Here is a 70,195-nt window from a genome sequence, read left to right as displayed (position 1 = left end):
TGCTGAACTTTGATCAGCAACTTTGTGTTCATGACTTATGTGCATACTTGTCCTTCTTATGCATACCTTTTTCACTATAAAATTGTTTTCACAGTTTCTCACTATAAAACTTTGATCGGAAACTTTGTGTTCACGGCTTATATACATACTTGTTATTCCCCGTAATCCATGATAAAAATTCATACGTTACGCATACTTGTTCACCCCTTATATATATATATATATATATCCTAATTATGATGTTTACACTTGTCAGGTGTTAAGGCAGAATAAGAGAGAAACACCAAAAGCTCGTGATCATTTTCGAAAAGCTCAAAAGTAGGCTCCTCGTGATTTGTTATCCGTGTATGTGTGATTATTAAATTAATGTAGTGAATATATTCTGTCCAGTGTCTTTCTTATTAAGCTTTATCCAGTGCCTTTGTACCAGAAATCTATAAACAAAGTAGCCACTTATCTTTTTTTTTTTTTTTGTTAAAGGGTATTCTATTAAAAATATAAGCCTAATGGACTATTTCCGGATATAAACCCATACAAAATCCCTTAAGAACCCGACCCGTTACACCAAACCAAACAAAATCAATGGAAATACAAAACCGACTGGGTTTACAAATCGAACCAAACCGAAGCTGAAAACCCTAATCTACAAACGTAAAACACGTTTGTAGCCGCCGTCCAACGAAGCTGCGGATGCTTACCGGATCAGGACCTCCGGTAAGCCTGGACGACGGTAGCCGAACAAAGATGGTGATCCAAGATCCGTTGTCCATCCCGCCACCGTAGAGCCGCGTTGAGGAGGAGGAAGAGCATCGATCTCGTCGTCGTTGAGGAGAGTTCTTGCTCGGTCGTGAAGGAGAAGACAGTAGGGAGTAGAAAAGAGACTTTCGACGGTGGTTTAGCCCCGCCGGATCGGAGTCTACCTCCCCTATCGAGTCCGATCCAGCGAAGCCTCCAGAATCTCCGACCCCAGATCTACCTGTCTTCCTCCGCCGTTCCTCGCCGTGAACCACCTTCTTCCACTCTGCGTTGCTATTCCGCCGATAGAGCTCTTTACCGGTGAGATCGCGCAGATGCTTCTCCCTTCCACTGCCCCCTTGATCTTGTTTCCATGGTGTCGCCGAGATGATGCGGGGTCGCGGATGAAGCGCCATGGGTCGAAGGGTCCTCATCGTCACCGGAATTGACGGAGGATCCGCCGTCGGTGCACGTGGTTGTGATCAGAAGAAGAAGTTGTTGGGAGAGAAAAAAATCGCCGCGAGTGAGTATCACGCGCGCGACTTTTCTCTCGACTTTTTCGTTTTGATTGGTAGCCACTTATCTTTTTATATGCTAACTACTGTATGTTTCCCTTTTCAGCCGTTTCTGAAATATTTGTTGGAACTTTAACTTAGATTTGCCGTAGGTCTTGCTTCATATCACTGGTTCCGTTCCGGGTTACTAGCATTTAAGAGTATAACGTTAACCATAAAAACATCACATTTTATAAACGGAGTGATTAACAGAATGTGATGGTCAAGGATCTGGTTGTGCAAGTGAAGGAGGTGGCTATAACAATTATAGTCTCATTATTCTTTGGAAAAATGTTTGCCAGCTACGCCAAGTATTGGCCAACACATAGCCACACATAAAAACAATATAAATGTTTTGTTAGCTACATGAACTATTGTCATTACATAAGGACATGCATAAACAAACATGAGTTATGTGTACAACACCATAACCATCTAATTCCGATGATTTGTTTGCCGGAATCCGGTGTTGACCGGTATTGACCGGCATTGACCAATGTTGACCGGTATTGACCAAAAAATTAAAAATTTTATTTATTTTTTACAAAAAACAAAAGTTTAAAAAAAACAAAAGTTTAAAAAAAATTACATAACTTTACTAAAAAATTATATAATAAATTTTTACTACAAAATAATACAACAAATATACATTTTCCTTTTATAAATTCAAAATTTGGTTTTTAATTTTATACCATATCATTTGTATACCCTATTATATTTTATTATGTAGCATGCTATTAAATATTTTTATATAACAAGTATATAAAATAATGGTAAATCAAAGGTTATATAGCAAGGTACAATATACTTTAACAAAAAAAACAAATTAGACTCAATTATAAAAAGTCTATGAACATTTTTAAGCCAAAAGATTTTAAGAAAAAATTATATGTCTCATCATTTGTTATATATCATATTATATTTGTTATATAAAAGGAAATTTTTGTATATAACAAAATTTTACTACAAAGTATTATAACAAATATACATTTTCCTTTTGTATATAACAAATATAATATGGTACATAACAAATATACATTTCCCTTTTGTATATAATAAATATAATATGGTATAAAATTTAAAACTAACTTTTGAATTTACAAAAGGAAAATGTATATATGTTATACTATTTTGTAGTAAAATTTTATTATATAATCTTTTAGTAAAGTTATGTAATTATTTTGTTGATTTTTATTGTTTATGAAAAAAAAAAAATTGGTCAACGCCGGTCAATATCGGTCAATGCCGGTCAATACCGGTCAACACCGGATTCCGGCAAACAAATCATCGGAATTAGATGGTTATGATGTTGTACACATAACTCATGTTTGTTTATGCATGTCCTTATGTAATGACAATAGTTCATGTAGCTAACAAAACATTTATATTGTTTGTATGTGTGGTGATGTGTTGGCCTATACTTGACGTAGCTGGCAATCAGTTTTCCTTATTTAATCAAGAATTATCACGTCATCCAAGAACATGTTTTATATTATTCTTCTAGTTACAATTGAAATTGCATTAGCTTAAGACTATCTCCAACCAATCTTCATTTCCTTTTTTATAATGGAGTTTGAAGTCAATTTTGTTATAACTCATCTTCATTTTTATCTCCAAAATAGAACTCCATTTTTTCGCTATATTTGGAGATCTATATTTTACACTACAATTTGGGAATCTCTATTTTTTACTCCAAAATGGAGTAGGGTTGGAGTAAAACACAACTCTAAAATATAAAAAAATGGAGAAATGGATTAGAGATGCTCTAACATGACTTACAATGGTTATATGTAGAATACAGGTTTGAATATTGTTAATTAGGTGTAGATATCAGGTCATATTCTTTTATTTCGAACGATTTTTCTGAAGTGTGGTGATAATCTACTGATATTTGTTGTTTCCTCAATAACCATGTGGATGACAAGAAATACTTTCACTAAATGATGCATCTTTTGTTAAAATGTTCAGAGCTTTTGATCCCTTAATTTTTTTTTTATGTACTTCGTATACAGTCTTTATGTATCTCTTTACATGAGAAGAATTACTTGCATTAATTACATTTTCTCTACGATCAGATTTGTTATGTTCGTCTTCCTTGCATTTTCTATTTCTTATTTGCTCTTCATTATACTCTAAAATTTGAAGCCCACAGAACTAATGTTGTTCACATATATTATGCCTATGGTTAGGGATTTAAACTCAAGCATGCCGTGGTTATGAAAAGGCACACCTACAAGGAGCATTATTTTGGCAAATTCTATTTGTAGTTTTTGGTTGGAAAAACTAGCTAAATAGTTATGTTTTTGCTTATATTGTTGCACCTGCTGCAATTCAAGTAATGTATATTCTCCATATGTGTCTATTGCATATAGTGAAGCTTAAGTGATTTACATAAATTATGCCGCATAATCTTTTTGTGTGCGCTACCAATTCTAGATACAATTATCAAATTAACGTTCACTTTGTTGGAAAATGATTGACAACTGACAAGTAACTGTTGATGTCCGACTTCGGTCACAATTAGTATATTTAGTTCGGTCAAAGGAAGGTCGAAGTTCTCTTTTATTTTATTGATGCCGAGGCATAAAAGACGGGTTACAACACGACTTAAACGAGTTACAAGAGCGGATGAGAATAATAGACGAGCTGTTAACTCATCGATTCCAAAGCTGTTGACTTTGAGGTCGTTGACTTCTGCTTGGACGAGCTGGGGCTCTTGCACTTGTTGTACGAATTCTCTTGCCTTTTTTTGTGATCCCCGTCTCGAAGACCGTACGCTCATATTTATAGGGAATCGTGTCGGTTCGTCTACTAAAAGACCATAATACCCCTCCTTCCTTGAGAGGCCTATTCTTGGGCCTTTTGCTGGATTAGGCCTTTTGTTGGGGTGGGATCTACCCCCAACAGTAGTGCCCCCGTTTCGCCTATAGTCCGTAGTCTTTAGGCGAAGGACCGCGCGTGAGAAGATGAAGAGTCGCTTCTCTGATTGGGTAATCGAAAGGTCGCGCGTGAAGGAACGGTTTTCGACGTCTAAGGTCGAATCAACGTATGTGGTGCTTGACGCGCGTGAAGTCCGGAAATTATATCGTCATTCAGTGCATGATGCAATGATTACATTCCTAGACTCTTCTTTCCTCTCTTACAAATAGTTTCCTTCCGCTTCTCTCATTCTTATCTTCTCGAGTTCGTTGGTGCTTTCATCGCTCAGGTATTCTATCTTCTCCTCATCTCGTCGTTATTTTGCTCTTGTGTGTCGCGCTTTTCATTATGAATTCCCCTCGATCCCCGTCGTCCAATCCTTCTGCCGAGAGTCACCTTCGACGAGCTACGACTTATGAATCTGGCGGCTCCGCTAGGTCTGCTCGTCGGCAGGCCCGTTCTCGGAGTCCTTCTGATTCGTCCTAGGCGGGTTCAGACATGGCTCGATTTAAAGAACTGAAGCGTCGTCTCATTCCCGGGTCGGCAGATCCTAGTTCGTCGGGACTCCCCTGCAGGATTCCCTCCTTGATCGACAAGCCATTAATCGATGACTCGTCTTTTCCCGAGTTGGACGACGTCCCTTTGCCAACCGCAAACCTTTTCAATCACATGCCTCCGTCAACGTTGAAAGTTGACATGGCAGCTGACGCGGTTCGTATCGGGAAATTAAACACCGAGCCAAAGATTCTGATTCCAAAATCATTGCAGCGTTCCTGGGATGCTCCCCCCGGCTTTATCTGCCTTTCGGAGAAATACTTCACCGAGTGCGGGCTCACCTTCCCTCTTCCGTCCTTTCTGATGACGTATTTTGCTCGTCGAGAGGCGGCCATTTCTCAATTTACCCCAGCGACCTTTCGAAACGTTGTCGGTCTTTCGATCATGACCGAAGCTGCGGGAGTCAAGCTCACTTGTGATCACTTGGAAGAGCTGACGTGTCTGATCCCGTCGAGTAGGGAGAAAACTCTTGGGCTTTATTATGTAGCGTCGGGAAAGAAGACGACGCTCGTCGAGGGTGCCAAGGGCAAAACGTATAATTGGAAGGGCTCGTACTTCTTTCTGGAAGTTACCGCGGGGGTTATGGAAGATCCATCTATTCCTTGGTTTTCTGGGTGGAACCCTTCACCCGGTAGCCGACCATTCTTGCCTAGTTATCTTTGTTTTCAGTGTCCTTTGGTTTTACTTAACGCCTTTCCCCTTCTCTTTTTTTTTAGTTGTTATTCCGAGGTGTTTGCTTCCATACCCCTCTTCTTTTTAAGCCGAGATAGACGCGATTAAGCTCCATTGTCCTTACGTTTGGCCGGGTACTGAAGGTAAAAGAGGTCGTCCAAGGAAGTTAGCATCTAGCCGAAGACAAAGAGGTACTCTTTAAGTCCGTATATATGTATACATATATTTTTTTTAGGCTTTGTTCTGACACTGTTTCTATCGTCTTTTTTTTTTAGCCGAGACAATGGGAAAGTTGAACTTGAACCTCCCTAACGCATCCGCTCGTTACCGCCGAGCTCCAGACTCATCGCCTCGTTTGGCTCCTCGTCAGGACGCTCGTCCAGGCGCCAATCCCTCCGGCACTGGTTTGTCCAAAAAGGTCCGTCCTTCCCCTCGTCGTGTTATGGACGACCCTTCGAGGACGCGTCCAAGATCCTTTCCGCCGAATTGCCACATTGGTTCCGAGGAGACGCTTCCGAGGAGGAAGGCGGATGGTACTCCTGGTCACAACCCGAGGTTCCCAAAAGTTCTCAGAAGAGGAAGGAGGGTCCTCAGCAAGAACGGTCTGTCCCACCAAAGAAGTCCAAGCCGACCGACTTTAGCTGGAATTTCACTCATTCCTCTGGAGCTTGTCCTTTTGCGGATGACTCGCAATCCTGCGCTGAGCTGTTTCTGAAGATTCACTTTGGTGAAGGTCGTCTTCCTCCTGTTGAGAGGATGAAGGAGGTCGATGCGGTCACCGATGTTGCTAATGCGTCCTTCGAGGTTTGTCGATAAAACCAACTCGTTCCTTAGATCTCCCTTTATTTATTTTATTATTATTTCTTTTTTTTTTTATGGTTTTAATTCTCCGCTCTTAAAACAGTTTATTGCGCGCATTAATCGTATGGCCTCTCGCTATGAACGTCGTGTTCGCGACTTGCAAGGCGACCATTCGGGGGCATCAAATGAGAGGATCGAACGCCTTGAGGCTCAATTGGGGGAAGCGGTTCGGTCTAACCAGAGACTTAGCGACGAGGTAGCGAAGCTCGAACATCATCGGAGCGGGTTGATCACAGAGCGGGATGCTCTTACGATGAAGCTCGAGGAATCTGAAGCTGCCTGTAACGGTTTAAAGCTCACCCTTAACTCGGAAACGAGGATGCTTAGGGATCGGTGTGACGAGTATGGGTACTGCAAGCGAATCAGTTTTCACGAGGTGGCTGGTCGTGTGCAGAGGCTCTTATCCAAGCACAAAAGTTACGCCGACGCGGTTGAAGCATCGCAGAAGAAATTCCTCGAATACAATCAAGCCGTTGGGAACGTCCAGATGCTCGAGACGCTCGTCGCTGAGGGTCAGATTTCCTTACTTGATGAGGGGGTTAAGGACAAGGTTGTTGCCGTGATGAATCAGTTGAAGGGCAAGGTTGAGGAGTTTGATCTGCCAGATATTACCGAGGCTGACTTCAATTTGTCCCAGGTTTTTGCCGGGCCTCTTCCCCCAATTCCGACTTGGGTCGCTCCCCAATTAGTGGGAATACTGAGGGTTGTAATGACGAGGGGGGAGACGACGGCTCTGAGAGTGGGGGAGATCGAAGGCGACGGGGGCGAAGAACTGGATGCGTACAGGTAGGTCGACGACTGTCCTTCTGATGGAGCCGAGGAGCAAGTCACTGACCGTCCTTCTGATGGAGCCGAGGAGCAAGTCACAGACCGTCCTGTCGAAGGACTACCACGTCCTTCAACTCCCGGGCACGAGTCTCCGGTCGCTGGTTTAGTTTCGTGATTGCTCTGTTGTCGTAGTCGCCGTGTTGAGGGGTCGGCTCCTTCGTATTATCTTTCTTTTTGCCGTGTCTTTGGGGTCGGCTCCCTCGTACTTTTACGCGCCGTGTTTGGGGGTCGGCTCCCTTGAAAAACTCTATTCTCTCTTTTGGGGCATTTATTGAGGATCTCATTTAATGCCTTGTTTTTCGAAATGTTGCGTGCTGGTCAATACTCATTTATTGCCGTGTTTTTTTTTTGAAACTTGAGCCTGTTGGGACTCGTGCCTTTCACTCTATAAATAACCTTCCTTCTTTACTTCAGTTTTGTTTTCTTGGTGAGTTTTATTGTTTTTGTAGGGAGGAGAAAGTTATTCCGATGCCGGTGACGACTAGATCAGCGTGGTTGCGTAGGGCGCGGGAGCGACTCGGTGTTAGATCTGATGAGGTGGTTCAGTCGGAACTCAACTACTATCACGCTCGCATTCGGCGGTTAAGAGCCTATATCATCGCCACCCGTCGTTTGTTCGAACGCTATTACGACTTCTGTCGTGTGGACGGGACAGTGGAATGTCTGGAAGTGCTGATTGACGAAGGGCTTTTCGTCCTGAAGTGGCGATGGGACCGGTTGCTGGACGAGCGTTCCCGGCGCGAAGACCTTTTTGCTGAAGTGGTGATTCCTGCACTCGAGCAGGGCGACCTTGAACCCCTTGGTCGAAGGCCGTTTGAGGAACAGGTGGAGATCGAGGCTTACCGAGCTCGTATCGACGTGCTTCGTCGTTATATTACGCAGCTGGAGAGCACGAGTTACTACTTTAGTGAAAGTAGTCGTGTTGAGGGAATCTGTGCGTACCTCGAGGAGATAGTTGGGCGAGGCGCGGCTGTTCCGATGGACCTGCTGAAAAACGTGAAGGAATCATGCCTTTATTGGCAGATAGTAATTGGTGGGCTAGATTTTAATGAGCCCTCCAATGCTGATCTAGGAGTTTGAGTCGTCCTTGGGTGTTAAACTTTTTTTTTTTTACCGTCATCTTTCTCGTTCCTGTGTACCGTAATGGGGTCGGCACCCCTATCAGACTGTTATTATCTTTATTTGTCGAAATAAAGTTGGAATTTCCCCTTCTTTTTTACGTTAAAGTATCACTTTTTTTTTAAATGCGACTTGTGATGGTCGGCTTATCTCTTTTAGGCAAGTTATGACTCGGCTTTCACTAGGTGCGACTCAGGATAGCCGGCTTACCCGTTCGTGTGAGTTGCGACTCGGCTTTATATAACCAGGCGCGACCGTTAATAGTCGGCTTACCCTTTTGTGCGAGTTGCGACTCGGCTTAAAATAATACGTCGGAACGTCGAGTCATTACTGGGCCAGGATAATAACGAGAATAACTTGCAAATGACGACTCAATCTTATGAGAAAGAAATTTTATATTATTGGCGGCTGTGTCCCGTAAAACAAGACTGCCTACGTACCCCCCGATCAGGAGGGATCAAGCCGCTCGTAGTTCACATTACATGGTTATTGAAACTGTTAAAAGGACGAGCTGGATATAGCTAAGCTCGTTTAGTCCCCTTTTTTTTTAGTAGTAGTAGTGCTTTAGGTGCATCGAATTCCAAGACCTTGGTACTGGTTCGCCGCCCATAGTTAAGAGTTCGTACACGCCGGGATGGACGACCTTTGATACTAGATATGGGCTTTCCCACTACAAGAAAACATGCATTTTGGGACTATATTTTGTGACTACTTATTCAGTCGCAAAATAAGCGACGCTTTTGAGACTAATTTGTGACGAATCAACGACTACCAAAAATTTGGAGAGAAAAACGTCGCTTATTAACGACTAAACATAAATGTCACAAAATGGTCTTAAATTAGCGACTACATTAAGACTAATTTGCGTCAAAAATAAATTCGTCTCATAATGGTCACAATTTTGCGACTACTCTGTGACGAACTATATAGTCGGTAAGGAGAGTCGCACAAACGTCGCATATTGAGCACTTATTTGCGTCCACATTTTGTACCCCTATATAGTAACAAAGACGTCACAAATTGCAACGATATTGTGACTGATATTTGAAGACTTTGCTACTAACACCTGATTTAGCTACACTTTTAAGACTGTTTAGCCACTCTCTATATTTTTATTTTGAAATTTCACATTTGAGATTTATTTACATGTTTAGGTTGAAGTTTATGTTTTGTTTTGCTTATCTTATCAAGAATAACTTTCTCAAAGTATCAAATTTCCATGACTATAAACTAAACATCCATAGGTTCAAAAATTATCTTAAGTGTTACATGTTCTTTTATATGAGAATGTGTTGCAATGAAGAAAAATTCAAAACTAAGTGAAGTAAACATTGTTTTACTAAATCTTACTATTACATGTACTTTATACTACTAATATGAGTTCTCTATAGTGATTTATATCAACAGTTTTGTTCATAATGTGTAGAATTGAAGATTTTTATTTTGTGACGTACATATGGTAGTCTTAAAATGGTCACATATTACGACTGATTTGCCACTATATTACGACTATCTCAATTTGTCACTCTTTTGCTACCAATTTGAAACCTGTTTTGCAACGATATTGTGACTAATAATTGAAGACTTTGCGACTAACACCTGATTTAGCTACACTTTTAAGACTGTTTAGCCACTCACTATATTTTTTACTTTGAAATTTCACATGTGAGATTCATTTACATGTTTAGGTTGAAGTTTATGCTTTGTTTTGCTCACCTTATCAATAATAACTTTCTCAAAATATTAAATTTCCATGACTATAAACTAAACATCCATAAGTTCAAAATTTATCTTAAGTGTTACATTTTCTTTATATGAGAATGTGTTGCAATGAAGAAAAATTCAAAACTAAGTGAAGTAAACATTGTTTTACTAAATCTTACTATTACATGTACTTTATACTACTAATATGAGTTCTCTATTGTGATTTATATCAACAGTTTTGTTTATAATGTGTAGAATTGAAGATTTTTATTTTGTGACGTATATATGGTAGTCTTAAAATGGTCACATATTACGACTGATTTGCCACTATATTACGACTATCTCAATTTGTCACTCTTTTGCTACCAATTTGAAACCTGTTTTGCAACGATATTGTGACTAATAATTGAAGACTTTGCGACTAACACCTGATTTAGCTACACTTTTAAGACTGTTTAGCCACTCACTATATTTTTTACTTTGAAATTTCACATGTGAGATTCATTTACATGTTTAGGTTGAAGTTTATGCTTTGTTTTGCTCACCTTATCAATAATAACTTTCTCAAAGTATTAAATTTCCATGACTATAAACTAAACATCCATAAGTTCAAAAATTATCTTAAGTGTTACATGTTCTTTTATATGAGAATGTGTTGCAATGAAGAAAAATTCAAAACTAAGTGAAGTAAACATTGTTTTACTAAATCTTACTATTACATGTACTTTATACTACTAATATGAGTTCTCTATAGTGATTTATATCAACAGTTTTGTTCATAATGTGTAGAATTGAAGATTTTTATTTTGTGACGTACATATGGTAGTCTTAAAATGGTCACATATTACGACTGATTTGCCACTATATTACGACTATCTCAATTTGTCACTCTTTTGCTACCAATTAGAAACCTGTTTTGCAACGATATTGTGACTGATAATTGAAGTCTTTGCGACTAACACCTGATTTAGCTACACTTTTAAGACTGTTTAGCCACTCACTATATGTTTTACTTTGAAATTTCACATTGGAGATTCATTTACATGTTTAGGTTGAAGTTTATGCTTTGTTTTGCTCACCTTATCAATAATAACTTTCTCAAAGTATTAAATTTCCATGACTATAAACTAAACATCCATAAGTTCAAAAATTATCTTAAGTGTTACATGTTCTTTTATATGAGAATGTGTTGCAATGAAGAAAAATTCAAAACTAAGTGAAGTAAACATTGTTTTACTAAATCTTACTATTACATGTACTTTATACTACTAATATGAGTTCTCTATAGTGATTTATATCAACAGTTTTGTTCATAATGTGTAGAATTGAAGATTTTTATTTTGTGACGTATATATGGTAGTCTTAAAATGGTCACATATTACGACTGATTTGCCACTATATTACGACTATCTCAATTTGTCACTCTTTTGCTACCAATTTGAAACCTGTTTTGCAACGATATTGTGACTGATAATTGAAGACTTTGCGACTAACACCTGATTTAGCTACACTTTTAAGACTGTTTAGCCACTCACTATATTTTTTACTTTGAAATTTCACATGTGAGATTCATTTACATGTTTAGGTTGAAGTTTATGCTTTGTTTTGCTCACCTTATCAATAATAACTTTCTCAAAGTATTAAATTTCCATGACTATAAACTAAACATCCATAAGTTCAGAATTTCTCTTAAGTGTTAAATGTTCTTTTATATGAGAAATGTGTTGCAATGAAGAAAAATTCAAAACTAAGTGAAGTAAACATTGTTTTACTAAATCTTACTATTACATTTCTCTATACTACAAAATAGAAAAAAAGAATGAAAGCAATAGTCTTTATATTTGGGTATAGGGTATAAGGGTTGTGATTTAGGGTATAGGGTTTGAAACTACTAACTCTTAACCATAAATACTAAATTTTGAATTGTAAATTATATAACACCAATATCATAAAATATATCAAAAATAAAAAAAGATTCATCAAGTATTAGAAAATTAATCTAGTAATTTAAAAATATATATTTCAAGTATTACAAATTTTAAAATGTAAATAGAAAAGCTGGTTTCGGATTGGTTAATCCATAGAGTTAAGGATCACCCCTCATTAAATACACACCGTTGATTGTCTTAAAATCAATGGACTACCTTCCTTCCTTCTTTCTGACTTCCATTCGCTGTCTTACGCTCCTCTTTTCTCTTTTTTTTTTTTGTGTGTGAGAGAAGCTCTTCCTCTTCTCTTCTTCCTCAATAGCTTCTCTCTATGTCCACGATTTTTCATTAGCTTGTCTTCTTCTCCGCATCTATTTTATCAGCCAATTTCCCCATCAGTATAGACGCAACCAAAGACCAAACCCAAGGCAAAATCGGATGATTCGTAGCAATCGGAGGAAGCGAAATCACAATACCACCACCGAAACTTACATGTTCATCGGAATCAAACACACTCAGTATCATTCTGTGATTGATTGTGGTTTCCGTTTGTTTTTCCCAGGGACAGATGCTGGTTCACTTTCTGGGTTTATAGCCAAAAGTCTTTCTAATTTGGATTCTCCCCTTCTCTTCAGGTCAGATTTGTTTCGTTCTAGCTTTTGTTTTTGTGATATTCAGTTAGGTTAATGACTTGAATCTTCTGCTAGTTTTTTTCTGTCTCATTTAGGTTATTGATTAAGATCTAAGATGAGATTTAGTATGGCTTTTCTCAGATTGATTTTGAATCTGATTTATGTGTGTGTTAGAAGCCAGTGATTAGAGTAACTGAAACGGAGACATCACATGTATATAACTCAGTTTTCTTCATCACTTGTGAAGTTCTTGGTTCCTCTTCCTCAGATCCTTCTAATAGATTGTGTTTTGTATTTGTTTCTTTTTTTATTTACGTTGTTGTTTGATGGTGAACTTTGCAGAGAAAAACCTCAGCTGGTGATTCTGGGACCATATGTCTGTCTGCTTATGTTATTTCGGTTTTTTGATTTCAGGTTGTTCAACAAAATACTGCTTCTTGCTTGTGTTTGACAACTGTCAAGAAGGAAGACAAGCTTGAGTTCACTGAGGTGTGGCCATTGTTATTGGTCTCTACATATGCGTTATAAGACTCTATGAAGAAATAGAGAGTTCACACAAAGCCAAAAAGCTCTAAGGTGTTCTGCTGATGGAATGGCGTTGGCTGTTAAATAGTATGAGTTGGAGATCTACTAGAGTTGTATTTCCTCTCATTTAGGATGATCTTTTGTGTTTAAACTCTTTTAGGATGATATTATGGTATGATTAGGATGATGTTATGATTAGTATTTTTAATCATTATTTTCTTTTTAATTAATAGCGTTTTAAATTGGAAATTAACCAATATCAAACATGTGACCAGTTTGTGACCAAATCAAATAACAAACATGTGACCAGTTTTTGACCAAACAAAATAACAAACAAAAATTTCAAATTCAGACTCTTGGAATTAGTCCCAAAATAGTCCCGCTATAGGACTATAAATATGGTCACAAAACCGTAAGTAAACTTGGTTGCATTTCAGTCGGAAATGTGTAACTCCAGCTATGGTCACTTAACAGTCGCTTATATACGACTATACTTTCTAGTCGGAAATCAGTCGCAAATTAGAGACGATGTTGCGACCGTTTTATTTTGCGACCATTTTTTAACGACTCCCAAAAATGGTCGCTAAGTAGTCGCAAAACCCAAATTTGTGACTACTTAGCGACTATTATAGGAGTCACAAACGGCGTGTTTTCTTGTAGTGTTCCCAATTGGCACCCATTTTTCCGGCGTCCGGTTCGGCAGTATTTTCAAAGACCTTACGGAGGACGAGATCGTCGAAATGCCGATTGTGGAGTTTCTTGTTGTAGTACTTGGCTGCGGCGAGCTGATAGTTCTGGATTCGTAGGAGTGCCCTATCTCGTTCTTCCTCCAACTCGTCGAGTCTATCCGTGAGCATCTGACTGTTGAGCGTGGTGTTTTGGACGAGCATCGTTCGTCGGAGGCTCGAACTGCCGACCTCAGCGGGTGTCATTGCTTCCATCCCATAGGCTAGGGAGAATGGGGTTTGGTTAGTTGACGTCCTCGGGGTTGTTCGATAAGACCAAAGTACTCCGTCAAGCTCGTCGGCCCAGGCGCCCTTCTTGGCGTCCAACCTTTTCTTCAGGCCGTCGAGTATGGTCTTGTTTGTAACTTAGGCCTGGCCGTTTCCTTGTGGATACCTCGGCGTTGATTTTCTTAATTTGATTCGCCATCTCGCACAAAAATTTTCGAATTGCAGGGAGATCAACTGCGATCCGTTGTCAGTGATTATTTCGTATAGGAGACCATGGCGACAAATTATATATTTCCAGACGAAGAGTTGGACGTCCCTGGCTTTGATGTTGGCATAAGACTCGACCTCAACCCATTTGGTGAAATAATCAGTGAGGACGAGTATATACCGCTTCTGTCTAGAGGTCGGCAGTGGGCCAATGATGTCCATCGCCCAGCGCATGAAAGGGTAAGGAGCTACTCCGGCTCGCAGGAGTTCGGTCGGCTGATGAATAATGGGGGCGTGCCGCTGGCATTTCTCACACTTGGCGACGAACTTTTCGCAATCGGATATCATCATTGGCCAGTAATGACCATGCTTCTTAATTCGTAGTGCTAAGGCTCGGCCACCCGAGTGATTTCCTCCAGCTCCTTCGTGAGTCCCATACCTGGCGCGCCAAATTGTTAATGTCCGACTTCAGTCACAATTAGTATATTTAGTTCGGTTAAAGGAAGGTCGAAGTTCTCTTTTATTTTATTGATGCCGAGGCATAAAAGACGGGTTACAACACGACTTAAACGAGTTACAAGAGCGGATGAGAATAATAGACGAGCTGTTAACTCGTCGATTCCAAAGCTGTTGACTTTGAGGTCGTTGACTTCTGCTTGGACGAGCTGGGGCTCTTGCACTTGTTGTATGAATTCTCTTGCCTTTTTCCGCAATCCCCGTCTCGAAGACCGTACGCTCATATTTATAGGGAATCGTGTCGGTTCGTCTACTAAAAGACCATAATACCCCTCTTTCCTTTGAGAGGCCTATTCTTGGGTCTTTTGCTGGGTCAGGCCTTTTGTTGGGCCAGGCCTTTTGTTGGGATGGGATCTACCCCCAACACCCAACAGTAACAAACACTCTAAGCTATAAATGATCGCATGGAACATGTTTTACTATTGTCCTGAGGTATAGATAAGAGCATTTCAGGGCAAAAATTATACTATCATTGTACAAAGTTAAGATTTCCTACTTATAAGATTAATCATAATGATGCATGCTACCCATACTTTATGCTACTCATACTTTATGCTCTCCATACTTTCAATTCAGTCACAGTATTATTCAAAGAAAAGAAAAAAAATAATTTAATATCATTTCTTATCATGAAAAAAACTATTACAGTTCCGAATATAAGCTTAAAAGGATTTGTCCAAACAAAAAAAAGCTTACAAGGAATCTTTTTGAACTAACCTCTAAAATGAATATAGACATCAAATTTACAATTCAAAAACTCAGCAACCTAATATCATTTAAACAGTGAACAAAAGTAAACAACAAAAAAAAAAAGAACTTGAAACTATATTTGATACCATAAAAAAAAAATTTATGAATCAAAATAGCCATAGATAAAATTGTAACATTTTTTTTTTTTTTCGCAAATCGATAAAATTGTAACATTTAAACATTATTTTAGTTCTTTAAATATAATCCTCTAGTTAAAACTAAAACCAATGGTTACATGATTCATAAGTTGGACAACAAAACATATAAAGAATGATAAGTTGATATTAAAAAATTATGTTACTTTTTAGTAGTGTATCTAAAGTCAAGTTCTAAATCATAATCTAGGAAAAAATATTGCTTGAGGATTTACCATTTTAATTGAATGTTTTTACCTCAAAATTTAAAGAATTGGGAGATTTAAGACATATTAAATTTATAGAAAAGAATATGTTGCTAGCCACCAAAAAAGATTACTGAATCTATACATTTTCAAATGTTTCAAATGTTATATTGGACAAAATATTAGAATAATATGATAAATTTTTACATACATTATTGAATTTATTTTAAATAAATTATAACACAAAATTTCTCAAAAATAAATTCCTAAATTCAAAAAGTAAACTAAAGATATTATGTAGTCGCGTGAGAATTCTTAAATGTTACTCAATAATAAAGTTTTTGACTCTAAAAAAAAAAGTGAAAATGCTGTAAGTTAATTCTGTTATAATTCTGTTAATTCTGTTAATTCTGTTATAATATTATTTAACATAGTTAAATATATATTTTTCAAATAAAGTTTAAATCTCTTGAAAAGTAAAAATTGAGATTAAAAAAAAGTTCGTTCACCGTTGAAAACGCGTGGCTTTCTCTTACGTTTCCCTCTCTTCTCGTTCCCATGTCTCCCTCTCTTCCTCTGTTGCTTCCTTTGGTCTATCTTTCATATTCATTTCCCTTCATCACATCACAAACTCGTTAAAAAATTTACCAATAGATTATTTTAATTCACATCATCATCATCAGAATACAATTCACAATTCCGCGGCGATTTTAGATCGGAGATTTTATTATACAGTTACGGCGGTTGGTGGTGGTGGTGGCGATGGATCTGAGTATAAGAGTTTCACGCATTGTTGCGGCGGTTTTCATTTTGTTGATTCAAGTTGTCTCCGGTAGTTTCTTGTTCAATGTGACTCATAAATTCGCCGGAAAAGAGAAACAACTCTCTGAGCTCAAATCTCACGACAGCTTCCGTCACGCTCGTATGCTTGCCAACGTTGACCTTCCTCTCGGTGGTGATAGCCGCGCCGACTCCATCGGGTTTCTCCTTCTTCTATAATCACTCTCACCCTCTTCAATTTTCTAGATTGGATCGTGTTTGCACATTTATAAGATCAAAATGCTTAAACTTAGGAGAATGCAAATTACATTTGGTATGATTTAGAAAACCGCCGAATTAAACCGGAAACGCATTAACCGGAAGCCCACTTTTGTCAATTTTTGGTTCCAAAATGTTACTAATGAGAACTGCATTTTTGTTTTCTTCAGTTTATACTTCACCAAAATCAAGCTTGGTTCGCCACCAAAAGATTACTATGTTCAAGTTGATACAGGAAGTGATATACTATGGGTTAATTGCGCACCGTGTCCTAAATGTCCTGTGAAAACTGATCTTGGTGTATGCTTCTCTTCTTTATAAACCCTGTTGTTTATCGAAACTTCTTACGAGCTATGTTTTGGAACCTCAGATGTATGTTTTGGTTTGCTGTGTAGATACCTTTATCATTGTATGACTCTAAAGCTTCCTCGAGTTCGAAGAAAGTTGGCTGCGAGGATGATTTTTGTTCCAACATTATGCAAATGGAGAGTTGTGGGGCGAAGAAGCCTTGTAGTTATCATGTTGTGTATGGAGATGGAAGTACAAGTGATGGAGATTTTATAAGGGATAACATTACATTGGAACAAGTTACTGGAAATCTTCGAACTGCACCCCTTTCGCAGGAAGTTGTATTCGGGTGAGTTGAGTATATAGGCATTACACTTTTTAATCTCTGCATTAGATGTTTCATTGAGTCCTGGCTTGTGACCATAGGTCATGAGCTGCTTGCTTCCCCTGCTCATCATAAGGATTCCTCTGTGAGACAGGTGCGGAAAAAATCAATCAGGGCAGCTTGGACAAACTGACTCAGCAGTTGATGGTATTATGGGCTTTGGACAATCAAACACATCTGTTATTTCACAACTAGCTGCAGGGGGGAGTGTGAAAAGAATCTTTTCACATTTCTTGGACAATATAAATGGAGGTGGGATTTTTGCTGTTGGGGAAGTGGAATCTCCAGTAGTGAAAACAACTCCTTTGGTTCCTAATCAGTAAGTCAGACCATCTCAAGTCATTAGGCATTTATACCAGCGGTAAATACATTTTAACTATTGGTTCTTTTAGTAACTTTATATAACAACTTTTTAGGATACATTACAACGTCGTTTTAAAGGGATTGGATGTGGATGGTGAACCTGTTGACCTTCCACCAAGCCTAACTAGTACTGGTGGGAATGGAGGAACCATAATTGACAGTGGTACCACTTTAGCTTACTTACCACAGAATCTGTACAACTCACTAATTGATAAGGTGAAATTTTCTTTTCACTACTTGTTTCTAGTTTAAGCTCACAACCCTCTGACATGATATCTTCTGTATACAGATTACTGCTAAACAACCGGTGAAACTGCACATGGTACAGGAAACTTTTGCGTGTTTCAGTTTCACTTCAAAGTAAGATAATGAACTTGCTCTCTGGTCAAAGTTTTTTTATTTTTTCGAGACCAATGGAGGTCTTTAGTATAAAATGCTCTGAGATACGCCAAGAAGCTTATACTCATGGATCTCGATTTTTACATGCTGCAAGTTTTTTTGAGCTAAGATATTCTTCCTTGTACTTGCAGCACAGATAAAGCATTTCCGGTAGTCAATTTTCATTTTGAAGACTCACTCAAAATGACTGTTTATCCGCATGACTATCTTTTCTCGCTTCGTGTAAGTTAATAATATGCAGCTTCCCACTTTAATGTGTTTATTATATCGACAGATCTAACTGAGTTTGATCAATAGATTCAACAAGATAGTTAAAGTTGGTTTTGTTGTGGGGAACTTATCCAAGTTCAAGTTTCAATTGCACCTGTTCTTGCAGTAGTCCTTTCTTCTTTTACCTTTTCCAAGCATTTTATATGAATAGTTCTACATAGTTGATATGAATTTTCTCATCCCCAAATTTATGATATTCCCAAACAGGAAGACATGTATTGCTTTGGTTGGCAATCTGGTGGGATGACGACTGAGGACGGATCCGATGTGATCCTTTTGGGAGGTAAATTTTCAGATCATACCATATCATGTGTTACACTTCAAGTGTCTAAACTTCAGATTTGGTTTCTTTTTCATCTGTAGATTTGGTGCTTTCAAACAAGTTAGTAGTATACGATCTGGAGAACGAGGTCATTGGATGGGCTGACCACAACTGTAAGTCTTTAAAAACTCAAGAACTAGTTAGATGACGCATATGGATGATCAAAGAAGAAGTCAAACACACCAAAATATTTTGTTTTCGTTAGGTTCGTCAAGCATCAAAGTAAAAGATGGATCAGGAGCGGCTTACGCACTTGGAGCAGACAATCTCACAGCGGGTTCTTCGGTGATTAACGGAACACTTGTAACGTTATTGTCGATACTATTTTGGGTGTTCCATTATTTTACTTCATAGCTTTGCTTAAAAAAAAAAAAAAAAGAAGAAGTTCATTCGTTTGATTATTTGATTCATTTGATCCTTTTGTGGATGTGGGTTGGCTTCACGGATCATGTAATTTACAAAGACAACTACCTCATTCTTTGTTGTATACTGTATACACACTCTCAATGATAAATATATGTACTGCTTTTTCAAAACTCTTTTGGCGGTAATTTACTAGTCTTTTTATTTAACTGTTTCTTTAAAAATGCTTATCAAGTTCGGCTACAACAATAGTCGGTAGTAATGTTATATGGTAAAACTAGACATAAGTAAATCTGTCAAACAATTGAAGAATGAAACAATACAAACTCCAAAAGAAAAGCAATTAAGTTTATAATGTAACACTAACTATAAAGACTAATCAGTTCACTGACTGAAACTGAAACCATATTTATTTCACACAAGTGACTCAAAAAGCCTGATTTATTCTTCCAACAGTCAAAATTTTCTCAAATAACTGCTCGGAAACACTCAATATTGCAGCATTAGAAACTTTATTAACAAAGGAAAGAAGAGATTGCAGCAAAAGTATTACAACGATTTGGAAGAGAAGATATGTACAATCAGCCACACAAAAGCGGGCGTGTAATACTAATTTACTCAAGTGAAATAACCAAAACAGTAACTGTTGGTAGAAACATTAGAAGATAGGAGATATTGAGCTCCTGGCTCTGTTCTATCTTCCTACTTTTTGGTCGGGACGTATACTGGGAGATTTACGAGTGTATCGATTCTGTTGACTCCATTGAGCTCAGGCGATCCGGTTCCTGAGTCTGGGGTTGATGTTGATGCTGTGTCTCGTTCCGGTTCAGTAACGCCATTGCTGATGTGTTTTTCCTTTGAGAAGGAAGCAGTTGATAAACTGTTTGGTTCGGAGTCAAGGAAGAGGCAAACCACGGCACAGTCATCGACTTTCGAAGTTGGAAACTTCCATCTCCAATTCCTCACTGCAGCCTCCACCAAGGCTCTACCCGCTGATGAACGTGTTGGGGCTTTGGCTACAATCTCTACAACCTCTTCATTCGTCAATGCATCCCAAATCTAGCAAATTTTTAAAGAAAATAAATACATACTCAAGAGCAAGTAGTTTGGTACATCCATTAACACATTTAGTTAGTATGGTTTCAATCCAAAGTCTAGGCTTGTCAAGAGAATGAGCTCACTAAACTGAACTGATAGTTTTTCAGAAACACTTGGATTTATCTTACCCCATCAGTTGCCAAGACAACAAACTCATCCTTCTCGGTGAGGCGTCGGTAGGAAACGTCAGGCACAGAAATGAGACCAAAGTCTTTCAGGCAAAAATCTCCGAAAGCACGTGCCATGGCGAGACCAGGTGAGTTGTGGTTAGGAAGCCACAGACGGGCAACCCCCGGTTCATCTCGAAGAGCAAATATACGTCCTTTGCATCTCTTTATCCTTTCTGCTTCCGCTGGAAACAAGAAAACTCAATCTCTTAATTGATAAATCAGATGGTACACAAAATATAACCACAAAAAAGGCTTTCAGAGCTAACCTGGAACATCTGGTTTGAGATCTTCAGTTAGTTGAAAAGGAACAAGTTTGTTTTCTTTGTTCCTCGTACCCAGTACTGCTCTTGAATCCCCAATATTTCCAATAACAAGATGTTGACCCTGACGAAAACCCCGAAATAAAAAAACAAACGGTCAAAAATGATTTTAGCATGCAACAAACTGAGAAACAACATCAGAACTTTTAGTCCAAGTACCTGCTTGACCATGGTTACTGCAGTAGTTCCACTGCAAAAACAATCAACATCTACTTGCATCTTCAATTCCTTATCCATGAATCTGTAGGCTTTAACAATTGAGCCTATTAGTGTTTGAACTATATCCTGATCCTTTACGTAATCCTTATTGTAGACTCGGGATTCTCCATTGGCAGATATATGTACAAGGTTTTCCGAGATCTTTCTATCACCAGTGTTGAGGCTGATCTCTTTAAGAACCTCCTCGCAGGACACATAGGATTCCAAGTGTGAGCCTAACTTGAGTGGAAGCAAATCCCTCACTCTCTTTGCAACAATGTGACCATATGGACCATGGCCATCAAAAACACCACAAAAAACTGTGTCCGCCATAGACCCAAAATTCTGAACATATAAAACATGTAACGAACAGGATTACTAAAGATCTAAAGCATTAAAACAAACAAACCATATGTTCCAAAAACAAGTAGAAATCTAATTAGCTTCGCTGATAAGTAGATCAATTGTTTGATTATGTAATGGATTTGTTAACAGTGTAGCTCTATATTGCAAAGATACTGACTAAAAATAGTTTCAAGACCTCATCAGAGCAACAAGAGCCATACGGAACAAGCATTCCAATTTCTGGCAGTTTGTAAGGAAACAATAAGAGCAAACAACACATGTGGGTGATGTTAACAAACTCACCTCCCAGACAATCATGGCGTCCTGATTAGGCCCTTTCTTGCCCTGTTGAGAGAAGAGAGAGGCGGTGTCGGTAGAGCCATTCAAGAACAACCTTCCAGGGATCCTATGGAGAAGTGGCTCCTCGGTGTTGTCAAAAGAAGAACTACAAGACCCGGATCTCCTCTTTGGAGGCCTTCTCCTCCTCCCAGGTCCAGGAACATGAGGAGAACCATGGAGAGATCTCCTCCTAGTCCTACTACTTCCTCCTCCTCCTCCAGATGATAAGCAGGACCCCATATCAAGGGCCCTGATTAAGCTTATCAAGCACTCCAAACCACCAACACAATCAAAACCGTTGTTTTCAGGTGATGGACCTTTTGGAACCCTTTTCAATTCAGTTATCGCCAGGATTGTAAAATTGAACAAAACCAACAGATTTGACCTCTGAATTCTTCACAAGGGTGCTTAAAAGGAATCAACTTTATAGCTCTCAGAAGAATACAAAACGGTAGAATCAGACAAAACAAGAGCTTGATTGATTTGTGGAAACAAATATTAGTTCCAAGCAGATTGTTTGATAGAAGATTGATTCCTTATAAGAGTCCTTATAAGATTATTCGGAAATAGAAGATTGATTGTTTTATCCAGAATCTCATCCACAAAACAAAGAAAAAGAGAATCTTTTTTGGCAATAAAAGGAAGAAGAGAGTCGCTTGAAGGTGGAGATAGAATCGGATCCAAATGGAAGGAATCAGAATCGGATTTCAAGGAACAACCACAACTTCTTCCGATAATGGCGCTCTGTTTTTTTCTTTGTTCTTCTCTGTGTATACTTTATTTTTTTAGTATTTTAAAGTTTCTAATTTTATTTTGACAGCTGGGATTTTTTTGTTTTTGTGTGAATTTGTCAAATTTATTATTCTGAGTCAGAATTACTGACCAAAAAGAGTGTTTTTTTTTTTTAACACATAAAACTTTATTATATTATTGATGAACTTGACATTGTAACAGAGGAATTAGATTAAACGGAACATGATGATGGTATAAAAGAGAAATGTCATCACTGAATTCTTTCTTTGCCAACAGATCAGCACATCGGTTCTTTCTTCTTGGTATCCAATTGTAGGTGATTCTTTCAAATTTTTTGCTCCATTTTCTTGCTTCACATATCCAATTATAAGCAGCGAAGTTGAGGCACTTGTTATTGAGTATATGTATCAGTTCCTGATTATCACATTCCATATGAATGTGCTTTATACCCAGACTACTAGCATGTTGCATAGCTAAAACCATGGCTTGAATCTCGCTTTCCAAGGGACTATTCGTGATCGCTCCTTTTGCTTGGCCCGCTTCTATAAAAACACCATTACAGTTTTGGAAAAGAGTGTTATTTACATAAATTACAATTGTTGTTTAGCAAAAGACAACTAATGCTCTTTCCGTTTTCAATTGATTGATTAGTTGTCGTTTAAGTTTTTTTCACGTTTCATATATTTTTATTACTACTATCAAAATAGTTTTATATAAAAATATATTAGATTATACTTTGTATGGGTTTATTACTACTATCAAAATAGTTTTATATGAAAATATATTAGACTATACTTTGTGCTAAGTAGAGTGGAATGCATTATTTGTAATTGTTTTAAAGAAAGTTTACCTATCTTGGTGCATTTGACCAACCAAAGGCAGAATCCAGAGTTATTCTATAAGGAGAGATTGTTGGGGACAAACTCCAGAATTCGAATTTTTTTGCATCTTGTTTATAAAATACTGTAAATATTACCAAACCTATGAGACAAATATTAATTTATATTAATAGGAATACACCAGAATTTCAAAAGAACCCTTCATGGGTGATGGGTTTAGATCGCTTATTTTTCTAGTCAAAAAATGAGAAGCACAATCTCTTTAAAGACACTCATAGGAGCTTGCGTTTGAGAGTTCAATTTTAGTTTTATATATAAATTATAAATTAATCTTGTGGTACTTTTCCGTTCACCAGAGTAGTAGAAATAAATCTCCGTATATACCACGCTTTCTCCTTTGATTGGTTTGAGAAGCCATAGGAGAAAGAGACTTGATTGTTTGTAATCGCTTAGGTTTCTTAAGTAGAGTGGAATGCATTATTTGTAACTGATTTAAATCTCCGTAGATAATCTTTTACTACCGGGCCTGGTTGTTGTGACTTTGTTTTGTTAACTTGTATTTCATTCCTCGTCCTCCCTTTTCTCTTTCACTACTTTGTTCTGTTAACTTTTGTTTGAAAAGAAATCTGCATTTAGACATAATTTTTAATGTTAGTTTGATAGTATATATTCACATATGCGAATGCAGATATGCATTTTTCAGCTTATAGAATACCTTAGACAATATATATTGTGGCTCAAAAGTTGAACATAATCCACAATAGGTTATCGAAGAAAATAACATGTTGCACTGGATAAGATAAAATTACTTCATAGGGAAGATTCTGATCGACTGATGGTGATGATTTGTTCATTTTTGTTTTTGTCCTTCTGTATGATGATGACCACTGGCAATGGTCCACTGCATCCATTGTATTTTATAAGAAGGGAATAGAAAAGACTTATGGTGACTTCATACCATCGATTACATCACCAACTAAATTCTCAATTAGCATAAATAAATATATCTATAATCCCTGGGGAAAACATGATAATACCACAAAACATTTTCTCTAACAATTCCGCAAGAAGTAATAGGAACCATGAAAACTCAAATAATACCTCTCTATTGGTGGTCGCATGAGGTTTAACCGATAAAATTTTTTTGATTGATTCGTGCTCCAACATATTTGATCCAGTACAGAAAGTATAATCCATCCTAACGTAATTACTTAGTCAGTATGTATCAAAGGTTTGCATGCAGTGGTAACACACATTCCTCGCTTAGCAAAACTTTTGAAGCCACTAATATCTAATGCTAAAAAAACACTTTTGACTGAAGAAACGTTTGAGTAATAATAAATGGAAACAACCTTGACAGGATTTGGAATGAGCTGTTGAAAGCTTGCTAATCTGCTACAAAAAATACAATAGGAGAAAGCAAACCACTTGTTTTCCAAGAAAATATTGAATTGTTGAACCAAGTATGAAATTCTTAGGAACTTAACTAAAAATTTTAGGAGACCCATTCACCTAAACATGCTGGACGTATATGGCCAGTTTGAGAGATCTATTCAGTAATAGCAGCGACAGCTCTTCCATTTTACAAAAGAAAACAACTTTCGAAGGTTTTACGCGACGGGTAACACAACAACGTAGAATGACTGCTTACGCTAGGTGGATGAGGAATCTGGAATCCTGTTCGTGGAAGCACATGAGAGCGGTAGAAGTTTACCTTGTAGTCTTGTACCGTACGACAATCTCTTAAATTTTAAGAGAGACATATGTTTGTGGAAGCTGAATTGTTAAACAATGGGGGTGGTAACGCAAAGCCGTAATCAACTATATATAGGATTAAGAGGAAAACAAGCGGTCGAGACCATGTTTTTCAGCATTCAATTAAACATTGGGGGGTTTTGGAGAGTTTGAAGAAAAAGAAGTCGATGAGTCAAATGTATAATTTATTTTCTGTTTAATTTTAGCTTTGACGTGTCACATTGTGATGTGTCGACGTGGCGCAAAATTGGAGAGAGCTCACCTTCTTTCATATATAAGATTAATAAAATAATTGATTTTTCTGTTTTGTTTTTAAATAATGTATATTTTATTTAATTTATTATTAATTAATAAAAGAAAAATATTGATAAACTGTTTTTTAATTATAAATTGTATTGAAAATATAAAATGACAACTAACTTGAAATAAATAAATAAATAATTTGAAACCACAAATTATGAGCTATACTATTAAATGAATTTAGATAAATCCACTTATGAATATATATATATATATATATATATTTGTTTAAGCACTTATGAATATATAATTATTTATATATTGGAATAAATGTAATCATAGTTAGCTCTTTAATGATGTTGTTAATCTCCTTTATAATAAAACGGAAGTACACAACATTATTTTGTACACTATATAATTTTAATAAGTTGGTTACAAATAGGTTATAGATTAATTGATAGATTAACTGGTTACAAGTTAAATAGTGGGTGCAACTTTAGTTTATTTCCAAAAATCTTAAAGAAAATATTCTAAAGAATCATTTGATATCATCTAACTTATCATATTAATTTTCTTTATTAAATTATTCATTCATATTAAAATCTTTTGATATCTAACTAAACATAATAATTTATTAATTATCATTATACTTCACCTCTCATTTGTATATATGAGTCTATTTTGTGAAACAAATAAATTATCATATTATTTATTATAATTAAAAAATATTTTTATTTCTGGATATACCATAAGTTGAATTTTTTAAAAAAATATATAAATTGTTCAATCTATAAAATATTCAAGCTTTAGTAATATTATTCTTCAAAAATAATATCTGTTGAATTAAAAATTTTACTGAGTAACGGGTCAAAATTTGAATATTTAAATTCAATTTCATATTTTTTTTGTTGAATTTTATAATTTTATATAATATAATGAAGTTTAAATAATTTATTTTGAAATATTTTTAAAATATTGAAACTTTATATAAAATTTAGAAACTATAAACACTCTAAAATGATTTGTTATAGCAATGTCAATAATATGTCACTATAATATGAAAGAATTTCAAAAAGCTAAGTATATTAAAACAAAAAGTATAACAATATATTAAATTACTCATAATATAATAACTCACTTTTTAAAAACTAAATTTACAAAATTATGTATTATAATGACATTCAAGTCATGATGTGGAATATACATTGTTGAAATAACTTCACATACATAAACTAATAAAACAGATTAGAATTTTATTTTAAAATATAAAATATACAAAATTTTGTATAAAATAAAATTTAACTTATAGCACGGGTACTTACCTAGAATCATTAACAATATAAAATTTACAAAATATTTGTCTTTTCCAAGCCATTATATTTAGCATATGATTTTATTAAATGATGTTTTATCCAAAAAAAACTTTTAAAAACAGTCACAAAAATTATATTTTATATAAAAATTACAATATAAATAAAATAAATTTCAAACCGTGCTCTAGCACGGGGAGCACGGGTCTTAATCTAATTTACATAAATTATCTAAAACGACAATTTCGCGTGAGGTACAATGAAACTTCAAAGTTGATACAAAATTCATCTTCGAGTCCATCTTAGGTGTTGACTGGTTCTCCTGCTACCTCCCGCAAATGCTGCGTTTGCGGGTGGTAGCGGTTGCTAGTGATTGGAACCAATCACACAAACCGCTCTCAATCGCTCCTAATCGCTCCCAACCGCTTCAAACCACTGAATTCTAAAAGCTGCTTCCTGCAAGTGTTTGCGGTTGCGGGCGATTGCAGTTGGAATTTTTTTTTTTTTTTTTTTTGTAAAAAACTTAAAAGAAATCAATGATAATGAAATTTTTTTTTTTGTTATATCTTCTATCTAACAATTTTACTCATTAAGGGTGAGAGAAAATAAAGTACGGATACGACTGCAGAGACTATAAAATAAACAATTAGAAGAAAATAATATTCCTGTTAACAATAACCTGGAAAACTTGATGTAAATTTAATGGCACATAGCACATAAGTTCAAAAAAATCTAAATAAATATAATATTTCATCAGAAATTTAAGAAAATAAGATTATTTGTAAAAAATATTAAAACAAATCACCAGTGACTCTTCTCAACTCTCACTTGACCATTCCTACTGATGCAACTATTGACCCACGATCTAAGAGAAAAGAGAAAAGATCTACGATCTAAAGCATATGTTTTGTCATTTATCAAATTACTTGATTAAATTTTTGGTGAAAAACCAAATACATAAAGGAATAATTATTTGTTTTTTGAATAATTATTTTAGTATGTTTTTTTAATAAATTTTAATTATAAATCAGGTTTAATACAATTTTTGGTGTTTTTAAATATTTATATATTATATATCACATTTATTATGTTCCAACCGCTATTGCACCCGCTGGTCAACCAGTCGTAAACCTCCCGCAAATGCACCAATTTTAAACCGCTAAACCAATCGTTCAAAATGCTTACTAACGCTTCAAACCGCAATTGTCCGCTTTTGCAATCTCCCGCAACCACAACCGCAACCACAACGTTTGAACCAGTCAGGCTCTTAGTGATATGATAAAGGAAAGCAATGAGGATAATCAAGTGGAAGCTGAGCTTGTACCTGAGGATGCTATGCTTGTACCTGTTGGACCAATGACAAGGGCAAGGACCAAACAGCTTGCTGGAGCTGTTCATTTGATATTTGAAGATATTTGGAGCAAAGAGAACATGAGAATTTCTACTGGGGATGATATCTATCAAGTCCAGCCCACTTTGAGCCTAATACAAGCCCAAAATAATCACTTTATTTTCTGGTCAAAGAAGAGTGAAGAAAATAGAGATACATGCACCTAGAGTCACTTTGGGGGAAGGGATACATGCACAAGAATTTGGTCTTCATTCAACTATCTATCTTTATTGTCTTTTAGTTTCAAGAATAATTAATACTTGACTTTGTTACCAAGTTTTTTCTATCACTATATAAACTCATGTAATCTCATTTGAGAATCATCAATCAATTTTCCTTTTCATTTTATGAGTCTATCTCTTTGTTCTTTGTCTAGAACACTTCTTTGTTTCTTGGTGAGTAATATCCAAGCAACAGCCTCCTCTTGCTGGACTAGTGTGTCATATCTAGCAGTGATTGGAGTTGGGAATATCAGCAGCCTTCCGCAACTGTTGTGCGACCCCTCAATCCATCAAATCTCCCTTGTTGCACCTTGCACCCTGGCGAGTTTCTATCTTTTCTAATCCGGCTGAGTGATCCTCGAATTTGGGCGTATCACTTAGTCACTCAATAACAATTAAAATGTGATATAGGAATAATCGATGTTTCTTTCTACCTCAACTTTAATAATTATATGCTTCTTCACATTAAAATGTAATTTAGACATTTCGAGAAATAAATGATTTTATATAATAATAACAACTTAAATATATAAATGTGTTTATGTCCTCAACCGGTCCAAGCCAAACCCATAAAATATGTGTTTGTGGTCCTATATTTTTTTTTTGTCAACCATTGGGCACAAATGGCCGGTCCATTTGCCAAATTCCTACATTCGTAGGAGCCGGGACTCGATCCCATGTATGATGGTGCCTTCTACAAATAGACCTACCTCATGCCACTGCACTAAAGTCACTTCACTTGTGGTCCTATATTTTATAATTAATTTTTGGTCTTTTTCCCACGAAGCGTGATTAATATAGTTGTATTAATCTTCCTTAGATTGTATATATAATTTGTATGCTAAGTTGCTAACTAAGGTTCAACTCAAAACAGTAACATTTTATTGTTCTTTTTTTAGTTTTTTTGTTAAGGAGAAAAACTAGATTGACCCAAATTAAGAGGTTAATTACTAAGATAACTCATAAAATATGAGGATTAGATAAGTTATTTTTTGGTCAAAAATACCCTTTTTGCTTTGTTAGGAAAAAAAATAAAGTCAAATTTACCCTTTCAGAATTTTTTTTAAGAAAATCAAAATATTTTCAAGAGTCTGCCGGACTAGTTGTGACAGATTTATTTGTGTATGACAGATTTGTTTTTGCACAAACGATTTATTTTTGTATGACAGATTTTTTATGACAGACTTATTTTGGACGACAGATTTTTTAACTACAGTTATGACAGATTTATAATTGATGACAGATTTATTTTGTATGACAGATTTATTTTAAAAGACACCACAGACTTTCATAATATATGACAGATTTGATATAATGTTTGGCAGATTTCTTTTCCACAGTTATTTCAAATTTATTTTCTTGATAAAAGATCTGTCGTAACATGACATATTTTTTTACAGAGAAATAATTACTAGGTTGACCTCTAGTGATAACAGCTTTTTTAAACGTTACAACAAATTTTTTAATTTAACCAAAAATCTGTCGTTTGATAACAGATTTATAACATTTTTAAAAAATTGCTAAAATGACCTATGCGAATACCATATGTGATGGCAGATTTTTTAATGTTATGACAGTTTTTTTTGGTTGCTTCCAAAAATCTAGTGTTTGAAAACAGATTTATTAGATGTAAAATGTAAATATAGTGACAACAGATTTGTTTTAAGTTATATTTTTTTCATCATATTTTTATTAATTATATTTTATAAATCATATTTTTAAACTCATATATTTAAAGCATATTTTATACATTTTAATTTTCCTAAATCATATTAAAATTTTTAACATTATATTTTTATATATTATATTATATTTTCATAATCTTATTTTAATATTTTTATATACATTAATTTAAGTTGTAATTTCATATATTATATTTTTTATAAAACTTATTTAAACTATATAATATTAAACTTCATATTTTTAAATCATATCTTTTTAGATAATATTTTCATTAACAATTTTTTGAATATTATTTTTACACATTATATTTTAAATCATTATTTATTTTTATAAATTGCATTAAAAATAATCATCATATTTTTAATCATTTTATATTTTTTATTCATTATATTTTAAAATCAAAATATTAAATCCTATATTTTTTTGGTTTTTTGTTTTTCCAAAAAAAAATTAAGAAAACCTGCAGGGCATCGATCCTAACCCATCACTGTGGATATCCAAATCCACCAAAAGTTTCTGGGTTTTTAGTCTTTCTACATTAAAATTAAACATCATACAAGCATTTTATATTTTTTAATAATTACAAATTAAAATATTAAATTCTATATTTTTTTGGTTTTTCGTTTTTCAAAAAAAAATTAAAAAAAAAAAGTTTCTGGGGTTTTAGTCTTTTTACATAAAAATTGTGTTATTCTAGTTATTAGATAGGATGGAGTGTTAATCTAGCAATTAATTGCCAAATTTGTGTCAAACTCGTATATTTTCACTTTTTGTTAAGTTTTTTTTAATATGTAAAACAGCTATTTTTTTCCTCGTTTGTGGCCTTTAAAAACTTAGAACCACGGCTCTGTTTACGTCTTATCTTTTATGGATGCATATCATAATTTTCCACTTTCTACTTTTTTAACTGTGATTGTTGTTTGGATTTTATCTCTCTATGTTGCATATAGTAGTTGTATATTTCACTAATAATTGTACGTTTTACTAATAACTAGATATTATCATACCTTGTAAGCTTCAATGAGGGAAGTTCAATCATGGATGGGTTCTTCGTTTGGAAACAAGAAATGTCATCAGTAAGACCAAGACTTTGAAAAGATTGTCTCACAGTAACATTATCAGCCAATGTCTCATTTGTAGCCGGACCGGATCAAGTGGCCAAGTTAATCTAACACAATTGAAACCCATTTCAACTATATATCTGATTGGCCACGTCATCCACCCGTTGTTTGCTCAGCCCTTCGGCCAATACAGGTTGCAAATGTTATGGCCAATTTACACACGCCAGTTTCACTCTTTGCCCTTTTTCGTCGATGATCCAACAAGACTTTGTAGAGAGAGGAAAGGCCATGTTGTTTGTGATGAAGGAAAAGAATGAGAAGAAGATGGTGAAGCAACACATACGTTTTAGATTTTTTGTTGTCTTCATGTAAAATGTATTTAGAAAATTGTGGGAGTTTGTTTTTTTTGTGTTAGATGTTAGTGAATCATTTCGAAGGGACTCTATATAGTGAAATGCTTTAGAAGTAAAGTTGAAATTATTTATGGGTATTTAGGCTTATAAGGGAGTTTGTTTTTTTGTGTGTTAGATATAGTGAATCATTTCGAAGGGACTCTATATAGTGAAATGCTTTAGAAGTAAAGTTGAAATTATTTATGGGTATTTAGGCTTATAACTTATAAGCTCTTTCGTGAGTTGGGAGGATTGATCGCTTATGTTAATGATCTAATCTAACAATGGCGTCGAAGCCATCATAACTTCTAATTAAATTTTATCTTAGTAATTGGATCCAAGCCACTCACGTTGATCCGAAAAGCAAGAGGATCATATTCGTAACGATAGAACCTTTTCCATAAAAAAATAAGGAGAAAAGAATATGAATTAAATCCCCTTATCGGTAAACTTGACTTGGGAAACTTAGGAGGGGTATTGGACATTTGAATTCCAGTGTTATTGGACATTTTGTCTTTTAAAATTATTTGTTATTTGATTAAGTACCTTTTAGTAGTCTTTTAAATTACTTTAGAATGTAGTGTTATTCAAATGGTTAACTTTTCATTTCTATTAAATTCTAGTGTTATTGAATATTATGTATTTTTTAATAGCAACTTGATTTAACTAGAATGTTAAAGAATTGTTAGTGCAAATTGTGAAGAAAAAAGTCTGACCTTTTAAAGCAAGATTTAGATAGTATTTTACACGTAAAATAAAAAAATGGCCAGAAAACTCATGCACGCTCTTCAGTACGATTTTTACAGTGGTGATGCAGCTGAATTGAAGGTTTAAAAACCTCTCTCTCTTTTGTACTGTTCCTCAAATAAGTTGGCCTGGCTATATTAGTTGAAGCTATCAAACGGGAGTGGTGTGACAAAAACGATTTGATAAGTAAAGCTATGGTAGAGACAAAGATACTACCAATCTATACTATGAAAGTTGCTCAACTCTCTCCATCCTTTTGCCACATCAGCATTTGAAGAGATGCCACGTGGTTCAAAAAAATTGACGATTGGAGTTCTGTAACCTCGACTGTTTCGCAGCTTTTCCTTCTCCCTTCTTCTCATTAATTAGGGTTTATGACTTCCTTCACATCTTCCTAATAAATACAAAATTACCTGCACCGTTATGTGTGGATTTTCTCACGGAACTTCAGCTATGTTTCAATGTCGATTGCGTGGATTGGCCTCCTATAAATCATATGCTCTATGTAGGAAATTGATCGGTAAGCTTCCACCTTGAGTTCCATTATTGTGAAATTTGAATGATTTTTCTTTCTATTATATATTGGAGGTCTATGTTAATCTACATAAATTTGGATTTGAGGAAGTCCTATATGATGTCTTGAAGTTAAAATTTCAAATCCTCGCTCTTATTACTCTTAGGATATGATTGTTCTTTTGGATTGATTGTCTAACTTATAGAATTTGGTACCTTATCATTGTGTTTTTTGTGTTTGTGTATCAAAACAAGGCAAGGAGTTTGTATATCTCATGTTACGTCATGTCCTTTGTTATAGGTTCAATAAGTTGATTGCTTTGACAGATTTATCTTATCGGTGTTCATAGTCATAGATTTGCCTCCTTTTGAACACCCATGCATGGACTAAGTCATAATGTTGCAAAGTAATACTCATTTAAATCTTTTAATATTCCATCACTGATTTGAATTGCTTTGATATGCTCAAATTGTAATAGCCTAATGGTACTAACAGCCTTGCAGTTGTAATACTCTAGGGGTCGAATTCACATAGACTCTAGTTCACACATTAGACTTATTACTCTTTTAATTATGCTAAATCAAAATATTAAGTTAAAAACAATGCAAAAACAGAATGTATAAGTGTTGAAAATTTAAAGGATCAAAGAGCTAGGCCTAGGGAAATTCTCAGGAATTTATAGAATATTAAATCAATCAATAAATTAGGATTCAAACAATTAATAATCAGATCTAGAACTCTAAACACTCTTGTAAAATAAACCAGTTCTCACTGCAAATATTATCTAAATTTAAAACCAGAAAATCCAAATCTCTTTGCAAAATTCAAGGTTAAAAATCAGCTTTAAAAACAAGTTTAGATTGTTCACAAAATTATTAAATCAAATCTCTTTGCAAGAAATAATTTTGTTCATCAAAAGGTTTAATCAGGAAAATTAATTATATTTTCATATCAATTTATTTTCCTAAGTATTGATTCTAGGTGTCAATCAAGAATCAATATGAAGAACAATCTAAGATGAAGATCACAGAAGATAATGAATCCTAAAAATAATAGATCTAATAAACCATAAAAACCCTATGAAAAACCCTAAACCTAACAAGCAAGCTACTCAGACATGTTTAATAAAGAACAAAACATCTTTTCTGAATAATAAGCAATTGATATTAAGAAGTAAGAAGGGAGTTCACAAATCTTCTCTGCAGATCAATTGGTGGCAACTTGTCCTATGGGAAGGTTGTTAAAGGGTGAGGACCAGGGTTCGAGGAACGCCTGGCGCACCAATTGGTGAAAGCTTGTCCTGTGGGAAGGTTGTTAAAGGGTGGGGACCAGGGTTCGAGGAACGCCTGGCGCACCAATAACCTACTGGTGGATTTGGATGAATAGTTCCATTCCACAGTGATGGGTTATGATTGATGCCCTGCAGGGCCAGCTTGGAGTTGGGACGGTTAGCATGGGGCTAGCAGGGTCTACGGACGGTCCGTTGGGGCAGCTAGCGGTGGGCTAGTGGGGTCCGCGGGACGGGTTGTCATAACTGATAACAATCCTAGGCACTCCAACCGTGGAAAGATAATGGTCTTAAACAGCTTAAGAACCACACCATAATCATTCTTGGGACTTGCAATAGCTTCCACCCACTTGGAGATATAGTCAACAACTACAAGAATGTACTTGTTCTTGTAAGAGGAAGGGAATGGTCCCATAAAATCAATGCCCCAGCAATCAAAAACTTCAACCTCAAGGATGAAATTTTGTGGCATCTCATCTCTCTTACTAATCTGCCCTCTTCTCTAACAAGCATCACATCGAGATACAAACTCATAAGCATCCTTAAACATTGTTGGCCACCAAAATCTTGCTTGAAGAACTTTGGACACTGTCTTGAAGGTAGCAAAGTGTCCAGCATAATCTGTTCTATGGCAATGAAATAGCACATCAGGAACTTCAGTCTCAGCTAGACATCTCCTGTAAACTCCATCTGAACAATGCTTATACAAGTATGGCTCATCCCAATAGTATCTTCTAAGCTCTCTCAAGAATTTCTTCTTAGCATATCCTGTAAACTTGTCTGGTTCCACCTCTGCAGCAAGGTAATTCGCGATATCAGCATACCACGGTTGATCAGAAGTAGTTACAGCAGCCATGTCACCGTCAAAGTCGTAACCCGATGATTCCTGAACCAAGCATCGATCGATGTTTAATGATGCATCGGTCGATGCAATCGCCAAATCTTGTTCGTATCAAGATTCAGCATTGATCGATGCCTCAGCTGTGTCGATCGATGCATTGCCACAAGTCTGCAAAACTCCCCGAGACAATGTAGATTGAGAACCAACATCAACAAAGTAGACATTCTCCTCTGACAGTGAATCATGAATTGGAACATCATCTTCTATCTTAATCCTGGATTAATGATCAGCTACTCCATTCTCAATCCCTTTCTTGTCCTTAACCTCAATGTCAAATTCTTGAAGTAGAAGAATCCATCTTAGTAACCTTGGCTTGGCATCCTTTTTCTGCATCAAATATTTGAGTGCAGCATGATCTGTATGAACTATTACCTTTGATCCAACCAAGTAAGAACGAAACTTCTCAAATGTAAACACTGTTGCTAGCAGCTCCTTCTCTGTTGTTGCATAATTCCTTTGAGCATCATCAATCATTCTACTAGCATAGTAAATAACATGAAGTTTCTTATCCTTCCTCTGTCCTAGCACTGCTCCCACTGCAAAATCATTGGCATCACACATTACCTCAAAAGGCAAATTTCAATCTGGTGGTTGAACAATTGGAGCACTCACACGCTCTTGCTTAATCCGTTCAAAAGCTAAATGGCATTCATCAGAAAACTCAAACTTGACATCCTTGCATAATAGAGCTGAAAGTGGTCTAGCAATCATACTGAAATCCTTGATGAAATGTCTGTAGAACCCTGCATGTCCAAGAAAACTCCATACCAACTTCACACTATCTGGTGGTTGAAGACCTGTCATCACTTCTATCTTAGCGCGGTCCACTTCAATACCAGCTTCTGAAACCCTGTGACCAAGCACTATACCATCTATTGTTGGCCTCTTAACCAGCTTATCCATGTCAAAACGCATCTGCAAGTCTTCAACAGTAAGGCCAATCTGTCCTTTCTTGAATTCAATAATAGCTCCAGCAGTGGCTAAGAATGACCTTCCCAAGATGAGAGGATCCTTAGGCTCTTCTTCATACTTCAAGACCACAAAATCAGTTGGTATCAAACAATTACCAATCTTAATTGGAACATCTTCAAGAATACCATCAGGAATGCGAAATGAACGGTCAGCAAGTATAAGAGTAATCTTGGTGGATTGGAAATCTGTCATCCCAAGGCTGAGTGCTACTGATCTAGGCATTAAGTTGACAATGGAACCAAGATCACACAAAGATCTAGCAAACTTCTCATTGAAGATTGTAAAATCAAGAACAAAACTACCTAGATCAGGAAGTTTTTCTGGGATCTTGTTCTGAATGATGGCACTGACTTGAGCTGAAATCATCATTACTCCTTGCTCAGCATTCAAATCCTTGGTTACCATTCTCTTGATATATCTCCTAAGCATTGGAGAAGTCTTAACTGCATCAATCAATGGTAACTCAATAATAAGCTTATCCATCATAGCCTTGTACTTAGCATCATCAATCTCCCGCTTAGACTTCCTTGGGTTCTTAGGGAATGGAACCCTAGGCTTGTACACTCTCTCAACAACTGGAATCAGAGCTTTCGTAATTTCTGCCTTGGTCTGGACATTGCATCGGTCGATGCTTGAGTTGCATCGGTCGATGCTTGAGTTGCATCGGTTGATGCTTGAGTTGCATCGGTTGATGCTGTCACGCAGAGTCAATTCTTCCACGACCACTGAGGGTTGCGTCGATCGATGCTTTGCAGCTGCATCGGTCAATGCTGGTTCCGGATCGTCAAACTCATCATCCTCATCGACCAATTCCTGTATTTTTTGGGATCTTTGCTTCTTCTCAGCTTCAGACTGTAACTGCTTACCACTCCTTAAGGTCACAACATTGCAGGACTGCTTAGGGTTGGATTCAGTTCTTGCTGGTAAGTATCCTTCTTGTCTCTTCACAGCTCCAGCAGTTTGTGCAACTTGGCTCTCCAGCTTCTTAACTTGAACATTCAATAAATCAAACTTGTCAGTAAGCTCAGTATAGACATTGTCAATCTTTCCATTGAATGTTACTGTCAACTGTTCCTGCCCCTGAAGGATCTGCTCAAGCATTGCCTCCATCCTACTCTCAGTTGTCTTAGGAGGAGGAGATTGGTAAGAGGAGTTGCCATAGGTCCTGGTGTAACCACTGCTCTGCTGCTGCTTCTGATAGTCTTGCTTAGGAATGTAGCCTGTAGAACTAGACTGATAGTTATTGCGCTGGTTGTTTCCATTGAAAGGTCTGTTGCCTTGCTCATTTCCAAACTTTTGTCCTTGATTACCATACACAAAGTTGACATCTTCTTCCACATTCTGCGTCTCTGTCTCAAAAATCTCAACATCCTCAGCAAAATGGACTGACTTTTTTCCAACAAGAAGGTTATGCACTGTATCCAGCTTGGCATTTACTGTAGCAAACTGATTTGAATCATACCCTTCATGTGCTCTTTTCCGCTCTAAGTCTGCATTCTTGGTACTGTTGCTTGATGCTAGCCTTTCTATCAACTTTTCAGCATCATCTGGGTACTTTGTCTTGAAGTTCCCATCACTAGCAGCATCCAAATCCATCTGATACCTCCAATCAATACCACTGAAGAAGATACTAATCAATTGCACCTCTGAAAACCCATGATGTGGACAGTCTCTCTAAAGGTGGAGAGCTTAATCCTCAGCTCATCAGACATCACATCATCATAGAAGTAGTTCAAAAACGCCACCTTGATATCATTCTAGGTCTTCAGAGATCCTGGTTTGAGTTGCCTTAGCCAATGAGAAGCTTCCCCAGCAAGAGAGTAGGGGAAAAGCTTGTAGTAGAGATAGTCCTCTGTGACTCCATTAGCTTTGATACTTGTGACTATATCCTCAAAATGCTCAATATGGTCTAGAGGCTTCTCATGTGCCAGGTTCTGGAATGACCTTTGTCCAACAAGAGCAAAGTAGGCAGGCTTCAGATCAAAATCATTCCTTGGGAATGGAGGAGGGACAATTGCGGAGCGGTTCTCATAGAACAAGTCTGGTATGTTAAAGTCCGCAAGAGTCTTGACAAGCTCTCCATTGTTGTCCCGTCTGCCCTGAAGAATCTGCTGGTCATTACCATCCAAATCTGCACCATTCGTACCAGCTCTGGCATTGCATCGATTGACGCCAGCATTGCGTCGGTCGATGCCTTCTTGGTTGTGTCGATCGATGCCAAGGTTGCGTCGACCGATGCAACCTGCATTCTCACCGATCTCGACGAGTTCTTCCTGAATAACCCGTCCATCAGCATCAAGTTTTTGGCCTTGTTTGTTGCGCACATGACCCTCTTGATCCCTCAAAACTCCAGCCTCATCAGGTCTCAATATGATTGTATTGGTCATCTTCACTGACTTGGCTGCTTTTGTGTTATCATGCTCTAGTTGTCCTAACTCTTGGTTTGTACTTAATAACCGGACCAGTAGGATTCTTCCTGGTGCTAGGCTTAGACATGTACCTGAAACACACAAGAGAAAAGAAACAAAAGCGTGTGAGTAAAATAGAAAAAGAAAAATTTAGACAAAATCAAAGACTTTAATCTAATGGTGAATCAAAAGAGTCCCCGACAACGGCGCCAAAATTTGATATGCTCAAATTGTAATACCCTAAATTTTAATACCCTAGTGGTACTAACAGCCTTGCAGTTGTAATACTCTAGGGGTCAAATCCACAGAGACTCTAGTTCACACAATAGACTTATTACTCTTTTAATTATGCTAAATCAAAATATTAAATTAAAAACAATGCAAAAACAGAATTTAAAAGTGTTGAAAATTCAAAGGATCAAAGAGCTAGGCCTAGGAAAATTCTCAGGAATTTATGGGATATTAAATCAATCAATAAATTATGATTCAAGCAATTAAAAATCAGATCTAGAACTCTAAACACTCTTGTAAAATAAATCAGTTCTCACTGCAAATATTATCTAAATTTTAAAACCAGAAAATCCAAATCTCTTTGCAAAATTCAAGGTTAAAAATCAGCTTTAAAAACAAGTTTAGATTGTTCAAAAAATTATTAAATCAAATCTCTTTGCAAGAAATAATTTTGTTCGTCAAAAGGTTTAATCAGGAAAATCAATTATATTCTCATATCAATTTATTTTCCTAGGTATTAATTCTAGGTGATCAATCAAGAATTAATATGAAGAACAACCTAAGATGAAGATCACAGAAAATAAAGAATCCTAAAATTAACAGATCTAATAAACCATAAAAATCCTATGAAAAACCCTAAACCTAACAAGCAAACTACTCAGACATATTTAATGAAGAACAAAACATCTTTTCTGAATAATAAGCAATTGATGTTAAGAAGTAAGAAGGGAGTTCAAGAATCTTCTCTCTATAGATGAAATCAGATATGTCTCTCCCAAAAGCTCTCAATCAAAAAGGTGGCTGGAATCAAAATTACTAGAAAATAACTTAGGTCTAAACAATGACCATAAAAATCCTATAAATACTCTAAAACACGTATTGGGCCTTAATTGCAAATAAGGGAAACTTGGGTAAATTTTGTAAATCTTCTAAAGCTTTTGTGGAGAAAACTTCCGATTGACTTGTGGCATCTGCATCGATCGATGCTTTCGTTGCATGTTTTGATTATGCTCCAAATCATCCTCTTTTAGCTCCTTAGTGTTCCATCTGTGTCAATGAGTACCTAAAACCTATAAAGACTCAAAAACAACCTATAAAACAAATCAAAAGACTCAAAAAATACACTTATATCATGGTTAAAAACCACAAAAACCATGATATATCATGCTTCATTGTTTGGCATAGTACCTCTTTGTAATCTCGATCCTATAGTCAAAGGAGAATACAATAGTTCTCCCTGGCTACAACGTCCCAAGATGCAGTATATCAATTTATCTGATCGTAAGATGGACATTAACTAAGTAGTATCTTATAAAGGTCAAATTATTTGCCAATTCTACAATTTGTACATCATATACTGGTTAGATTTATGCTTGTTGTTCTTTATCCAGCTCGGTTTTAAGCTTTCCAACGCAAATTGGTCTTCGGCGAATAATATAACTTGAGTTGCTTCTTCACTGCAGTATAAGGTATTTTGGGTTAAAACATTTTCAATTCTTGGAATTTAGATTAACCTTTTTTGTATATTGTATGAAACATGTTTATATTGTATGTAGGTCTTAGGAAAATTATATGTGTTACCATCAAGTTTGATTTGGATGGTATACCAAGAAGTTTTGATGCAATGTGGGTACGAAGCCATAATTAAATTGCTAAAGAATTAGCAATTTTTGTATTGGGGAAGCAGCTTTACGAGCTGAGCCAAAAAAATATATGAAGCTGGGAGATCTTAATAAGAAGCATTTGAACAAAAAAAAAAGTGATAATGTGAGGATAATGAAGCAGAGGTGATGTTGTTGAGACGAGGTTGCCTAATATTAAATTTGAAAGAACTCACAGCGGGAAAATCCTAAACCAAGAGAAGATACAGAATTTGTGAGTGTATGTATTGTCAACAATGTCGTGTCATGATATCAAAGAATAATGGTCTCATTTGTTACTCTATATTCTTTGTGGAATCATTTTTGACTCTGTTTTGCCTTTTTGTATGGCGGAAGAACTTGTATTTTCAACTTTGATAGAAACAACTGGTCACATGGGCATAGAAAAGGGGGGACATAACTCTTTAATTGTTGTGTAGAGACGGCATTGATTAGATTATCCACCCAAAAAACCGACTGAATTGAACTAAATCAATAGGCTCTCAGTCTCATTCAAGGGATTTTTCTGTTTACCGATTTTATGCATAAGAGCTGTAGTTTTTTGTACATGAACCCAATATAGTCCATGGGTGTACTTCCATTTGGTTAATGTTTTTTTTTTTCACTACTTTTCTATAGAACTCTAAAAAGATCTTACTTTATAATTTTCCTATTTGGTTGTAAAAAGTTTTCTGTATATAGAGTTTATTTGTATATTTTACTTCTTATAAAAGCTTTAACATTTATATTAAATTACTATCATCAACATAAACGAACCAATTTCTTAATTTCTCTTAATAAAATACAAAACAAAATTGTTCATGATCTAATGATTAAATTACAAAACGAGAAAACCTACGTGAAGTTTCAAAAAAATCAACGTCAAATTATAGTTTTCAAGATATCCACAATATAAAAAGAAAAACAAAGATAAACTCTACACAAAACAGAAAAAAAAACAAATTAGTAGCAAAATTATTTAAAGTATTGTAAGTCATAAGTCCGCGCATAGTGCGGGTATTCATCTAGTGCTAAATAAAAACCTTAAATGCAATAAGACTTACACGAATTACTTAAATTGAATGAAGTCTTTAAGAAGGGAATATAATGTGTATTATGAAATTTTAAGCTTAAGCTCTGGTTTTGGATGGGATCCCATCATAAAATAATTTACAGCTCCAAATGATGTGTGGGCAGCCTACTTGTTGGTTAGAAACTGGGATCCCTCTTATCTATTGAATTTTGAGAAACTGGGTAGAATAGTGCATTAGTTATACAAATAACACATAAATGGAACAAAATGATATATTGTGATGTGTTAGGACAAACATATCTCTTATAAAAACGACTTTGTGATATGTCTCATGTGACTTTTCCCTTTTGCATTCCTTTTTCCTCTTCAACAATTGTGATAAGATTTTTCTACCTAAAAAATTGGATTGTTTAAAACAACTATTCTACCAGCGATATTACAGAAATTTTAATTACGAAACGAAAAATCAAATTGGTAGGCTTTAAAAATAAATGAAGATATAATAAAAAACCAAAAAATAATGAAAGCTTACTTTGAATTTTGTTTTAGATCATGAATTATCTTACAATTCATCTTAATTGCACTACAAAAAAATGTCTTGGTTGACGTCGGTTGTTATTGACTTTGAACGTTGATATTGTAACGCCTGCAAACCAACTTTGGTTTTAGTGTCGACCAACACCATGGGGTGGTGTCACTCGACACCACAAGTTGGTTTGGGCTGCGATTTGTTTTTATTTTGCGGTCGGTTTGCTGGTTTGGGGAAATTAAACCAAGAGCCTAAGTTTATGAGGGGTGGGGATCTTCTTCTTCTTCTTACATCCTTGGGTCGCAGCCACGAATGGTAGGGGAAAAAGGAGACGGAGTTGTGTTGGTTGTTGTTGCCTTCAGTGTGAGCCGTGAGATATCTCGGAGAGAAGAGAGAGAGCCGAGTTTGGTTGTGGTGTGAGAAGCAGAGAGGGCTGAGTTCCGGTTGTGCCGTGAGAGTAGAAGAGAAGGGAGCAGTGTCGTTTACGTTTGGGGACAGATGCAGAGGAGGCTCGACGCTCCTGGTGGAGGACAATGGAGAAGGAGGCTCACGGGAGAGAGAAAGACAAGAGGGATGGTATTAACGTGGTGTCTCGATGTCTGGATATGTGAGTGAGAGAGTGTGGAGACTCTTTGTAGCTCCTTTTCATGGTAAGTCGTGTTGTTTGGTGTTTATTCGATTAGGGAATCAATAGTAGCGAAGGATTAGAGTTTTTTTGTGAAAGGTAGCTTGAAGGGAGGTTCTGGTCGTGATTTCTGGGTTGGTGTCATTCAACACCATGGTGCAACGTTTGGTGGATGTAACAGAGTCAGATTTGACTGAAATTTGGTGGAGAGCTTCGTGGTACTACAAGCCCCATATGGAGGAAATGAAATGAACGGTTAGTTTGTGAATTAACCGGGTTTTAATATGAAGGATTTCTAGAGATTTTTGTGGTATGTTTGGGACCATCATGTTGTTGTTTGATTAGCCGTTGGAGAACGGATGGCGTTAGAGTGAGGTGAAGTCCGTGGCTGGAGCGGAATAGAGTATTCCATCCCATCACTCTTGTTAGTTGGTCTCTTAGAGAATCTCCAACCCATCTCTATTTTTTTTCTCTATAATAGAGGTGGATTGGAGTAAAATTAACCTCTATTATAGAGAAAAAGATAGGGAAAACTATTGGAGATGGTCTTAGGGGTGATTGATTGTGCTACTAAGTACCAAGATGAGGTGGTGTTTAGGAAATGTGTTTAAGTGAAGCTTCTTTTGGATGTCAAAGGAGTCTGATGCGGAATGATTGGAGTCTATGAATGTAATGTGTTTGTGGAGATGAAGTACGTTCATATAATTGTGTTCTGTGGATGCTGAGTAAAGGTTAGTTGGACCTAACCTATATTTGTAGAAGTTTTTGTAAGGAGCAATTTTTACGCGGGTTGTCTCATCAGAATTATGAGGTTCCGGTGAGATTTTTTTATGTGTGTTATGTGCGAGGATTGAGAATCCAGCTGTGGTCGTATTAGATACTAAACCGACTTAAACCAAATAGCATCATTTTAAAAACGTTGTAATATTATATGACATTAAGTGTTTTAGCACCAGTTTAACAAACGACATTTATTTTTATGTCAAATATTTGAGTCAGTTTAAGTAAGTTTTGAAATAACTAGAACCTTGAATACTAATACACGAACACTAGAAAATCAGTAAACTGAGCTTTTTTAAGAATTTCTCAAACAGCTATCTTACAAGCTTGTTTGATCAGTTTTATGCAACATCACAACAGCTGGTTTGCCACTGAATAAATCCTAATCTACCGAACCTTACCTGCACAACAACAGCTATGCTCACTCTTTATTCACTCACCAATGAAACCCTCAAGCAATATGATTTCTCTTGCTTAAATCTAAACTCACACTTTTCTCTCTATAAAAGTGCTAACCAAACAAGGATGTGTTTGCTTCTCTTTTATAGACAGCAACAATCTTCACCATACTCTTCTTTATCCAGCAAATCCTCCTATGCTCCATGTCCTTCAAGATCCTCTCTTTGTCCAACAAGTCATAGGAGAAACCTCATCATTATGTTGACTTCAACAATCCACTTGCTTGTAGCTTCCAACGAACAGCTTTTAGCCTGACACCTTTTTCGCCCATGCTCAACAACAACTCCACGCTCGATGGGCCGCACTGTCTTCAAGGTGTTGTGCTGGCAAAGACAACTTGACACTTTCCTGCTTCGTCTGAAGTCCTTCAGGTACATTCTGCGACAGCTTGTAACTCGTACAAATACTCTGTTTCTTCAATCTCCCCCTTTTTATCTGAGTGTGTGCCTCAAGCTTCCTGTAGCAAGTTAGTGGTGCAGACCAAAAGACAAGAGGGAAGCTAAACCAAGTACCATAAAGATTACTCAAATACTTCAATGCAGCAAAATGTTCAATACATAACCGAGTAGAAACAAAAGAAGAAGAGTTCTGCAGCCATAGATGCAATACATAACCGTTAGAGAGTTTCAGACTAAAAACAACCAATAAGTCCTACTCCTACGTATACTACTCCCCCTACATACGGGCATACACTAACTTCTTCAGCCAGTTTCGGTCTCATCACTGTCTTCCTCATCTGAGCTTTTCTTGAATAAGCTTAAGTTTATCCTTGCTTAGCTGTACCCAACTGTCATACAGAATTTTGTATTCCTCCTTAGGATTGACTTCTTCATCACTCTCTGAGTCAGAATCAGCTCCTATATGAACATTATCTCCACTGACTGTAAAAGAACCAAAGTTGAGCAGTTCTTCCCCTTCCTCATCATACTCGGAGTCACTAAAGCTCAACAAAGATTTCTCCTTTGACCTGGTTTTGTTAGGACATTCAAACTTTGTGTGTCCCATGCCTTTGCACTCAAGACACTTCAACTCATTCTGTTTGGTAACTGGATATTCAGGTTTGATATGACCATAGCCTCCACATTCATGGCACTGAATCTCCTTTCTCTTAGCAGAATAGTCAGCATCTGGTTTTGATGATCTACCACTGGGTTTGTCTCCTTATGAATTACTCCAACGTCGTGCATCTCTGTTGTTGTTTCTCTCAACTTTTTCAATGTTTTACCAAAATTTCTGGCCAGCAGGGACATGCTATCCTTGATTTCTTGAAACTGATCAGGTTTTTGATCGGCCTGAAACGCAATGCTTTTAGACGGTTTCGCTTTGTCTTCATCCGCTTCCATTTCTTCAGATTTTAGTAAAACGACCAGTTCAGCAAAAGTCATTGACTCAGTATTGCCAGCTACTCTCATTACAGCCTTATGGGCAGCAAATTTGGCTGGAAGACACCTTAGCAGTTTCTTCACCAATTTTTGATCCTTGTAGGTCTTTCCAAGCACTTCAGCTTCATTTGCTATGGCACTGAGCTTTGAGCTAAACTTCACTATTGTTTCATCTGGAGCCAGCTTCAGACATTCAAACTGAGTAGCTAACATATCAAGTCTCGTTCTCTTAACACTTGACGTTCCTTCATGAGATTGTTGGAGAATATCCCAGGCTTGTTTTGCAAACTTGCATCCTTGAATGAGTTTGAACTCGTCTTCATCCACACCAGAGAAGATGGCATTCATGGCTCTTGGTCGTTGAATTTTGACAGATTCTTCTCGTCAATAGTCCATCTGGCTTTAGGTTTTGGGATTTCAACTCCATCTTCTGTTGTATCAAATGGAGGTTCCCAACCTTCTTCTACAGCTGTCCACCCATCTTCTCCTTGGCCTATGATGAGTTGTGTCATTCGAACTTTCCAATACCCATATCTCTTAGTATCCAGCATGATGTTCTTACTTGCACCCGTACCATCAGTATTTGGTTCCATAACTTAGGATCTAACCTGTGTAGAGACGACAGTCTCAGATCGGTTTCCCGCTCTGATACCAATTGAAATAACTAGAACCTTAAATACTAATACACGAATACCAGAAAATCAGTAAACTGAGCTTTATTAAGAATTTCTCAAACAACTATCTTACAAGCTTGTTTGATCAGTTTTATGCAAAATCACAACAGCTGGTTTGCCACTGAATAAATCATAATCTACCCAACCTTACCTGCACAGCAACAGCTATGTTCACTCTTTATTCACTCACCGATGAAACCCTTAAGCAATATGATTTCTCTTGCTTAAATCTAAACTCACATTTTTCTCTCTATAAAAGTGCTAACCGAACAAGGATGTGTTTGCTTCTCTTTTATAGACAGCAAAAATCTTCACCATACTCTTCTTTATCCAGCAAATCCTCCTATGCTTCATGTCCTTCAAGAACCTCTCTTTGTCCAACGAGTCATAGGAGAAACCTCATCATTATGTTGACTTCAACAAGCCACTTACTTGTAGCTTCCAACGAACACCTTTTAGCCTGACACCTTTTTCGCCCATGCTCAACATCTCCATGCTCGATGCGCCGCACTGTCTTCAAGGTGTTGTGCTGACAAAGACAACTTGACACTTTCCCGCTTTGTCTAAAGTCCTTCAGGTACATTCCGCGACAGCTTGTAACTCGTACAGATACTCTGTTTCTTCAAGTTTAGCGATTGTTTTTTGTGACACAAAACTTAAAAAATTCATCGTTTATATAACCTATGTATATCCTCTTTTTAATTAACTTTCTTGTATAATGTAAACAATTGCAAAATAAATGCAAAAGATATCATCAAAGGAGAAAACATTAAAAGTGAAATGCGTCTCTAATGAAATTTCAGTTGGTTTATAAACCGATGGCAAATTTCTTGTTTTAAAAAAAATTACGTCGTCTTAGATTGTGACGTAGATTAATCGACGTATTCCAATGTGTTAATTTTTTCTAATATTTTCTGATCAATTTATTTTGTGACGTCGCATCAACCGCTATATTCTATCAACGATATTATATAAATTTGAAATTACGAAACAAAATACCAAATTGGTAGGTTTTTAAAAATAAATGAAGATGTAATAAAAATAAATAATAATGAATTTTTATTTTCCAGTTTTTTTAGATCATGATCGAGCTTGCAATTCATCTTAAATTTCACTACAAAAAAGGTGTCGATTAATGTCGGTTTTTATTGACCTTGACTGTTGATACTAAACCGATATAAACCAAATAGAATCATTGTAAAACTCATCGTAATAATCTATGACGTTAATTATTTTAGCATCAGTTACATACGACATTTACTCTTACGTCAAATATTTGAGTCAATTGAAATAAGTTTAACGACTGTTTTATGTGACACAAAACTTAAAAAGTCACCTTTTATATAACCTACGTATATCCCTTTTTAAAAAGTAACTTTCTTGTTATAATGGAAACAATTGAAAATAAATGAATAATATATCATCAAAGGAGAAAACATAAAAAGTTAAAGAGAAATACCCTATAATAGCACTTATCGAAGTTTTTATTCCAAAGTTAGTACACATGCTCAAAAAACATGCTCAAAAGTTCCAAAAGTAGCATTAGTAAATATTAATATTTTTATTTAGATAATAAAATAATTGAAGGAAACGGAGGCGAAATCTCAAAACGGTGAACCTTAGACTAAATTAGGTATATTCACAACTCTCTTCACCGGTGATGTGGCTAAAGGTGAAAGCTCCAGATTTAGAGTCTCTTCTCCGACAATAACTCTTTCTGGCGAAAACAATCTCAAAAAATCAAAGGTGAGAAGAAACAAAAGGAGGAGAAAGATGAAGAAGTAACAATTTTCTCTGTGAAGACAAAAATTTCTAAAAAGGAAAAGAAACTAAATTTTCAGATTCTGAGAAAGAGACTAATTCAGAGGTTGTTGTAGAGACTGGATTGGATTCAAAAAGGAAGAAAAGGAAGAGATATGAGATTGGGAACAAATAAGGAGATGAATAAGGAGAAGGAGGAGAAGGAGGTTGGTGAGAAGAGGAAGAAAGCTGATGAAGTAGCTGATCCGATGGTTTTAAAAGAAGGATTTGGTGATGAGAGTAAGCTTGTTAGAACTGTTTTCGTTGGGAATTTGTCAAGGTTAAGAAAAAAAAAACTCATCTTGAGGAGATTTAGTAATTTGGGTGTAATTGAATCCGTAATTTGGGTGTAATTGAATCCGTGAGGATACGTCATGTGCCTATTATCAATGTGAGTTTCCTATCGCTTAAAGATGAGTTATTTAGATTGAGTTTTGTGTTTAATTGTTAATTTTGTTTGTTTTTTCAATTGATTAGTCGAAGAGGAAAAGGAAATGAACTATAATGCTGAAACAAAATCGATGAGAAAGCTTACGGCCTGTGCTTGAAACCATGTATTGTAATTTTGATTTTGAAGGTTTAGTGAAGAAAAGACTAATGTCAATCTGTTTGAAACAGAGAATTATGTTAAAGCTTCTTTGTCACATAACATGTCTTTGGTAATATAACCTCTTAGCCTTTTTGTTTATGTGTTTGAGTTTAAGGAGTTGTGTAAATTGATTGATGGTTTTATATTATATTCAGATTGATAGCCTCGTAAGAAACGGAAAAGTCAGGTTGATGCTCATTTGAATGCTCTTAAGAGGACAGTCTTTATAGGTAATATCCCTTTTGATGTGAATGTTAGTTGTTTGCATTAGTCTTAGGACTCTTCTGTTCAATTTGGCAATAATAGAACACTATCTCAGATTCTCAATCTTGTTGTATCCAGAAAAGCGTGTGAACTTACAAAAACAGCTCCATGATTATTATAAGATCACAATTTCCGATGCATTAATGGTTCTGGTTTCATTTATGCCTTCCTGAATACTATTGTATACTTCCTGAAATTAAATAGACCAAATGTATAGTGGTAACGGAAATAGAACACGGGGTTTTTTAAGAAAGAGAGAGGATATGAGAATTTTGATTATCAAAGGTAGTTTTCACCCGAAAACTTGTTATTTCATTCTATTTGTAAAATATGAGATTTGTAGTCTAATTATCATATATGAATGATTCCTTCAAATTTAGGAAGGACTGTTTAAAGTATAGGAAGGCCTTCCTAAATGTTTGAATTAATATTCATGAAGAACTTCTTTAAATTCATGAAGACTTTTATGAAACAGTTTGAAAGGATTAAAAAACCAAAAAAAAACAGGCCATAACCGCTTATAAGAACTCAACTTGCGTTCCTTTAACTAATAATAAGCCAAGTTTTTCATTCGATGTAAATATAACATTAAATATCTATATACAAGAAACGTAAACATTAAAGTATCTTTCCCAAATGTAAAAATTGTGAAAACATTCTACTTGACAAACATATGGGCTAATATTATTGAATCATTCCTGAATATAACTGAATCCTTCATTTATTTTCTACAACCATTATGAGATTTATCCATGAAGGTCATCCTAAATTGCTAAAAGTCATTCCTAAGTATTATTGAATCCTTCCTAAATTGCTAAAAGTCATTCCTAAGTATTTTCATGAAGGTCATCCTAATATCAATAATCATAGAGACTCAAAACACCCAATCATATCCAATGAAGAAGCATAAGCCATAAGACCAAACCTAGACACCCATAAGTAGGCTTAAGACCAACAACACCACAAAACGAAGCTTGGTGTCTCACACTTCCACCAATATCATTACTATGTGACATCATACACTGTTTTGCTGCAACATCAACTGTTGATCCTTCCGATGAACCTCCTGGTACACACAGTTCAAATCCCACAGATTCGTAGTTACCATTAAACCAAAATCAAACCTCCAAGATTCAATCCTCAAACCATCACAATTGATGTTGATCCTGAACTTTAGCTATAGTAAAAAAGAACAATACCACGTTAAAACCTCATCTATTTATATAAGCAAACACATATGCATCATGTAATACTCGTCAATATTAGAACCTCCATTTTACTAATTCAAACATTATGTGTAAAAGAAAACTAACAAGTAACAAACATAAGATTAAATGTACGAGTGAACACATGAGAATTAAATAATGCAACGGTTGCTGGAATTTGACTATCTCTACTAATCTAAAATCTCTTTTTGATTATAAGGATCTACTGCAAATACGTCATCCTTAACATAGCAAAACCAGGATCAGTGAACAAAACTCCTAAATATAAAAAAATCAAGACCAGCCTTAAGAGTATTGAGCCATAAATCAAGGAACTATAACTAAAATTTCAAAATTTAAGAGACACAAACCTCACAAAGTAAAATTGATAGAAATTGAGAAATTTTTTACCTTTTTGAATAGCTTTGGGACACTTCCATCCATCAGTAGAGAGTGATGTTCTTAGGAAGCAGCATATTCCGCAGCACAAATCCAAACTGAGTGACATCAGCCACAATCTGAATATCCGATTTCACATCCGACAAAGGATAACCAGCAAATTCGGATACCCTTTTCAACACAGACTGGGAGGCTCGAGCCATCTGATAGTCAGCGATGCGAAACCGAATTGAACCTGATTTTTTGAATACGTGCCAACACAACATCAAAAACTCAAATTTGGCCCGGTCATATGCTCAAAAACCATGAAACTGAAGAAGCGTTGCATCAAGAGAGAATAAGCATAGAAGATGAATGAGCTTTTCAGATTTTATGTAGAAAAGATGATGATTGAAGAAGCAACGAGAGAGAAGAAGCGTAGAAGTGAATGAGCTTTTTAGGTTTTATGTAGAAGAGATGATGATTTTTATTTATTTAAATTATTTCTTCCAAAAATGAAGCTGTGCTAAATTTGGAATATTTGAGAGTTTGTGCTAATTTTGGAACAAAAACTTAAATTAGTGCTATTTTTGAGAATTTCCCAAAGTTAAATACGTCTTTAATAAATTTCAGTCGGTTTGTAAACCGACGGTAAATTCCTTTTTTTTTAAAAACTTATGTCGGTTTAGATTGTGACGTTGATTAATCAGTGTATTCTAATGTGTTTTTGTAGTGTTTGCTGATCAATTTATTTTGTGGCGTTGCGTCAATCGCTCTATTTTATCACTGATATTCTAGAAATTTTAATTACAAAACGGAAGATTGAATTGATAGGTTGTAAAAATAAATGAAGATGTAATAAAAGAAAATAATTAATGTTTATTTTGCAATCTTTTTTAGATCATTATCAATTTTATATATCATCTTAAATTTTACTACAAAAAAATGTGTCGATTAACGTCGGTTGTTATTGACCTTTAACACCGACATAAACCAAATAACATCATTTGAAAAACGGTCGTACTAATGTATGACATTAATTGTGTTAGTATCAGTTTAACAAATGATGTTTACTTTTAACGTCAAATATTTGAGTCAGTTTAAGTAAGGGGGTGTTATTCAATTTTGGATTTTAATAGAATTAAGTGTATTTCAAAATTCAGCGTTATTCAATTAGGTATTTTAGAAAATACAATAAAATCTGCTGTTATTGGATTTAACATTTGTTGGATGATTTTAAAGCACTTGTAAAATCGTTGTTATTCTATTTCCAATGGATTTTGTTTCACTTTAGATTTTAATGTATTTTACATCCAAAACATGAACCAAGACAATCCTAACAATTTTTAAGTATTTCATCTCTCTTCTCATAAGATATCTCCCGATGAAATCAATAGCATACGATGACATCGTCATCATCGTTGTTGTTGTCGTTGTCGTTACAGTTGTCGTTGTCGTTGTCATCGTCGTCGTCGTCGTTGTCGTTGTCGTTGTCGTTGTCATTGTCGTTTTCGTGTCGTTGTTGTCGTAGTCATCATTGTTGTCATGGAAACCAAGTGCATGTCTTTAGATGCAGAGGAAGCTATGTTTCAAGTATCACTAGAAGCAGCAGAGCAGCAGAGCAAGCTATGTTTCAACTGTGAAAATTTGCAGAGATGATGATTGGACTGTGGACAAGTCTTCGCTGACAACAATCTCTTCTTGGCAGAGGAAGCTTCGGTTGTGTCTCTCTTGAGAAGGACTCCAACTCCAGACTTTGGGCGAAGAAGTCATCGCCTATGCATCTCAGAAACATTCTCGACAAGGAGCTCAGGATCATGCATCGTTTCCGCGATCATCCTCGCATCGTCAACGCCGCAAACACTCTTTCACTTCCAAACCAAACCCTCCGAATGGTACTCGATCTTTATGGAGTACGCCTCCCAAGGTAATCTCAATAAGATGATCTACGGTTCTCGCATGAGATCACAGACGATACTTGAGTCTTTGGTCCGACGTGCGGCTCGTATGATGAATTTGCGTGATCAAGATATCTCTCCGGAGGATAGAGATTTTGTGTGGCGGTGCTTTGAAATTCATCCACGTAGGCCCACCGCAGCTGAGCTCTTGAACCATCCTTTCATTACAGGAAGATCGATCACAGAAGCGGACAAGAAGATATCTAGCTTGTTGATTCCTAGTCTCTCGAAACTTCTCTTGGCCTGATCCTTGATCCTCTCTCCTCTGCTGTGATATATATGAAATCTCTCTCTTTGTTCTTTCAATTCAAATAAATAAGAGTCGTGAAGTACGAAGCCATAAAGTTAGAAGAGCTTAAGCTGAAGAAGTATGAAGCTCGAGAATTTGCAGCTTATGAAGGAAAATATTGACAAAAACAAATGAAAAAACACTGAATTTCATTTTGATTTTTATTTAATTAAAACTAAACACTACTTAAAAAAAATTGAATTGATCATATCAAAATTTTAAATATCTTGAGCTTAATCCCTATTATAGTAAAAGAGAAGTACAACTATTGCATCAGACAAAACTACCCCTGACGCCAACAAAAGAAATCAATACGGTGAAGGACAAATATGACTTTAGAGTAACTTCAATCGGGTTACACTTCAAAACAAACCCGAAATTAAAAAACCAGGTCAAAATCGGATCTTTAAAAATTATTCTGGGCTTCAAAAATGGGCTATAAGAATTTAACGAAAAAAACATATAACAACCACAAGAGATCCGCAAAAAACAAATTTTGTCGATCTCTAATAATACTAATAATCCACAAATCTCGCAATACAATCTGTTCAATATACGATAAACATATTTGCAAATTTGGAAAATAATATCAATCCCTATATTTACATGTCTAACAATATCAATCACATCAATATACTTAGCGATCGCACGAGAAATCAGCCTTCTAATATCTAAACAATATTCTCAAAATTCTCAAAATATAACAATCTTCGTTACATATTTGGAAAACTACCATAAACATTATAAGATTACAATCACGAACCATATCACTAACTTTATGGCAAATTTATATATCGAGAATATTTTGAGAATATGCCCAAAAATATACAGCAGTCAAGTCTTCCTATAAATATAGCTGTATTATTCAAAGGTCAAATCACCATACCTTAAAGCTTCATTCCTCACACTCCCACCAAACCTTCTCCAATGGCTGCCCAAGATGTTTCTGCTTTCACAAATTTACTAGGGGTCAAACCATTCAAAACAGGCTGGAGAATTCAAGTTAAGATCATTCATTCTTGGAAACAATATACCGTCTTTACTGGAGAGACGATAGAAATGGTCTTAGCTGATATTTCTGTAAGATTACTCAACTTTCCTGCATTTTTGAAATTTTTAAATTTATACCTCTTTATCGTATTCTAATTTACTAATCTTTCTTCTAAAACAAGGGTACACTCATTCATGCAACGCTAAAGAAACCACAATGGGAAAAACTACAGAAGATGATCATCACTGGAAACTGGGTAATCATTGATACTTTTTCACTGACTAAATCAGTGTGAAAATTCAGAGTTACGAACCATGTTTACCGTATGGCTCTCATCAACACCACCTCCATCGTGCCATGTCCGTCGTTGACTAATGACATGTTCCTGAAATTGGTCAATTTTGGAGATGTTATTGACGAAGCTGGATTGAATGAGAACATTTTAGTTGGTAAGTTTGTTTCCTTTTGAAAAACTAATATAGATATTGTATATCATACACACTATTAATTCACATAGCAATTCTACAGACATAGTTGGTCAAGTTGTCAATGTCGGCGAACTGAAGGTCTACCAAGTCGACAACAAGGATAAACAGAAAGTTGACATTGAACTCAGGGACATAAGGTAATTTTACAAAACTATAACCACAATATTTTCCTATAACCTCTCATACCATTTATTGTTCTTCAATTAAAAGTTTACTCTAATATATGTAGTGATGCGCGTCTATCATGTACACTTTGGGGTGTTCTTGCTGACAGAATCCTAGCAGCTTGCGCAAATAATAGACCGAATATGGTGATTTGTCTTTTGCGCTTTACTAAGATTAATTCTTTCAAAGGTAAATAGTTTATTTGTGTTTTCAATACATTTTAAGTAAATTTTAAGTCACATGCTAAGAAAATTTTCAAACTTAGGACAAAGATCAGTGTCAAACGCTTATGATATGTCATTATTGGAAATTAATCCAGCCTTGCCTGAAATTGTCGAGTTTCGTGAAAAGTAAGTAATCATCTTTTACCATTTGAATTACCTAAAGTTTATACGTTTTAGGTTAGTTTGTGGTTTTAATATATTTATTTTTATTACCAGTCTTCCGGAAGATGGCCTTGCCTTGACTATCAAACAAGCTGTTCCTAAGAAGATATAAGCTGTTCAGCGGAAGACTGACTTCTCTAGACACTTCGAGAAAAAGACCATCCCCAAAATCATTGAGTACAATGAGGTAGATAGTAATATTTTGAAATTATAGAAAATATAAAGATTCTACGACTTTCACATTTATTAACTGTTTAAACTCATATGCATTTTGTAGGAAGGAAAATTCAGAATTTTCTGCTCAATCTATGCGATCGATACAGAGTTTGCTTGGTATTATTTTGTCTGCCTTAAGTGTAATACAACAGTGTACAAGGTACCTAAAGTTGAGAATGAGGTTGTTAAAAAAGACAGGAAAACATTGTTTAACTGCTCTACCTGTAATGAAAATATTACTAAAGTTGAACCAAGGTAAACAAACTGCAATTTAATTATTAGTTTACTAACGTTTTTCTCATCTAATCCATCTTGCTATTTTGGTGACTTATTGGTTTAGGTTGATTGTCTGTGTAATGGATTCAACTGCTCAGATCAAGTGTGTGCTCTTTGAGAAAGAAGCTAAAATGCTAATCAATAAATCTTCTTTTGAGTTACTTGAGGGTCATTTAGATGAGGTATAGTATATCATCTTATGTAGTTAGGTATAGAGAAAACTAAATTATACAATCTAATTCTTTTTTTCATGTGTAGATACAAGATCCAACTAACATCCCTCAAGGATTGAAGGATTTGGTTGGCAAGAGTTACCAATTTGTAGTCACTATTGCGAAAAATAACATCAGAGAGGAAAGTGATGTGTACAAGGTTTCTCATGCATATGTTGGTCTGGGACCCGAGGAAGCTGACTCCATCGAGCCATCTCAGGGTGCCGATGATTTATCAACCATTGTGAGTTTGGATCAGGTATCATAAATTCGAAAATGCTTTATAATTTCTACTTTTTATAAGTTTGAAAGTGTTTTGATATGTAAGTTAACACTGTTAAATATTTTCGTAGGACACACTAATGCTAACCAACAGTGCTGAACATATTGATGCATTATCAACACCTACCACTACTCCATCTTCCAAAAGGAAAGAGGATGTCTCTGGTGATAATTCTGATCATTCCTCTACTACGAAGAAGATGTGTATTGGGTCTATCCAAGGTGCTCTTGAATATGCAAATGTAGCCAGTGGCTAAAAGACACTTTTATTGCTGTGTTCACGAATGCTTTTTAGGAATATCTATTGCTTTTCAACTTTTATTTCCTTTGAACTTCAGTTATCTTTATTTTGGATTTGTTTTGTTTTCAGATTATTTTAAAATATTTTGCAAAATGAAATAAAAAAGCTTCGTGATATGATACATCTACACTAATTATATATCCAGATTACCTAAGTTTCATAGTTTATTATTTACTATAAAAGGGATATATCATGTCGTACAATTAAGGGTTTGTTTTATAAAAAACGAACCCTTTTAAAATTTACCAGTCACCATTAACTAAGTGAAAGGATCGAAGTATATTAACATTTTTAAAATTACACATTTTACTGAATTAACAATGTTTACTCATGTTTACTTCTTTCTATTTTCTTGCGATTTTCGGAAAATACGAAAGGTTCTGTTATAACTAAAAAAACATATTTAATGAGTTTAAAATGAGCCTATTTAAATAATAAATAGTAGGGATTAGTGAGTTACCTTATGAGGAGAAAAATCATAGAGAATCTTCACGCCACCAATTCTTGAAAAATAGAACAAATCAGTTGGAAAATTTGGTTTTTAAATTTAAAACCATACTAATCAATAAAGATTTAAAAAGAACATATTCACCTCCCTATTATAATAATGATTAAAAGATAACCCTTCCTATATAAACCCTTCTATATTTAACCAACTCTATATGACCCCTATTGGGTATCCGAAGTCCTAGATTTATGCTAACTATTATTAGAAGATCTTAACTTGATTGAAAATGATTCTTAAACTTAATTTTACCTATTATGTATTTATGCATAAAGTCAATCACGAGGACAAATTATTCTGCAACTTTAGCAGAATAACTTACAATCAAAGTTTTAAGATATGAAAAAGAGACATGAGCAACCATTCCACATTGATCAACACAGTCAACACACCCCAAAGAGGAATAGACTGTTGCCAACAAACACTCAATCCAGTGAACTCTCCAACAGGAATCAAAGTACCGGGAGTTCTACTATTTCAGTAAACTCTGTTTTTAAACGAGTTTTCAGAGATATTACAAACTTACCAATACAAAGCCCTTCGGATATTAATACACCACCAACTCAACAGCAATCTTCATCCCACACTTTTGGTCAACAATCTGGTAAGATATAATTACATTAGTTTCAATCCTTCATTTTCAAAAAACTAAAACTTTATCAAATTCAATAATATACAATTTGGACTGTTGTATAGGGATTTTCACAGACAAAGAGAATTTCTATCCTGGATCTACTTCTAATAGTAATATTAGGACCGGTCCCTATACTCAGTCTTCTGGTGTCGTGTTTGAAAGAGCCAAAAACAGACTAGCTTCTTTTAGAAGAGATAAAGTTCAAACCAAAGAACAAACGTCTGTCAAGAATAAATCGAATTGTGAGTATAACTCAGCAATACAATTTACTTGGTTATAGACTATTCTGTTTTAAAGTTTTGGTACTAATATTCGCAATTATGCAGATATTGATGATCATTCAGCATATATGTTTGATCGGTCAGACAATGTATTATATCAATCAACAAATGATACTGCCAATATGCAACCAAGAAATTTAGAAGAGGAATTTAATGAGACTATTTGGAGTATCTCAGATGATGGTATAGTTGCTACTATCGTAACAAAACAACAGTCCTAATATGGTTGTTTCTTTATTGATCATTTAAACACATGAATGCAGAAGAATCTGTTTATGATGAGGAGCAGTCTTATTATTTTACAAGCAGCGATGAAGACATCACCAATGAGTACATCTCTCATGATGATGAACTTTTTGAGACATGTGAAATGGAGGAGTCAATTACAGAACGGACACCATCTACGACCAAAGGAAGAATGAATCCAAAAAAAAAACGAAAACAGGTAAACAGATTCATTATTGATAACTAATAAGGTTGGAGCTCTTAAAATTATCCGTTCTAATTAAAAGTAAACATTTATGCAGAATACTTAGATCATGGTGACCCAGACTATACATGTCAGTATTGTGGTGCAATATTGTGGTACGATGAGAGGCTTAACAAGAGGAGGAATACCAATAATCCTAAATTCTCTCTCTGTTGTCTACAAGGAACAGTCAAACTGCCCCTTTTCAAGAAATCTCCTGATCTCATTAATAGACTTCTTACTGGTACTGATAGATTAAGCAGGCATTTCCAAAACAATGTTAGAGGTTATGCAATGGTTTTTGCAATGACTTCTCTAGGAGGAAAAGTAGATAGAACTGTACATCAAGGAAAGGGACCAAACATGTTCCAGCTTCAAGGAGCGAATTATCATCTTATTGGTAGTATGAAGCCAAAAGAGAATGATTATGCAAAGTTCTCTCAGCTATACATTGTTGATACAGAAAACAAAGTTACAAATAGAGAAACAGTTTTGAGGTTTGTTTAAATTTATTCTTTCGTTTAAAATAAATTTCAACAATTTGTTTGATCACTTTTAACAATGTTATCCTTACATGCAGCAAATCAAGGAACAATAGTACAACTGGTGGTAAAAAAAACTTGAGGAAGGATATAATTGAGCCATTAATCAAGATGTTGGATGCAGTTAACCCTTACGTAGCACATTTTAGGGCAGCTAGAGATAGATTTGCAAGTGATGCCGATAAAACTTTCCATATGAGGATAGTTAGTTATCGTGTTGGGTTGGATGGCCGAAATTACACAAATCCTACAGTATCAGAGATAGCTGCGCTTATACCGGGAGATTTTGTTAAGGAAATGCCAGAGCGTGATATTATTCTTGGGAAGAAAAGCACAGGGCTGTTACAGAGAATTAGTGAAATTCATCCTTCCTATTTGGCATTGCAGTATCCTTTGATTCATATTTATGGGGAAGATGGGTTCAGACCGGTAATTCAAAAGGGATACACAGACAAAACCAAGACTAAGAAGATAAAATGTATTAGTATGAGACAATGGTTTGCATACCGGATTCAAGAGAGAGCTTCTGAGTCTCATACACTATTATTATCTAGGAGATTGTTCCAACAGTATTTGGTTGATGCCTACTCAACAATAGAGTCAAACAGATTGAAATATATTAAGGTCAATCAATCTAAGCTAAGATGTCAGAATTACACAGCTGTAAAAGAAGCAGCTGATTCAGGAGTCAAAGACATGGGTGAGCAAGGGAATCCTATCTCAATTCCGACTTCTTTCACTGGGGGTCCTAGATATATGGTTCAAAGCTACTATGATGCTATGGCTATATGCAAACATTATGGCTTCCCTGACCTCTTTATTACATTTACATGTAATCCAAAGTGACCATAGATTACAAGATATGTAAAAGCACATGGCCTCACAGCAAACGATAGACCTGACATAATATCCCGAATATTTAAGATCAAGCTTGATTCTTTGATGTTTGATTTGACAAAAAAAAATCTACTTGGGAAAACTGTGGCAGGTAATTTTCGGACCCCAATTAGCGTAGTCTATTTTCAAGCTTATGTTAATAGTTTGACATCTAACTAATTCTCTTGATTTGGGACAGCTATGTATACGGTGGAATTCCAGAAAAGAGGGTTGTCGCATGCTCATATACTTTTGTTTATGGACAAAAAAGTAAACTACCTACGGCTGATGATATCAACAAGATGATTTGTGCAGAAATTCCAGACAAAGATACAAAGCCTGAGCTATATGAAATCATTAAAGATTCCATGATTCATGGGCCTTGTGGAGCTGCAAACCAGAATTCACCATGTATGGTTGATGGTAAATGTTCAAAAATGTATCCAAAAGCATATGCAGAGATTACAAAAGTTGGAAAAGATGGTTATCCAATATATAGGAGACGACGTGGAACAGATTTTGTTGAAAAGGGTGGTTTCAAGTGTGATAACAGATATGTGGTTCCCTATAATGAGAAGTTGTGTCTAAGATACCGTGCTCACATCAATGTGGAATGGTGCAACCAGACAGGCTCTATCAAATATTTGTTTAAGTACATTAGCAAGGGCCTGATCGTGTAGCTGTGGTTGTGGAACCAGTCAATAAAACTGCATCATGCTCTACGGACCATCAAGCTAAATCCACGAATACCCAGAAGAAGAAAAATGAAATTAAAGACTACTTTGACTACAGGTATTCAATGAATTGAATATTTAATTTCCATTTTTTAAAGAAATTTATCATAGGTATATCAGTAGTAAATATTTATCATAGGTATATTCAATTAAATATTTAATTGAATATCACTAAAACCATAGAAATTTATCAATATTAATATCATTAATATTTTCATAGGTATATTTCGGCATCTGAAGCTATTTGGCGAATCTTCAAGTTCCCAATCCAGTTCAGGACAACTCCAGTTCAAAGACTTTCATTCCACGTAGAAGGGAAAAAACCATGTTATTTTAAGAGGGATGCTGACATAGACGAAGTATTGGAAAAGTCTGTTAATGAAGATTCACAAATGACAGCATGGTTCTACTTGAATACTGTCAATGCTTCTGAAAATCAGTATCTTTATTCAGAGATACCAGCTCATTTTACTTGGCAGGGTAAGAAGATACAATTGCTCCGAGTTTGATGGCCAAGCCTAACCTTATGGTAGCGCAAAAATAAGAGAGAGTACAAGATTTTATCCTTATTTCAAGGTATGTATATGTAGTCTATAATTCTTTCTTTTTTGTTTACTATTGTGTTATTTAAAACTAATATCTCAGTCCTATTTTTTCTTTTAGAATTGTTTGGGAGCAACTGATGGTACACACATACCTGCTATGGTATCTAACAGTATCGCTCCAAGCTACCGTAATCGAAAAGGAGTAATATCGCAGAATGTATTGGCTGTTTGCAACTTTGATATGGAATTCATATACGTTCTCAGTGGATGGGAAGGTTCAGCACACGATTCAAAAGTATTATATGATGCTTTAACAAGAAGGACTAATAGATTTGTGGTTCCACAAGGTAATTCTTATATTTTATGATAAACTAATAATTTTATGTATCATATGATAATAATAATTACATGTTATAAATTTTCTCCCAGGAAAATTTTACTTAGCTGATTGTGGATTTGCGAATAGACGTAAATTTTTGGCTCCTTTTCGAGCTATTAAGTATCACCTCCAAGATTTTACTGGCCAAGGTTGCGATCCGGAAACTCCTCATGAATTGTTTAATCATCGTCATTCATCTTTACGAAACGTGATTGAACGAATTTTTGGAGTTTTCAAATCACGGTTTACTATATTTAAAACTGCTCCTCCGTTTTCTTATAAAACACAGACATAATTAGTGTTGGCCTGTGCAGCCTTACACAATTTTCTGCGCAAGCATTGTCGGTCAGATGAATTTCCTGTACTTGAAGAAGAATTTGAAGTTATTGATGAAGAAAACATGGAAGACAACACTCTGTTAGATGGTTCTCAAAATAATGAAAAAGTTTTTGAGACAAAAGATCAAGAAAGAGAAAGTGCTAATATATGGAGAGAAGCAATGGCTCAGCAAATGTGGAGGGATGCAACTAGCTAGTAATGAAAGCTAGAAGTGAGAATAATGATTTATGCAGTTTAAGTATTTATTTTATTATGAATTTACTTTTTAATGTAAGGTTTTAATAATTTTATTAGTTTAATTTTATATTTTAGCAGTTGCAAAATTATTTAAAACACAAAAAGTAACCGTGAGTAGCGTAAAATTATTAAAACCAAATTAAAACATTATCATTACTAGCTAATATATGGAAAGACATGTTTTTGATAAGGTAACGTAACATTTTAAGAACCATCCGCAGATTATGCTATGCACTAGGGTATCTAAGTAAGGTATAGATTGTAAATTGGTTTGACCGAATCTATGTATTTTAAAGTTTTATCGTAATAAGTTTATATACATGGATAAGTAATATTTTTTATTTACCTTCAAAAAAAAAAGTCCACTAGTAAATGACTTTCAAATCCATAGTTATGTTTTTCAAATCCACTTATAATAACATCAAATCCTCGTCTAATGCATTAGAAATCCATTGAACTTTAAAATCCACTAATAATTCAAATCCATTAAAAACCTCCATCCAATAACACCCCCTAAGTTTAGCGACTGTTTTTATGTGACACAAAACTTAAAAACTCATCTTTTATATAAGCTATGTATATACCTTTTTTTTAATTAACTTTCCTGTTATAAAGGAAAAGATTGCAAATAAATAAATAAATGAAAAAGAAATCAACAAAGGAGAAAACATAAAAAGTGAAATACGTTTCTACTGAAATTTCAGTCGGCAATTCCATGTTTTAAAGCAAATTTACGTCGGTTTAGATAGTGACATTGATTAATCGATGTATTCCAAAGTATTTTTTTGTAGTGTTTACTGATCATTTATTATTTGTGACGCTGCTTCAACCGCTCTATTTTATCAATGAAATTCTAAAAAAAATTAGTTGTGAAACTAAAGATTAAATTGGTAGACTTTAAAAATAAATGAAGTATGTAATAATTAAAAATAATAATGATAGTTTATTTTGCAATTTTGCTTTAGATCTTGATAAAATTTGCTGATCAATTTATTTTGTGAGGCGCGTTAGCCGCTCTAGTGTATCGACGGCGGAGGTGGATTGAAAAATGGTTTTGAGCATTGTAAGCCCTCCTTCTCTGTCCACAATTCAACTTATCTATTGAATCGATGATGGGTTCCTTAAGATTTCAAAAAATGAGGACAAAGTTTTCTTCTCTTCCTCTCTCAGTCTCTCCCTCTTTCAGTTTCTCTTTGTGGCCGGAGAATTATAGAGTCGATGGCATTAGCATTGACCCGGAGCACTAAAATCACAAAAGCGTAGTGCTCCAAGATCAATGTTCTCATAAGATGTCTCGAACCTTTGGTTACATATCTCTCTTTTTGTTGTTTCACCTCTCACAGTTTCCACAAGGCTTATCGAATTATTCTTTAGAATTGTCTAAACCGTTTTGAAATATAAGAAAGAGAGTATTATAAAGAGCCATCATGAGTCTAAGCACAGATTTATCGAATCTTTCCTTTGCGATGTAACTTTTTTATTCATAGCAAACCAGGTTCACAATATCATCTTACAAGTACTTCGCATACGTTTCGGTTTATATTAAAGAACGTACAGAGGAAGTTTATTCAAAACTTAGTACAAAGTCTAGAACTGGAGATTGGTGCAATCACTTAACCCGAACAGGAACGAGCTTGAGAGGTACTTTCTTGACGACTGTAAGGGTACCAGCTTCTTCTTTATCGATGTCTTTATGTGTCATACCATCAGGTGTTCTCCAATCGAAGTAGTAAAGTAAGTTCAAGAGTCCCAATTCCACAGTAGCTATCCCCATTGCTATACCGGGACATATCCTTCGACCAGACCCAAACGGTAAGAGTTCGAAATGTCTTCCTTTATAATCCACAGGGCTATCCATAAACCTCTCGGGGTTAAACTCTTCCGGGTTTGTCCAGTATTTCGGATCTCTTCCTATCGCCCAAGCGTTCACCAAGATCTGTCTCTTTGGAGGAATATCATAACCTTGGACCTTGATGTGAGCCATTGTTTCCCTTGGGAGCAGAAGAGGAGCAGCTGGGTGTAATCTGAATGTTTCCTTGATCACCATGTTCAAGAAAGGAACTTTGTCGAGATCTTCTTCGGTGATTCTCTCCTTATTGTTTCCCAGACGGTCGCGGATCTCGCTTTGAACTTTCTTCATGACTTGCGGGGTTTTAACGAGTTCCGTCATTGCCCATATCATGGTAATAGCTCCTGTTTCTACACCTCCTAGTAATATATTCTGGCAAGCAGAAAAAAATAATTGTAAATATGCAGATTCAGTTTCTATGCAAATGTGTTGAAACAAATCTTGTGTTTTTTTTACCGTTAGTAATGCCTTGATGTGATCTAACGTGAGCGTCAAGGAATCATTTTCGCCTTGTTTATTCATCACATCCAACATAACATCGACAATATCTCTGTGATCTTTTGATATTTTTCCAGGATGTAAATGATCATCGATCACACCTTGAAACAGAGTATCGAGCTTGACGAAAACATCTTTGAGCCTCTTGTGCTGCCCGGAAATACAGTCAACGAGCCATCCAAGTCCGGCAATAGGAAAGAAATCAGAGCAAGTGAAACTTCTCTGAGCTCTCTCGGCTTCAAACACAAGCTCTTCTACCTTGTCTTTATCGATAAACTCACACTCGTGGAACCTTTTTCCATAAGCTACTCTGAACAGGATACTCGCGGTTAGCCAGAAAAGGGTTTTGCTCAAATCGACCGGAGATCGATCCACCGCTGATTCCAACAGTTTCGTGACAAGAAAGTTACATTCTTCCTCTCTGATGTACCCGGAAGACTGAACCTTTTTCAAACTTAAAAGCTCGCGCACAAAGAACTTGCGCCGCTCCTTCCACTCGTCACCGTATGGTGTAAAAGCCACATCTTTAAAACCCCGAGAGGTTAGCCTCGGACCAACAAGCTTAGGTCTGCTGCAACAGTCTAGGTCATGAGTTCGTAACACCTCTTCAGCTGCTTCTCTCGATGAGATAACAGTTACAGGGACAAACCCTAAGTGAAGAAGCATAACATGTCCTGTTCTTTCGGCTAGACGTTGAAATAACTTGTGAGGCAATTCTCCAACTTGGTGTAAGTTTCCGATAACTGGTAACGTTGGAGGGCTAGGAGGAAGGTTCCATTTAGAGCGTTTGATCTTCTTGCTGATAAAGATCAACGAAGTGAAGGTGATGATAAAAAGACAGAGCAAAGAGATTATCATTTTTTTTTTGTTTCTTTTGTTATACAGCAAAATGAAATTGATATGCTCTATGTATATTAATAGTAGTCACACCGCTTACATTTTAATTAGATTTTTGTTTTTTTCTATCATATGTTAATATAGTACAAATAGGAATCCTATGTAACATATATTACGTAATTATAATCTGTATCAAAATCTATATTATGATGAAATAAAAAAAAGTTGAACATGATTACTAATAAAAAACTATAATATATAGTATATAGTAAAACACAAATTTATTCATACTGAAAGATTAAATTCATGCATTTTAGTATGGAATTTTAACAGTCACACGTTACAAAATTATGTTGTTAAGTTATTGTTTTTTATATTTAAACTAGCAATTGATCCGCGCTACGCGCGGTAGTTAGATTAAGGTGTATTTCGGGTTTTGTTGTGTATATTATTGGTTACGTAAATTCTTCTTTATGTTTGTTTTTGTATCTGATTTTGGTTGCTTATGCTGTTTTGTTGGATTTTTTTTTATAAAAATAGGTTTTGCAGTAAGTATAATTTAGTTTGCTGTTTATTTTTTACGACTCTATGCATAAAATTTTCGCCTGCTTTCTAATTGCTGCTCGTTGTTAAGTAATTCAGTCTGCGTGAGGTTAGATATAGAAGAATGTTTATCTATGGATCTATAATGACTTTTTATGAAGGACGTGTTTGATCCAACCCTATTCACCAAATGGTATCTGAATATATGCCCTTTCTCTGGTTTATGCAAATAACTGTGACTTTACTTTAGATAATTGAACTGGTCACTCGACTGATGAACGAATTCTTTGGTATTATATTCTGTAACAAATTATGTAACACAATTAATTTTAATTGGTGGAGGCTTTTTGTAAGCCTAAAAGCAAAGTTATATACTACTAACTAAAGGAGGGAGGAAAAATATAGTGAGTGCACCAATCTGTTTTGACTTTTGAGCAAAGGTTGATCAATAGGGAGTGTGATAAACTTTGAGAGATCACGGTAATTGCAAAAAATAACAATGATCAAAACTCAAGAATCAACAAATATTTCGCAAATGTAACTTACTCATTTCTTGTTACTTCAAAAACGGCCGACCACAAATATCAAATGGCACTATCTCCTCCTCGGGTAGAAACCCATAGCTTGGTACACATTGCGCATTGTAACATCCCCTAACTCTGTGGCTCTGTCCGCACCTTCTGACAATACTTTGTCCAAATACTCTGGTTCAGCTGTTATCTCCTGATAGCGGGCCTGACACGGAAACATATACAAAACCATATATTTCATAACTTATGCATAAGACATTCCCTTCTAACCATTTACTAATAGAAGCTGCAAAAACACCTCAAATTTTCTTTCTACGGTTTGATGAGACAAAATGGTACAAACTCAAAGGAAAACATTGGATTGGTTCAAGGTTTTGGCTTCACAGACCTGGATTGGACTAAGATGTTTGATCAAAGCATCTTCAAGGAGAGGCTTAAATGTACCCCAGCTCAAATCTTTGCATTCCTCCACTTCCTACAACCAATTAAAAAAGTGTTCACCGATTATCTCCGTGAGTAGTTATTGTGGCCAAGGGAATAAATGACATGTGAAAACATCTCTGTAACCCAATTCTTTAAGAGTAAATGACATTATCTCCTTTTCCTTACCTCTTTCGTCTTGCCCAAAACAGTGTGATATACTGAGAGTAGATTGTTGCATTCAGGTCTCTCAGCATTGTCAAACTCAAGGCTGTTAGAACAGCAAGAAACAAAAAGTTTTAATATAGATTTCTCAACTTTAACAAGAAAAAAGAAACAAACTTTGCATTGCAAGAAAATTTTAAACGACATAACCAGCACTCAACCTGCAAATGAGTCTGTCTTGCACCTTTTTATTTTGTCTGCAATCAACTACACATTTTCAAAAGGAGGGATAAAAAATGGATTTAGTAGCAGAAGAACACATACAACCAACATGATGATTGCTCGAGTAATTACCCGACACACTTAACCGCAAGGCAGTATATACGGGGTCGAATCCACAAGGACCAATGATACACTAAAGATTTGCTAGAGTCGTAAATAGCTAAAGCGAACGAAAGATAATTTGTTTGGTTTGAGAATTGTAAATAAAAATGCAAGAAATAAAATCGATTAGCTTATAAGATTAAAACATTGGGTCATAGGGTATTTCAGAGATCAATGCCTAATGAGAAAATGAAATATGGAATTCAATAATTAAGAACTGTTCTAGAACATGAACATAATAACAGACTAACCCTCTTTCAAGGCATTAGAAACTAAACTTGACTACTAGTTTGCTAAACTTTAATTTGCAACCTCCTAGCCAAATTTGCATTACAATCAAGTTCATTAAGTTCACAATGCGTCCCAACATCAACTTTCGCAGGCTAGAAATACATTGCTCAATTCGCACTCATTCAGGCATTCTATCGAACACTTTTGATGCATAGAAAAACCTAGAGTCTAAAACAAGGTGATCAGTCCTATTTTAGCATTAAGATCATGTGAATCAAAGAACCTAAGGATTAAGAACTCCAAACAATAATTAAAACATCAATTCATTGAATCTCCTAATTGGAACCCTAAAACCCAATTGGAGAACTACTCACACATAGCAAAAGAGAAATAAAAAATCATAGATGAAGAAAACATGATTAAATTGCAGAAATAATAAGAAAGGGTTTAGAAATCTTCTCCAAATTGTCAATGAGGATCAATCTCTAGAATCCCAAAAGAGTGGCTTACAAAAAGTCTCAGGTAGCAGAAAGAAAGCGTAGAATAAAACTTAGAATAAAACTTGGGGTTTTTCTCCCAGCAAATAGAAGGTATTTATAAAGCTCTCCAAATAAGGTAAAAAAGGTAACGGCCTGGTTAAGACATTTCTCAGCCAGGCATGTATCTTAGGTAGGCGGGTTTTGACGTGAAACTTGTCGGGTTAGACTTTGTTGCTTAGCCAGGCGGGTTCCTCAGATAGGCGGGTTTTAACGTGAAAGTTCCCGGGTTATCGTTGCTTAGCCAGGCAGGTCCCTCTGGTAGGCGGGTTTTGACGTTAAAGTTGCCGGGTTAGACTTTGCTTCTCAACCAGGCGGGTTCCTCTGGTAGGCAGGTTTTCACGTGAACCAACATTCATCTCATATGTTTGTTTGTATCCAGAATAGCTAATTTTCCTCCAATTTCCTCCAAAGTGTCCTAAAACCTGTAAAGAGTCGATAAAGAACCAAAAGACTACAAAAACACACTTTGACTCAATAAAAAGCGTAAAATAAGAGAGAAAACAAAGACTCAAAACCGATAAAATCACCATATATCACATGATACAGAATTCAACAAAGAAAGAGTTGTGTTCATTAAATATCACCAGGCAAGTATAATTTTATGAGCTCTAAGAACATATGATAGATGAATAATATGTTGTGAGTTGTATTGCATTGTAAATTGTTGCACCGGCTGTCAGGAAGAAAAATTAAGAAAATTGGACGCCAGAACGTTCACCGGTGTACCATATTCATGCTCAATGAGAAACTGCTGTTTCAAAAGAATTATAGACATCAGTGACTTCATTTTACTTACATCTTTTTGAGTCAAGGAGATTGATCCAGGACTGATCAGAAGGTGTAGACTTGGATATCTACAAAATTATATGACATTAAGACCTCAGCAGCAATTAGGAAATTCCTCTAAATGATTTGACTACAGCAATAAGCAAAGCCCAAAAGTTGTATTGGTTCATATGATCCTCTGAAGTCGACAAAATCTATTCAGACCACTTAGGATGCAAATATCAGAACTAAGAAGTGTGTAAAACTGTAAACCCTTTAACTTATCTAGAAACAGGCTAGCTAGTGGTAAAAGTCTCTCAGATGTTAAAGAATATGAAGGGTTAACCTCAATATATTTTCAATAGGATTTATGAACTTTGTTCATCTTCTCCAAATTTTCATTTATTTTACCAATCGCGATGCAGCTGCTGAATGCAGAAAGAAAAATAGATGACATGAAACCTTATAGTAGTTGTGAATGAAAACATTCTACATTGGAAAGACCATCAGTAAGAGACATTACACGGGCTACAGCTTGTGGTATGAGTGGTTCTGGTATCTACAAACAAGATAAATTTGAATATGATTCAAGAAGCTATTAAAGAAAGCATATACAAAAAATAAACATATAAAAGTATTATGTAACACTGTGTTACCTTGAGAGCTTTCTAGAGAGAAAATCAGCATCTTCCTGCATCATATCGCAAAAGAGACTAATGGAATCATGTTGTCTTCTTCTCTGACGAAGAAACTCGGATCTATGTCTCTTAGATAAAGATGTTTAAATCGAGTGATTGAGAAATCTAATAGAGATGGGAAAAACCTTTTCGTCAATAGGTAGGAAGTCCACTCCCATTAGTTGGCCTCCCTTTTCGACGTTGCGTAGCATCCTCCCTACGATCTGTTTGTGTAGGCGACCGGCTTTCAGATTTGCGAATGAAACAACACTGGAATCCATAATAGTAAAAACAAATTTCAGAGAGTGAAGGAATTGTAAGATGAATGAAATTGGAGAAGATGACATTATATAGGAATTCAAGTAACACTAATTGAAGGGAAAGTAGTGGGACTTCAATTGAAAGAAAAAGCATTAAAGGAATGAATTAACGGTTTCAGAGGAAAACAAAACGATAGTGATGGAAGTCAGGAACGCTGAAGAGGCGTGGCGCTTGAGGTCGCACATTGGCGGACGGTGGAATAGACATTCCTGCATAAAGGGTTTTATTTCGAGAACATAGTAAATGAATAATAATATATTGGGCTCTGAGATAAAATTTTAAATGGGCTTTTGAAGACATAAGAAACAAATAATTACGAAAATGGGCTGTCTCGGAAAATATGGGCTACGAAAATGGACTGTCTCGGGAAATATGGGCTTATTACACAGATGAATATGCTGACGTGGCAGCACCAGGAGTGAGTAAAGTGAACTTTATATATATAGATTCAAGTAACACCAATTGAAGGGAAAGTAGTGGGACTTCAATTGAAAGAAAAAGCATTAAAGGAATGAATTAACGGTTTCAGAGGAAAACAAAACGCTAGTGATGAAAGTCAGGAACGCTGAAGAGGCGTGGCGCTTGAGGTCGCACATTGGCGGACGGTGGAATAGACATTCCTGCATAAAGGGTTTTATTTCGAGAACATAGTAAACGAATAATAATATATTGGGCCCTGAGAGAAAATTTTAAATGGGCTTTTGAAGACATAAGAAACAAATAATTACGAAAATGGGTTGTCTCGGAAAATATGGGCTACGAAAATGGACTGTCTCGGGAAATATGGGCTATGAAAATGGACTGTCTCGGGAAATATGGACTTATTACACAGATGAATATGCTGACGTGGCAGCACCAGGAGTGAGTAAAGTGAACTTTATATATATAGATTATATTATATAAGATGTGTTATAATACTAACAAATAATATTTTCATCAAATAACTATGAATAATGTATAAAAGTATATATGTAGGTTATGGATAAGGTAAATACATATATATATATATATTCAAAAAATTTGTAACTATCTAGATAAATACATATGTTGTAAAAAAGGGAATTGAACTAAAAAGTAATAAATGAGTGAAAACAAAAGTCTCTCCCACTCCACTAAATAAAAATAAAAAATAAGTAAAAGGAAAATAAAAAATAATAAAAAAAAATGTAGAGAGAAAGACTCAAACCTACAACATATGTATTAATTAAACAAATACACAACCAACTAACCAAAGCAAATTTCTAGTACATATACTTCTACAATTGCTTTTATCACTGGTGGCCTAAAATAGATGTTTTTGGCTGCCTTATGAGCAGATCGAGCCTGCGTACACTTTAAAAATACAAAATAGATTTACGAACGATTTGTGTCCATCTAGTTTGCATGGTTGTATAGTGTCTTTATTAATTTTTTCTCCACATACACTTTAATTGTAAAAAATAGAATAAAAAATTTAAAACTACTATATGTGGTCATGTGGTCCATATGATATCTACTAAAAAAAAAACCTCTTTAAATTTTTCTTTATTGACAAAATCTCATTTAAACCATTATCGGGCTACAAAGATACAA

At 35.5% G+C, this 70,195-nt stretch overlaps 7 protein-coding genes, 2 long non-coding RNA genes and 2 pseudogenes across 12 annotated transcripts; 6 read left to right on the top strand and 5 right to left on the bottom strand.

Annotated features, from left to right (window-relative positions):
• The first annotated feature begins 12,153 nt into the window (after nt 1–12,153).
• Nucleotides 12,154–13,262, top strand: LOC147931045 (uncharacterized). Its single transcript, XR_015573832.1, has 2 exons — nt 12,154–12,510; nt 12,922–13,262. It is a non-coding gene; the product is annotated as an uncharacterized LOC147931045 (long non-coding RNA).
• A 3,039-nt stretch (nt 13,263–16,301) lies between these two features.
• LOC104732573 (aspartic proteinase 36-like) lies at nt 16,302–19,399 on the top strand. Of its 2 annotated transcripts, none has more exons than XR_015574803.1 (10): nt 16,302–16,778; nt 17,007–17,136; nt 17,232–17,473; nt 17,604–17,828; nt 17,926–18,088; nt 18,162–18,232; nt 18,408–18,493; nt 18,749–18,824; nt 18,905–18,976; nt 19,069–19,399. XR_015574803.1 is itself a non-coding variant. In XM_010452134.3 (10 exons), exons 1-10 carry the CDS (start codon nt 16,561–16,563, stop codon nt 19,215–19,217), a joined length of 1,437 nt encoding a protein of 478 aa, XP_010450436.2. In that variant the 5' UTR covers nt 16,302–16,560; the 3' UTR covers nt 19,218–19,399. The 2 variants fall into 2 exon arrangements, 1 of the variants encoding a protein (XP_010450436.2); XM_010452134.3 differs by having other exon boundaries at nt 18,403–18,493.
• A 322-nt stretch (nt 19,400–19,721) lies between these two features.
• Nucleotides 19,722–22,525, bottom strand: LOC104732572 (putative protein phosphatase 2C 74). Its single transcript, XM_010452133.3, has 5 exons — nt 21,661–22,525; nt 20,974–21,357; nt 20,761–20,878; nt 20,453–20,676; nt 19,722–20,285 (listed from the first exon to the last, which is right to left on the bottom strand). The coding sequence occupies exons 1-5, from the start codon at nt 21,934–21,936 to the stop codon at nt 19,929–19,931; spliced, it is 1,359 nt and encodes a 452-aa protein (XP_010450435.2). The 5' UTR covers nt 21,937–22,525; the 3' UTR covers nt 19,722–19,928.
• Nucleotides 22,526–34,391: 11,866 nt separating this feature from the next.
• LOC147931044 (uncharacterized) lies at nt 34,392–34,745 on the bottom strand. The gene has a single exon (XM_087477154.1). It carries the CDS (start codon nt 34,743–34,745, stop codon nt 34,392–34,394), a length of 354 nt encoding a protein of 117 aa, XP_087333280.1.
• An 11,278-nt stretch (nt 34,746–46,023) lies between these two features.
• LOC147931043 (uncharacterized) lies at nt 46,024–48,078 on the top strand (annotated as a pseudogene). The gene is made up of 3 exons (XR_015573704.1): nt 46,024–46,044; nt 47,111–47,714; nt 47,801–48,078. The product of XR_015573704.1 is annotated as an uncharacterized LOC147931043 (transcript).
• A 616-nt stretch (nt 48,079–48,694) lies between these two features.
• On the bottom strand, nt 48,695–50,229 carry LOC104732571 (uncharacterized). Its single transcript, XR_758897.2, has 2 exons — nt 49,793–50,229; nt 48,695–49,353 (listed from the first exon to the last, which is right to left on the bottom strand). It is a non-coding gene; the product is annotated as an uncharacterized LOC104732571 (long non-coding RNA).
• A 914-nt stretch (nt 50,230–51,143) lies between these two features.
• Nucleotides 51,144–51,964, top strand: LOC147931042 (uncharacterized). The gene is made up of 3 exons (XM_087477153.1): nt 51,144–51,286; nt 51,468–51,654; nt 51,731–51,964. The coding sequence occupies exons 1-3, from the start codon at nt 51,144–51,146 to the stop codon at nt 51,962–51,964; spliced, it is 564 nt and encodes a 187-aa protein (XP_087333279.1).
• Nucleotides 51,965–53,322: 1,358 nt separating this feature from the next.
• LOC147931041 (uncharacterized) lies at nt 53,323–55,279 on the top strand. The gene is made up of 8 exons (XM_087477152.1): nt 53,323–53,446; nt 53,526–53,622; nt 53,715–53,839; nt 53,916–54,000; nt 54,314–54,412; nt 54,593–54,710; nt 54,787–54,999; nt 55,094–55,279. The coding sequence occupies exons 1-8, from the start codon at nt 53,323–53,325 to the stop codon at nt 55,277–55,279; spliced, it is 1,047 nt and encodes a 348-aa protein (XP_087333278.1).
• An 888-nt stretch (nt 55,280–56,167) lies between these two features.
• On the top strand, nt 56,168–59,873 carry LOC109127989 (uncharacterized). The gene is made up of 9 exons (XM_087477151.1): nt 56,168–56,432; nt 56,525–56,704; nt 56,789–56,926; nt 57,007–57,188; nt 57,309–57,709; nt 57,793–58,596; nt 58,830–59,190; nt 59,292–59,422; nt 59,585–59,873. The coding sequence occupies exons 1-9, from the start codon at nt 56,168–56,170 to the stop codon at nt 59,871–59,873; spliced, it is 2,751 nt and encodes a 916-aa protein (XP_087333277.1).
• A 2,446-nt stretch (nt 59,874–62,319) lies between these two features.
• Nucleotides 62,320–64,075, bottom strand: LOC104732570 (cytochrome P450 71B17-like). The gene is made up of 2 exons (XM_019233428.2): nt 63,170–64,075; nt 62,320–63,085 (listed from the first exon to the last, which is right to left on the bottom strand). The coding sequence occupies exons 1-2, from the start codon at nt 64,067–64,069 to the stop codon at nt 62,474–62,476; spliced, it is 1,512 nt and encodes a 503-aa protein (XP_019088973.2). The 5' UTR covers nt 64,070–64,075; the 3' UTR covers nt 62,320–62,473.
• A 977-nt stretch (nt 64,076–65,052) lies between these two features.
• Nucleotides 65,053–68,145, bottom strand: LOC147931040 (tryptophan--tRNA ligase, chloroplastic/mitochondrial-like; annotated as a pseudogene). Its single transcript, XR_015575206.1, has 5 exons — nt 68,119–68,145; nt 65,912–65,973; nt 65,731–65,812; nt 65,510–65,596; nt 65,053–65,326 (listed from the first exon to the last, which is right to left on the bottom strand). The product of XR_015575206.1 is annotated as a tryptophan--tRNA ligase, chloroplastic/mitochondrial-like (transcript).
• Between the last annotated feature and the right edge of the window lie 2,050 nt (nt 68,146–70,195).

Source organism: Camelina sativa, chromosome 12, assembly GCF_030686135.1.
Source record: "Camelina sativa cultivar CO46 ecotype springtype chromosome 12, ASM3068613v1".
Classification (NCBI taxonomy): domain Eukaryota; kingdom Viridiplantae; phylum Streptophyta; class Magnoliopsida; order Brassicales; family Brassicaceae; genus Camelina; species Camelina sativa.
This window is presented reverse-complemented; position numbering and strand designations above follow the sequence as displayed.

Bases quoted from the DNA above. Each gene is read 5' to 3' on its own strand.
- LOC104732573 (XM_010452134.3), top strand. From the start codon at position 16,561: ATGGATCTGAGTATAAGAGTTTCACGCATTGTTGCGGCGGTTTTCATT. The intron at 16,779-17,006 runs GTTTCTCCTTCT...TGTTTTCTTCAG, and splicing joins AGCCGCGCCGACTCCATCGG to TTTATACTTCACCAAAATCA. The intron at 17,829-17,925 runs GTAAGTCAGACC...ACAACTTTTTAG, and splicing joins ACTCCTTTGGTTCCTAATCA to GATACATTACAACGTCGTTT.
- LOC104732572 (XM_010452133.3), bottom strand. From the start codon at position 21,936: ATGGGGTCCTGCTTATCATCTGGAGGAGGAGGAGGAAGTAGTAGGACT. The intron at 20,677-20,760 runs GTTAGCTCTGAA...TCTTGTTTCCAG, and splicing joins TCTCAAACCAGATGTTCCAG to CGGAAGCAGAAAGGATAAAG. The intron at 20,286-20,452 runs GTAAGATAAATC...AAAATTTGCTAG, and splicing joins TTGTCTTGGCAACTGATGGG to ATTTGGGATGCATTGACGAA.
- LOC147931044 (XM_087477154.1), bottom strand. From the start codon at position 34,745: ATGGCTGCTGTAACTACTTCTGATCAACCGTGGTATGCTGATATCGCG.
- LOC147931042 (XM_087477153.1), top strand. From the start codon at position 51,144: ATGAAATCAATAGCATACGATGACATCGTCATCATCGTTGTTGTTGTC. The intron at 51,287-51,467 runs GTAGTCATCATT...TCTTCTTGGCAG, and splicing joins GTTTTCGTGTCGTTGTTGTC to AGGAAGCTTCGGTTGTGTCT. The intron at 51,655-51,730 runs GTACTCGATCTT...ATGAGATCACAG, and splicing joins CAAACCAAACCCTCCGAATG to ACGATACTTGAGTCTTTGGT.
- LOC147931041 (XM_087477152.1), top strand. From the start codon at position 53,323: ATGGCTCTCATCAACACCACCTCCATCGTGCCATGTCCGTCGTTGACT. The intron at 54,413-54,592 runs GTACCTAAAGTT...TTATTGGTTTAG, and splicing joins GTAATACAACAGTGTACAAG to GTTGATTGTCTGTGTAATGG. The intron at 55,000-55,093 runs GTATCATAAATT...ATATTTTCGTAG, and splicing joins CCATTGTGAGTTTGGATCAG to GACACACTAATGCTAACCAA.
- LOC109127989 (XM_087477151.1), top strand. From the start codon at position 56,168: ATGAAAAAGAGACATGAGCAACCATTCCACATTGATCAACACAGTCAA. The intron at 57,189-57,308 runs GTAAACAGATTC...TATACATGTCAG, and splicing joins CAAAAAAAAAACGAAAACAG to TATTGTGGTGCAATATTGTG. The intron at 59,191-59,291 runs GTTCCCTATAAT...TAAGTACATTAG, and splicing joins AGTGTGATAACAGATATGTG to CAAGGGCCTGATCGTGTAGC.
- LOC104732570 (XM_019233428.2), bottom strand. From the start codon at position 64,069: ATGATAATCTCTTTGCTCTGTCTTTTTATCATCACCTTCACTTCGTTG. The intron at 63,086-63,169 runs GTAAAAAAAACA...TCTGCTTGCCAG, and splicing joins ACATCAAGGCATTACTAACG to AATATATTACTAGGAGGTGT.